This window comes from Balaenoptera musculus, chromosome X, assembly GCF_009873245.2.
Source record: "Balaenoptera musculus isolate JJ_BM4_2016_0621 chromosome X, mBalMus1.pri.v3, whole genome shotgun sequence".
Classification (NCBI taxonomy): Eukaryota; Metazoa; Chordata; class Mammalia; order Artiodactyla; family Balaenopteridae; genus Balaenoptera; species Balaenoptera musculus.
Genome location: NC_045806.1, coordinates 38,026,882 through 38,087,829, shown reverse-complemented (window position 1 = coordinate 38,087,829; position 60,948 = coordinate 38,026,882). Strand labels below are relative to the sequence as shown.

At 41.4% G+C, this 60,948-nt stretch overlaps 1 non-coding gene across 1 annotated transcript; it reads right to left on the bottom strand.

Annotated features, from left to right (window-relative positions):
• Positions 1 to 13,523: 13,523 nt before the first annotated feature.
• Positions 13,524 to 13,596, bottom strand: TRNAA-UGC. The gene has a single exon. It is a non-coding gene; the product is annotated as a tRNA-Ala (tRNA).
• Positions 13,597 to 60,948: the final 47,352 nt, after the last annotated feature.

Sequence of the window (60,948 nt, the reverse complement as noted above, 5' to 3'; positions counted from 1 at the left end):
GAATTGGGCAACTGCCTTGTCCAGATATCTGTAGACACAAAGACAGTGATCATGTGACAACTGGTGGCTACTCTACTACTGTAATTTTGAGGTAGTGATAAACATAAATTTGAGATCTGCATCAAGGTAATGTGGAATGAAAAGAACTGATTTCTGTTGTGACAAATTCATAGATTCTGCTAATGGTGAATGTATTAGCTGAAGAAGTACTAAATTTAAGTTAGAGGTTAGTAAAAATAAAGATGAATGCTTTCCCAATCAAATTAATATTCCATGGATATTATAATACTTTGGATTCCTAACTTAAGAACCCCTAGTATAAAAGATAGATTGCTTATTTTGGCCTGCAGCACATGGGTCACGGTCATCCCTACTGTGGCAGCGTATTTTATAAGGCTCCTTACTCAGATAAGTTATTCCGTGAGGCCAGGGATCCAGCTGCAAGTTTTCAAAGGATCTCTGACCTTGAGAAAGATCTCTGACGCTCCTTTACCTCATTTAAACAACAACAAAAAGTTTTATTTTGAGGTAATTATAGATTCACGGTAATTTGCAAAAATAATACAGAGAGTCCCGTGTACCCTTCACCATCTTCGCCTAGTGGTAGTATCTTACATAACTCTAGTACAGTGTCAAAACCAACAAACTGACATTGGTACAATTTTTTTCATGTTTAAATTAGGATATTGGGCTGCCTTGATTTAAGGAAATTAATCACTTAAGTTGATAAACATCCACTGTTTAACCCAAAGTGCATTTTGATAGTTCTCAGTCTGGAGTACTTGGGGTTTGCTAGCGAGGGTCAAATCTCTACCACATGACAAGAAACAGGATTCCAAATGTGGGGATGTTATGAGTTATGTGTTATACCACTTCTCAGGAGCCACCCTATATCCATGCCCTATAGCCTTGGGTTTGCCCAATCTTTTGGGCAGAACTTCATCTTCACCAAGTGGCTTTCACTTTTTCCCTGCAAGTAGTTGTGCTCCAAAAAGAGCCCCATGGGGCCTTGAGAAAACCTGCCTCATGCTCTCAAGATGTAAGATGAAAACTGACCATTTACATTTCTAGCTTTTCTGACTTCTCTAGTTCTGGTGACAGCTTGAGCAGCTATCTTTTTGAGCATGAATAGCCCAGTGAGACCTCTTAATATCCAAGATATACTAGGTAATACCTGATAGCCTATCTAGCCATTTGGTTTTGTTTAAGGCATGATAGACCTCAAGTGCCATTATAAGTACCCTCTGCTTCATGCAGCACCATCAAACGTTTGCTTTGTATTGTCTCAGGTCTTGATATGCCAACACTTAAAATTCAATATAATAAAGTCTGTCTCAGCAACTAGACATAATATCTCTTAAGAGGCAGGGGACCGTCTTAGTCATCTCTCTCCCTAGCACATGAAAGCTATATGAGGTCTGTGGAAGGAGGAAATGTATATTAGCAGAAAGCCAGACTAGCATTTTGTGCATCTCTAACACATTCCTGCTCAACTGCTTAAAGTATCTTCTATGGCTGTTTGACCACATTTGCGAGATACCCTCTACCACCCAGGCTGGGGCCACGTCTGTGCTGTCACACCCCCTTAGTGTCGATATGACTTTCAACTGAGCTGGAGAAAGTTGAGTGTGGGCTTGAAGGGTGTTGGAGTGGTGGCCACCTAGTCACAATATTTGAAAACAGTTGTGTAGTTGTGCTATGATTGTTAAATGGCCCACCTGAGCCCACCTAGGACTAGTCCATCAAATGACCCCTAGAAGATGGCATTAGCCTTTGTGTGGGGGAGACTGCACTGAGTGTTCCTGCTTCCTCTCACACAGCTCTCTTGGTGTTCAGTTTGTGAACCAGCCGCCACCTTGCAAGGTGCCACATGTTACTTTCAGGGCTTCTGAGACTACGCTTTTTTTTTTTTTTAACTATTTTTTTAAAAAATTTATTTATTTATTTTATTTTATGGCTGTGTTGGGTCTTCGCTTCTGTGCGAGGGCTCTCTCTAGTTGCGGCAAGTGGGGGCCACTCTTCATCACGGTGCGCGGGCCTCTCACTATCACGGCCTCTCTTGTTGCAGAGCACAGGCTCCAGACGCGCAGGCTCAGCAGTTGTGGCTCACGGGCCCAGTTGCTCCGCGGCATGTGGGATCTTCCCAGACCAGGGCTCGAACCCGTGTCCCCTGCATTGGCAGGCAGATTCTCAACCACTGCGCCACCAGGGAAGCCCTGAGACTACGCTTTGAACTAAGGCTTTCCGTGTCTGTTTTTGTGACTTCTTTGACGTCGCTGGAGGCTGACCCCTCTCGCTGTTTTCTTTGCTGCCTTTAATATCATCAGTTGGGCTGGAAGAGATGAGTTAACCACCAACACCAGGTCCTTGTTTCACTTTTGTGAGATCATAGGCCACTGTGGTAATGCTGTGATTGGAATGCCGTGTCTGGAACATTGGTGAGTCTGACACTAGGTAAGCCAGCATTCTCACAGTGAAGAATGATGACCCTATTAGCTTTGTTCTACAAATAAACATTTTATATCATCATTCCTTATATCGACTTTGTTCCTATAAATTCTACGTAATTAAGGGCATTACTGATAGGATGAGCATCCTACCAGAATACTAGTTATTCTTTTTCTATAGACAATAAAAATTACTACTACTTTTTAGCACTCTTCTGTCTCAAGTGAAGTTTGGTGTGAGTGCAAGAATTCAGTAACAAGGTCGTGGCAAATCATTGTAACCTATTTTTTTAAATTCAAATAGCTCTAGGTTTCAAGATAGTGCTAGTCTAACTCATAATAGGATGGTAACCTAATTTGTCTATTGGTATATTTTTTATGACTCTGTCCTCAAGGAATTTAAAGTCTGGAGGGGAGATCAAATAGGTCTTACAAATTTCGCTTAAGTTGATGGAACAGGTACAGGTGGAAATTCATACCCCTTTCACTTCATGCTGAGAACAAAGCTAAGTTAAAATTTTAAAAAATTGAAAAAAATTTTCATTACGTTTTATTGGAGTATAGTTGCTTTACAATGTTGTGTTAGTTTCTGCTGTACAGCAAAGTGAATCAGTTATACGTATACATATATCCCCTCTTTGTCTATTGGTATTTTGAATGTATCAGATATACAATAATGCTTTACAAATAACTAGTAATGAAAAGCAAGGCTTACCATACCCAAGTAAAAAATGTCTAGGCTGTAGGTAGTTCTAAAGTCTTGGAAGAATTAAAATAAAAATTAGGAGTTGGGAAGAGGACTCTATAGACCTGATGTGGAAAACTTTGTACTAGACTGTGGCTTCAAGTCCATGCATCTCCCATTTCTGACTCGAATTTGTTCCTGAAAACATGCTGATAGCAAAATTTGGAAATGCAGGATTTTTACTTTAAATGGCAAAAATGTGTTATCATTCCATTCCCAAACCCTAATCCATTCCCCCCAATTCTACTAAGAAACAAAACAAATTCTTAAATACCTATAACAATTCATAAAGGATTTTTTGCATAATAGCATGCTAAACCATTATTTCTAGTTACTTAACACTTACTGAATTCATCAGCTGGGCGTATTTGTTTTCAGGGTACAACAAATGTGAATTGTTTTCTTTCTATATAGCAACAAACTCATCGGAGGAAGATAGGCAGGACCTGGACATTATTTCTCATAGACTTCTTGCCCTACTTCTGCAGGCTGCATTTCCTTGGCTTCTGTGAAGGCTGACTTCTGGCTGCCTTTGGCCAATGGAGACATTGGGGAGAGGTCAAGGATTGGTGGGAGGGGAGAAGGAAGTTACTTCTCCCTCTCCTTCTCTGCCTCAGACGTTTCTTTGGCAGTGTCTCCATTTCTTCCTGAAACCTAACTCCTGCTGTAGTTTCAGAGAACTCTGTTTATTTAGCCTAGAGGGTCAAGAGAGTTTTCGTTGGCTCCTGGCTTTGCTCATCTCTAGGTTGCTTCACCACTCTGTTTGCTTCTCATTTCCTCTATTCTTTGTGTGAACAATTCGTTGTTCAGTTCCATCTATTGTAAATACTTGAAGTAGCTTCTGTTTTCTTGTTTAGACTCTGATGCACTGTTCTGCTTGGTTGGTGCCAATGAGAAAGTGTGAGCCTGTGAAGGAGTGAGTGAGATAATAAATGCCTGTGGTTCACCCACATCCAGATCAGAGGAATTACTGAACAGTCTATCGTTTTTTTGGCGCTCAGGCAGTGCAAGTAGAGAGTTGTAAACCATGATTGAAACCATAAATAAAGCAATTGAAATTGGGCAACTGTTTGTATTTCCTTTGCTTGCATTGGCACTGCTCCTGATAACAGGATTGAATTTATCATTGCATTTTGGAAGGTGTTGATTCCGTTTATGTCATGATTACATAAATATGATTGCTATTAAAAATAAATCTGAAAGATTTGACATCAGGTTTCTATGCCTCTTCTTCCTTTAGTTAATGGAATTATGTTAAACCTTTTCTTCAAATTGCTTTTCCATTTATTCAGATGGTGTGTGGGTTGAATTATGTTACCCGGAAATATATACTGAAATCCTAACCCCTGATACCTGTGAATGAGATTTTGTTTGGAAATAGAGTCATTGACTAATCAAGTTAAGATGAGGTCATACTGGATTAGAGTGGGCACTCATCCAATATGACTGGTGCTCTTATAAGAAGAGGACACACACACACACACACACAGAGAAGTGAGAATGCCATGTGATGACAGAGGTAGAGATTGAAATGATGGGTCTACAAGCCAAGGAATACCAAGGATTTCAGGCAACACCAGAAGTTAAGAGGAAAGGCATGGACCAGATTCTTCCTTAGCGCCTTCAGAGAGAGCGTGGCCCTACCAGCACCTTGATTTCAGACTTTTAGCCTTCAGAATTGTAAGAGAATAGATCTGTTGTTTAAAGCCACCCAGTTTATGATACTTTGTTATGGCAGACATAGGAAGCTAATACAGATGGTTTCATTTAATGTGGGAAAGATAAGGACCATAGTGCAGACTGTGTTTAAATGGCATGATCAAGAGTCCCAATTCTATGCAGAGAACAGCTGCGGTACCATTGGAGCACACTCCCTACCACGCAAACCTGCACCCAGCTTCAGTGTTTTCACTAGCACGCACATTAACTATTAAAGATTTTCTGTTTGAATAATAAATTCAGGGTAGAAACTTCTAAGTTATAATGAATATTTAGGTAGTGAGTTCAGATAGCGAGGGATACCTTTCATACCCACGATAGGCTGAAAGGAAAACAAACTCCTGTATCAATCACAGTCCTACCAGAGAAAGAGGACCAGTAGGATTGACTCTCTCTCTCTCTCTCTCTCTCTCTCTCTCTATCTATCTATCAAATATCAAGAGATTTATTTAAAGGAATCCGCTCATGAGATTGTGGAGGCTAGCAAGTCTCTAACATGTAGGTCAGGCTGGCAGGCTGGAAAGCCTTGGGCAGGAATGCATGCTGCGCAGCAGTCCACAGAGAGTATTTCTTCTTCCTCAGGGAAACCTCGGCTTTGCTCTTAAGGTCTTTTAACTGATTGCATCAGCTTCGCCCAGATTATCTAGGATAATCTCTTTTACTTAAAGTCATTTGATTATAGACATTAATCACATCTACAAAAAGACTTCACACCTATATTAGAGTTAAATTAAACTCTGGGCACCATAGCCTAGCCAAGTTGACACATAAAACTGACCATCACAGCTAATAAGCATTGTACATATTTTCCTCATTATGAGTCATGTTTTCCTGCTTCCTTGCATGCCAGGTAATAATTGATTGGATGCCAGACATTGTGTATTTTACTGCATTGGGTGCTGGGTATTTTTGTATTGCTGTAAATGTTGAGGTTTGTTCTAGGATATAGTTATGTTACTTGGTAACAGTTTAACCTTTTCAGGTCTTGCTTTTATGATTTGTTAGGAGGTTCTCGAACACTGCTCAGTCTAATAATTCTCCACTACTGTGGCAAGATCTTTCTTTTTTTTTAACATCTTTATTGGAGTATAATTGCTTTACAATGGTGTGTTAGTTTCTACTTTATAGCAAAGTGACTCAGCTATATGTATACATACATCCCCATATCCCCTCCCTCTTGCGTCTCCCGCCCACCCTCCCTATCCCACCCCTCTAGGTGGTCACAAAGCACCGAGCTGATCTCCCTGTGAGATGCGGCTGCTTCCCACTAGCTATCTGTTTTACATTTGGTAGTGTATATATGTCCAGTGGCAAGATCTTTCTGAGTATTCTTCCCAGTGCCTTAGAAATTGTTACTTTTTCCTGCCCCGCTAGTGGAATCAGGCACTGTTTTTGGCCCTGTGTGAGAACCAGGTACGGTTTCCTCTAATGCTTTCAGATGGTACGAATATCCAAGGGGGGAACCTCTGCATGTCTCTGTAGTTTTCTCTCCATGAAGCTCTCTCCTCTATGGTACTATGTCCACAAATTCTCGCTTCCTTGGTCTCCCTGGATTCTCAGCGTTATCTTCTCAACTCTGAGTTGGCTTGGCTCCAACTCAGTTCCCCCTCCCTGCACTGTGGCCTGGAAGCTCTCTCAAGGCAGTAAGATAGGTCAAATTGTAGGAATTGCCTTGTCTCTTGGAGATCACTGCCCTTCACTGTCTGATGTCCACTGTCTTAAAAACCATAGTTCTGTGTATTTTGTCAGGTGTGTGTGTTTTTTTTTTTTTGAGGTTGGAAGGTAAATATAGTCCTTGTTACTCCATTTTAACCAGAAGTGGAAATCTGGACCAAAGATTTTAAATATTCAAAAGACTAATCTCTCACATCATCTATAGGGTCCTAGCCAGTGGTTCTCTAGTGCCATGACATCGATTGTAGACCATTCTCACCCTGACCTCCCAGTTGATGAATACTGCTCTAAACCTTTTCTACCTTCCTTTCCCAATTAATCAGATTAATAAACAGTGAAAATGTAAGCCACAGATGGTGAGAGAATATTCCCCCCCCAGAAACCAAATATATGGTGTCTTTTCCAACACCAGGTCTCCAGTTCTCCAACACCAACTGGGTGTCCAACAATTCAGTTCAATTCTGGCACTGACTCCTGGAGTTAGGATCAGATCCCACATATTAAGGGCTCAGTATAAGACTGCCTCCACAGGCTTCCCTGGTGGCACAGTGGATAGGAATACGCCTGCCAATGCAGGGGACACAGGTACGAGCCCTGGTCCGGGAAGATCCCACATGCCACTGAGCAACTAAGCCTGTGTGCCACAACTACTGAGCCTGCGCTCTAGAGCCCGCGAGCCACAACGACTGAGCCCATGAGCCACAACTACTGAAGCCCGCACGCCTAGAGCCTGTGCTCCGCAACAAGAGAAGCCACCACAATGAGAAGCCCGTGCACAGCAATGAAAGAGTAGGCCCGCTCGCCACAACTAGAGAAAGCCTATGCGCAGCAACGAAGACCCAATGCAGCCAAAAATAAATAAATAAATAAACAAATACATAAATAAATAAAAACTTAAAAGCTTAAAAAAAAAAAAGACTGCCCCCATTTCAGACACCAGCTACAGATGGAATGCCCAGCTACTCACATTTATGTCCTGCTGACTACAAATTCAGGGGTTCCCACGACCCGCATTTGGGTTTGATAATTTGCTAGAACTACTCACAAAACTTAGGAAAGTGCTTTACGTATTATTATTGGTTTATTGTAAAGGATAAAACTTAGGAACAGCCAAATAGAGTTGATGCATAGGGCAAGGTGTGGGGAGAGGGGCACAGAGCTTCCATGTTCTCTCTGGTCATGTCACCCTCCCAGCACTTCAGCATGTTCACCAATCTAGAAGCTTCTGAACCCCACTGTTTAGGGGTTCTTATGGAGGTTCCATTATGTAGCTATAATTGACTAAATCATTGCCATTGGTGGTTGGACTCAACCTCCAGCCCCTCTACCTTCCCTAGAGATCAACAGGTGGGGCTGAAAGTTCCAACCCTCTAATCACCTGGTTGGTTCCCTTGGCAACCAGCCCCCCATCCTGAAGCTATTTAGGGGCCCACCAAGAGTAACCTCATTATCATAAACTCAGGTAGGGTTGAAAGAGACTCATTATGAATAACAGAAGATACTATGTCCTATCACTCAGGACATTCCAAGAGTTTTAGGAGCTCTGTGTCAGGACCAGAGACAAAGGCCAAATATATATTTCTCCTTGTACCACGGAGGTACATGGACCATGGAGAAAGGCAGTCAAACAAAATGTGAATTCACAGGTAAAACGTAAACTGAGTAAAGGCAGAGATGGAGTACTTTGTTCCATGCTGTATCTCTGGCACTTAGAATGATACTTGTTGAGTGTTGAACTATGAATGAATCAGACACAAAGGCTCAGATCATTATCTACTGGTGTTGACATTTTACTACTTAAAGTGAAATGTAGAAAACTTACCTCTATTTTTTTTACCTTCCTTCTTTATAATTGTTTTCAGTATATGAAAACCACATCAGATAATATAACTTTTGCTTAATTTTTACCCTTTCTATCATTGTTCATGTTTTTCTAAGTTTCATTCTTTTACCATTTCCTTTGTTTGAAGAACTTTCTTTAGCTATTCTTTTAAAATAGGTATCTGGTAACAAATACTTTTAGTTTTCTTTCACCTGAGAATATTATTTCACCTTCATTCCTAAAGAATATTTTCATTGTGTATAGAATTCCTGGTGAACACATTTTTTTCGTTTATTACATTAAAAAATGTTCCCATGTCTTCTGACCTCCAAGGTTTTCAAAGACAAATCCTTTCATTCAAATCATTATTGTACTATTGGTAATGTGTTATTTCTCTCTAGCTGTTTTTAACACTTATTTCTTTAGTGTTCAGATCACTACCTTACTACAGTCCCTGCTCCTGACTCAGTCTCTGCTGATGGGGGGGCAAACGGAGATTCACATTTTTTTCAGTGGTGTTTGACTGCAATAGGGTGAATATTGTAAAAATGTTTCTGTCTTGTTAGACTACCTGTTATTGTTCTTTTGGCTAGCAATAGCACACTTCTCCTGAGGCCTTTTTGTCTTTCTCATTTCTGTCTCCAGATTGTGGACTTCTCCTGAGCCCAGTCCATATATATTGGAGGCAAAAACAAAACCCAGGGAACTCACCTCCATGTCATCTCTCAAATCCTGAGGTCCCTAGATAGTCTGCCTTCTTCTCTTTATCATTCAGCACCTTTGAATGTTTATTTATGTGTTATTTCCATGGTTTGTAGCTGTACTTCGTGTGAAGAATAAGGTTATCACACCTCTTCCATCTTGTTCAGAATTAGAAGTCTACTTTTTTTTAACATCCTGATGCCTAATCTTTGTCAAAGTATATATATTTTTTAAATGTTAAAAATATCACTTACATACAGTTGAACCTTGAGCAACATGGGTTTGAACTGTACAGGTCCACTTATACGTGGATGTTTTTCAATAAGTACATACTAAAGTACTACACAATCTGTGGTTAGTTGACTCTGTGGATGCAGAACCTCAGATATAGAAAGACGCATATATAGAAGGATGACTGTAAAGTTATACTCAGATTTTCGACTGTGCAGGGGTTGGTGCCCCTAGCCCCCATGTTGCTCAGGATCAACTGTAAATGTTGCAGGTTCATGTCAAATATTTAACTAATTATCAGGAGAACCAGCAAGTTGATAAAACTGGTTCACAGGATAAGTCAAGCGATTCAATGTATGTAGGCTCTGAAAGAATGCTGTTATACCATTGATAAATTAGATACAAAACTGGTTAATGGCCTATAGGGCAACAAAATACCCTTGGGATTATTTTTTCTACTGGAAAGTAAAATCACTTGCCTCTCTATAGGACACAAGTCTACATGTTAATGTGTAACTACATAGTCTTGACCCAAAATAGTAGTGAATGGAATGGAATGATATATTTTCCTATATAATTAAATAATCCATGTATAGATCTTTTAGAAAATACTCCAATATGACATTGAAAAATACATGAATTCATTCTTTTGCATTATTTCTGAGTTTTGCATAAATTTTTCTCAACATCTTTGGACATGTATTCCTTTTGGATGTATCCTTAGAAGTGGAATTGCTAGACTATCTTCACTTTCACGTGGTTCTTTTGCTCTTGGGGGCAGTTCTCCTATAAGCCTAGAGGTGGGGGGCGTAAGATAGAAAGTATCGTTGACAATCTATTACTTTTCTCAATGGGCAAGGTTTGCCATTAAATCGTCCTTCTTTTAATTGTTAACAATGTGGAATTAAAGTCATCGCTGTGGTTTCAGTCTGTTGGTAAGAGGACTTTTTGCTTAATATATGATTCTCAACATGTGTCCTTATCACATGCTGGACCCACATGTTAGGATTTGTCATCTGTCAACTCCCAAAAAAGTACACCAGAAGAACCTATTGATTGAAGAAAGAGTTTACTGGACATACTACAATGAAGGAGAGTACCACACTGACAGTCTAAATGGTGTTTCCAAATGGGAAACCAGGGTATTTCTTGGGCTAAAGGTGAATAATCAAACAAGAAACAGCACATGACCTATTTAGAGATGAAAAGAGGAAACAGAGAAAAGGAATGGAAATAACATGTGACAGACTAATCCTCACAAGAAAAATATTGCCACAGAGAAAATAAAAACTTTGAAATATTTTACCCTAAACAAGAAAACATAAGCAATTGTCTCCATAAAAGAATAACACAGAGCAAATATATAAGAGCACATGGAAAATATACTGACATAGGAAAGATATCTTCTGAGCTCTGTCAAATCATATTTAAAATGCAAAAAAACAAAAATCTGGGGGGTTTAAGAGGGAATTTGAAAGAAGGTGGGTGCTACTAAAATCACAGCAAGCAAAAGGAATGAAATGAAAAAGTAGAGCACAATTATGTATGTGTTGGACTCCCTTGACTACCTCTTTTCTCACTCATCCTTTTATATTCTTTTTTTCCATTTATTTGCTCTGGGCCATTGCTTCAGTACTTTAATGGTTTCAAATCAAACATTAACAGTTTTATGTTTTGTTTCTCTTTCTCTTATGCCTGGCTGTCCAAAGATTTGTTTTGATTTTGGATGCAAAATGGTCATCACTGAAATCTAATAACTTTACTAAGATTGTGTCTTTCCTCCTAGGTTGTGGTGTGGTCTTTTAATTTAAAAGCTTTCTAGAAAGAAGACTGCTTTTAATCTTCAATATTCACTACCTATTAAAGAGTGGTTGCCGCATATAAAGTTCTTTGGTCATGCTTTATTTCCTTAAGCACTTTGCTTGCCCTTATTTGAACAAAAGTTTGGAGAAATGCCTGCAAATATTTTTGGATGAACATTCTAGATCTCAGGGAATGAGCCATTTCCTTAGAAAAACATGAAACTCAATCAGATAAGATTACTGAAAAAAAAAAGATGGTAAAAGAACTCATGAAAATATACTTAAATATATGATTGGCTAAAATACTTTTGGACATTCACATTCTGTTTTATAACTAATTGAAATGGAAGGGAAAGAGGAGATATGGTGGGAAGCAATATCATTTCTACATTGTTAGAGTTTATAACTGTGCTCAGATTTCCTCATCTTTTATAGCTGGGAGGTTACATTGTTTGATGTGCTGTTGGATTAGTTTTACTAGGATTTTGTTGAAGATTTTTTGCATCTATATTCATAAGAGATATTAGTCTGTAGTTTTCGTGTGTTGTCTTTATCCGCCTTTGGTATCAAGTTAATGTTAAAACTAAGAAGGACAAGATAATCAATAAAAATCAGATTGTTGGGGGAAAGGAAGGGGAAGAGGAAGGAACAGTAAACATACTAATTTGAGAACTAAAATGTTAAATCGTTTGTATTTCAAAGTACAAATTTAAATTAAAACTGTTAATGTTACTGGGTAAGCGTTCGCAAAGCCTAAGAGAAAAAAGTAGTTAGATTTATGCTTAAACATGTTGGAGTGGAAGTGTTTGCCTTTAGGGATTAATACTTTTTAAGGAATTCTTGCTCTTACTTTAATTTGGCTCTTTAAAGAAGCAGGGATAAAGAAGATGGGAGAAGAGACAACCGTGAAGACATATAAACACATCTTTGGCAGCTAGGAAGTTACCAGCTGGCAGAGGGGATGCCACGAAAAGTATTCTGATTCAGGCTGCTGACAACGAAATGCTCATCACAAAATACTGTACCTCAGAAGGGGAGCTGAGGCATGGAGCTGAAAATGAGGAAGTTGTTTTAAAAGTCTGCACAATGAACTGTTAGGCCCTGAGCTCCCTTTCCCTCTCCTCCTATGAATCCAGGAGACCGCCCCTCCCAGAACTGCACTGGAAACCAAAGGCTTATTCTAAGGATATGTTGTACCAGAGAAGCTCTTAATTCCAGGATAACAGGCATATTGAAAAGATTGATGAAAGTTTTCCTAACTGAATGAAGAGACTCACAGTCCCTTCTCATGCTCACTCTTAATAATGCTGGCCATTGAACTTGACCCTTCCATCCCACACTGGAGATTGGGACTGTTGAATTTTCTCCAAAGACAAAATTTCTAGAGAAAGCCTATTGATATGAAACTTGGTGGGACTTCAACAAACTTTCAGGAGCTTACCAGATCAGTGTCCACTGAAACTGTAGGAGGAAAACAGAGAGCTCCAGGAGAGGTAGCTCCGAGAAGTCAAAAGATTAGATTTTGACTAGAAAAAAGTATTCATAGGGGTTAACAGTTCGATTGTAGAACATAAAGAACTAGTGATAAGGAAATGAGAAATGAAGAAAATGAAAAACATAAAAAAGGCAAAAAGACATTTGTGGGTGAGTTCCCCAAGCTGGGACAGCTAGAGTTTTCAAGGTCTCTACAGGGGGTTTCTACCCCAACCCCCCACAACTGACTCCCATGTTGGCGTCTCTGGACAACACTGCCCCCTGCTGGACACCTGGATACTGAGCAGTGCTGCCGCTGCCTCCATCCTTACCACCTCTACCAGGGTAGAGCATTTCTCAGAGGTTCAGTGCCTTCTTGATGCCTAGCCTCTTCCTGAGGCACTGTCCCTTGCAGCACCTAGTGCTCTCCATGTTTCACTGCCTTCCTGGGATTTTCACTTTTCATCTGGAAGGTTGTAACACTTCCACTGCTGAGCTAAAGTTTCAAGAGACTGTCCCCAGTACTACAATATTGAAAATATATTTTTTGTGTGTGAAAAATAAGATAAAAATTTGAATGACTTTAATCTCTTTTCCAGTAGGAAACAGAGGAAAAAAGAGAAAGAAATGTATTTTATAGTATTTTAATATTTTGTGATTCCTGTGATCATGGCTTCAGAAGTCAAGATAAGTATGACAGGCATATATCTGAATATGCAAAGGTTGATTGTCCTTTTAGTGTATGTGAAAAGATTGTCCCATTCTGTGGGAAAATTATGCATGCTTCTGCTCAAAGAAGATAAAGTTAGAAGATTGCAAAATGGAGGGAAGAAGGAAGAGAAAACCATACATAACTCAAGCCAATCTTTTTTTTTCTGGCCACGCCAAGCGGCTTGTGGGATCTTTAGTTCCCCGACCAGGGATCGAACCTGTGGCCCCTGCAGTGCAAGTGCAGAGCCCTAACCACTGGACCACCAGGGAATTCCCTCAGGTCAGTCTTGGAGGGAGTAAAAAGTAGAAGAAAGGAGCAGTATGGTTGCCAAAGTATGGCCTGAAGAAGGGGACGTCCGGACATTTGCAAACGGCAAAGATGAAAAGTTGTGGAAAAAAAGATCCCAAATGGAAAAATGATTGTGTTGAAAGTAAAGCAGGGACTGGGTCAGGCAATTGCTAGTATGGGTCAAAAATTGAAGGTCTGCTTGAGGTAAATGCTCACAAAGATGTACCAAATGGCCCAAATGGCCTCAGGCCCCCTTAGCGTCCTGGCACTCAGGTTCTGAGTCTGTTAACAAGGAAAATCCAGAAAACATGGATACATCCCAGGAAGTATTACCCTATGCTCAGTAATGAAAAGGTATGGCAGACTTTCAGATTTGGAGAGCCAGAGAAACTGACATCTCCACTTAGGTGCTCAGGACTATTGCTAAGAACATTCATATTAGTCTCGATGGGAAAGTGAATGTAAGAAATCTCTCGGAAGGCAAAGGAGAAATGTTGAAAATGATAAATGCCCAAGCAAGGAAAAAAAGGGCTTGCTGCCCTTTTCTGTGTCCCTTCTTCCTTCTCTTCCTTCTTGTTAGCAAAGAGCACACCATCAATATCTCCTGACAATATGTGTAGATTTGGACATTCAGCATAAGAAAAATGTTACTTTGCAGTCTGTGTGATACATCAAAGAATACTTTTTAGGACTTAATTCTGTGAAAAATTGAGAATGTACAGGAGTTTGTTTCAACACATAAAGCTGAAGCATATAATGGTAGTATCTTTTAGTTTGAAAAGGTTTTCCTCCACTAATGACTGATAACTAAATTGTAAGTCTTATGAGACATATCAGATTTCCAAATTGTTTCTTTTGAACCTATGCAAATATTTAACTGAAATAAAAGAAAAAACAAGGCAAATGAATTCCAGGTACGGGGTAGAAGAGCACCAAAAAGAAATCATAATCATATTTACCACTTAGCTTTGCAGGGAATCATAGTAATCTTAATAAGGAAAATAGTAAATACTGGTTTAACCAGAAATTGATATAATATTAGAGGTGAGGGAGGCTGGCATTATGTAAGAGTGCTAAATCCTCACCTTCTGTAATAAGTCAATTTATGAAATATTAAAGTTTAGAACTATAGAGGAAAAACCTGTTTATTTTTATTGTAAGTCTTGTAGCCTATGTTAAGTTTTGATCATGTAATACAAAAACCAGAATTTAAAATTCAGATAGTACTGCATGACACTTGTATATCATCTCAATTTAAGGAAAATAATGTACCTAAGAAAAATAAAAGAGGAAATCTAACAAATATATTTCAGTTGAGGAATTGTGGATGATTTTAATTTTTTTAGTGCTTACTTTTTGTGTGTTTTCCAAGTTTATAAAATATTTACTCCTATGTTTTCAAACAAAACCAATCAACTTGCCTTCTCCCAAGGTGGGACAGGTCTGGGTGCAGATTGCAGTCTAGAGACTGCTTATTCGTTTTCATATATGATTAACCTGGACTCTAAGAGTTTCCCTTTCCCTGTTTTCCTGAGTTTGGTCCATGTTCTGTCAGATTCTGGTTCTTTCTGGGTGTCCTTATGCTACCTCTAAAGCATTAACTGGCCGCTGAATAGGTTTTGAATGGAGAGAAATGAGATTCTTCTCTCGCTTATACGTGATTCCTAAAGCCACGGCATGGCAAGTGTTGACTTTCCTCAGTGACTCTTTTTCTTCTCACTTCAATTCGATTTATTTTTCATTCAATTTTTTTGTTTGTTTTGGTCTAAGAAGAAGCTACCTTCCCTAGGCTCATGTTCTTTATTTATGGACTAATTATACTACCCCACAGTGGTTGGGCTTAAACTCTGGACCTCTTAAAATCATTTTCAGAGGAGACATAATCCCGTTGGTCTACTGGACAGCCCTGGTACCTTCCTACCTTTGGTCACCTAGAAAGGAGTTGGCTTAGCAGAAAATGCTGCAAAATCCCTAGCTGATTCCAGCATGGGTGTGTAAACTCTACTGTGTGCCTGTTGTTTGAGAGTGGGCTGTTCCTCTTGCCAAAAAGGTCTTTGTCTGACTATGTGAGCTCAAGGACTTTCAATTGCCATTCACAAGACTCTTTGGTTACTCCCAGTTTCCTTATAAAAAATTCCTTATAAAAATGTGAAATGTCAGGGAAGGGATCCTTCTCCGGGGGGCGCATTCCATGGTGCATCCAAGCAGATCCAGACCAAAAGAACATTTCTCTGAGGTGGGTTTAGGACACTCAGTCTCCCAAGCTCTCATTGTTCCAAGGCAGCAAGCAGGGCTGTGGCCTGGAAGGGCAACTTCACACATCATGGAAGCTGTATCTGGTATTAATGGGACTAGCGATACAGGCTGTGCCCCAGCCCAGATGGTGGCTGTTACTGCAAACTGATCAGCCAGAAAATAAATGTAGTCGTATAATGGGTGTAGGGATACCTAGGAGGTACTGGTAGAGAGTAATAGAGGTATCGTCACATTTAGATGTTTGAGCCAGGGGGAGTGGAACTCACCACAAATGGAACCTATTACCTGCAAATGTACACAGTAAGTTTGCTTCAGATCTGCAGCCTTCCTCATTGAGAGCAATCCTGTAGTGCAAAGTGGGTGAGGCCAAGCGCATCATGGTCAGGCCCCTGTGTACATGGCTTTAAAGCTATAACAATTATCTTAGAAGACAAAACACGTGGGGAGTTGCTGATATACCTTAACATCTCACCTTTTCTCTCCTGGTCAACCAGAGTCTAGTTCTCAACGAGCTGCTCTTACTTGCAAGGCCCCCTGAGGTAAAATGTACACGGAAGACACCTCCCACCAATAAAACATTTATTACTCAGAAGCTTCTGTTGGACCACATGAAGCCTGTTGCTAATTCTTCAGAAGGCTACACTGACTTTTGTACACAAGTTGGTCAGGCATCAGTAACCTCCGGCACTTTAGGACCTTGCTACTAAACTGGAATCCATGCTGACAGCATTCGTATCCCCTGGGAGTTTGCTAGAAATGCATATTCTTTGGCCTTACCGTGGACCTACTGAATCAGAATTGTTTTCTAACAGGGTCCCCAGGTGATTCATGTGCAGGTTAGAGTTTGGGAAGAAGTGCCCTAAACCAGTGGTCCTCAAGCAGGAGGATGCTTAGGATTCCTTGTTATTCTCAGCCTTGTGAGATGGAGAGAGTCCGGAGATGGTAAAACCTCTGTGTAAGAGCATAATGCCCTCACTGTGCCTTACCTTTGCAGGGATCAGATGTGGAAAAGCTGGCCCTGTTTTCTTCCACTAACCCCTTTAGATAGGGAGTCTTTTCTTTGGGTATCAGGACTCTTATGAGGGAAATCAGGAGGAGCCCTGATGGTCCTATCAGCAGAGTCATTGTTTGGTGGTGTTATCACAGACTGATATCTATGCTTTGCTGTGAAGATTTCTGTTCCTTGTAGGAAAGGAAAGATATTTCCATTCTACCTGGCATAAGGTTACCTTCCTACCTCAATGTAAACAGTAAAAGGCCTGGGGGATAAATATCTGTATTAGGGTTCTCCAGAGAAGCAGAGCCAATAGGATTTATAGATAGATAGATAGACAGATACATACATGCATACATACATATTTTAAGGAATTGGCTCACGTGATTATGGAGGCTGGTAAGTCCAAAATCTGCAGTTCAAGTCTTAAGGCTGTCTGCTGGCAGAATTCCTTCTTGTTCAAGGGAGGTCATTCTTTTTCATTCAGGTCTTCAACTGATTAGATGAGTCCCACCCACATTATGGAGAGCAATCTGCTTTACTCAGAGTTCACCGATCTAAATGTTAATTTCATCCAAAACACCTTCACAGAAACATGTAGAATAAAGTTTGACCAACTATCTGAGCAGTGTGGCCTAGTCAAGTTAATATATAAAATTAGCCATCACAATACCTCTTTGCCCACTGCTCTCTGTGCTCTTCTTGAGTGGTGATTCCTCTTAACTATTCCCAGTTGACTCCCAGAACTATCTCTCGAGACTTGCTCCAGAGTTTTCTATTGCAGACGCATCTATTTCACTGATACTTCAAATTCAACGTGGCACAGACATCCAACTTGATTTCCCCTAACCAGCTCTCCACCCCTAAACCTTTTCTGATAGTCACGATCACAGTTAATGTTACCCCACTCCCGCATCCCTCTAGTCATGCAAGCCAGTAGCCTGAGGGGATGTTCAACTCTTTTATCACCTCTTATGCTTGTCCCCCCAACAAAGGAAAATGTCCCACTTACAGCAGTGCTTGCATAGGAGATATCAGAATTGAATGCTGTGTGTCACCACAACGGTCTGTAACCAGCTGAAGCTGACAAAAGATCATGCTTTTTGAGTGACTGTGGTAAGCCAGACACTTGTTGGAACTAATTGATGATGCTTTCCTGACCAGCAGGTGCTAGGACTTGAGTAAACCAACCTCGTCAGACCTACGGATTCATTCTTTTTTATCCAGAGTGTTAGTTTTCAATCTTCCATTAGCGTAACCACTATGAAGCTCCCTTTCTGGCACTTAATAATACCTATATTTTTTTCCTCAGTAAATAAATCAGTGCATTTCTTCACTGGTGTGTGTTCCATTGCATGGGAAATTAATAGACTCAACTTTGTACTTTTTTAACCTCTGATGGTTTTCATTTGTTCTTTGACACCTCTATTTGAGTATCCAGTTCTATTGATTTTTTTTACTTTTAAAATATTTATCAAACACATTCCAAATACTGTTAACCTGGTTCACATTTTCATCTCTTGCCTGGATCGTGGTAAATTCTCCTCAGCTGGTTTCCATATTGCCAAGTTTCTGCCCTAACCATTCTCCCAACTTCCTATGTTGGGTGGAAACTATATTCAAAATTCTAAAACACTAAACGAATCAACACCCTTCAAGAACTGCCTTTCTCTCTCAGACACTCTCTCTGACATTGGGCACCAGTCTCAAGGTACTGGGTACCAGATCAAGAGAGCCTTGTGTGTCATATTAACTGCTTTTCAGCTTCAACTGAATTGACCTGTCTTGCTTTATAACTTATTTTCTGGTGGTACTGAATTACTCATGGTCCTCCATGAAAACATGTGAATAGCCTCCATGTAAACCACTCCTATTATTCCTCAACTTTCTTTACCTGAGTTCAGTCTTAGAGGATGAATATGATTCATTCGGGTGTTGTATCAGGCAGGGTCCCAACAGGAAACAGATGGCACACCAATTAGGATCATTTAAAGAGGGTTTATTTACAAAGGGTTTCATTAAAATATAGGTGGAGTGAAGAGGACTCCAAGAGATAGTGCAGGAAGCAAGACTAGCAGCTGCTGTTACTAACCCTAGATCAGGAGAGAGGAGGGAAGGGGCCATTACTGGAAACTAGAATGAGAGGGAATCCTGTAGGGCAGGCCCCCGCGAGAGGAAACTTCTGCAACAGGGTGAGCGATAGCAACCTTGCAGGGAGAGAGTCATGGGAATAAAAGCCCGATGGCACTCACCTTTTCCCTTCTGATCTCCCCACTGCATTCACTGGCTCCTGTGTCCTCTGGCTTCCAATCTACACAGAGCAGCTTTGGGGGCAGAGAGCAGTAAGGAAAAGGGTAGAAAGCGGATCTGGAAGGCAAAGGAAAATACCCAGCACAGGTGTCATTCCAAACACCTTAGACCCGCCTTTTGTTTCTACTCATGTAACTACATCTGGTTTACAGCTTCTACTAGACATTGTCTCAAGGGAAGAGATTGCTTTACCCAGCTTTGGATACACCAAGCCTAGAACCTAGACGTTTTCAATGAGTTTAACTGACCAGTTTCATCTTAATCTTTCTCTTTCCTTCCCCTCATTTTGGAAGTGCTGTTTCTTGGGTGATTGGCTCTTGATGACCTTGTGCTTGGGGTATCTCTCTTGGCCACAGGCATGGTGTTATTACACAATGACATAACACTAAGCTCAGTCCTGAATTGAGGTGGGGACCTAGCAATCAAAGCCAACTTGTGACTTCTCTCTGTTCTCTTGGGCATCTGGCAGGACTTTCCTACTAGATGGTCTTTTGCTGCCATCTCCTGGTATCCTGTCACCACAACCAAGAGTCATCAGGAAATTGTAGTCATACCTCTGCTGCTGAGGGTGGGGTCGAGGGGGAGTGGAAGAGTAGAACTTGTTCAAAAATAAGCAGGCACTGCTGGCCTTAGTCCCTTGTTGGTGAGAGGGCAGGAAAAGCTGGTATTTCAAGAAGCAGTAAAATAAAATTGTTCTTGTCTTTAATTACCGAACACTAAATCTTGATGTTATCCTATTACTATAGCTTTTATGAAAGGCTGAAATGCTAGCTAAAGCTATCTCCTCGCCTTTCCACTGACTTCTGTACTACAACTGCAAGCAACAATATAGCATACTTCCCTGCCACACTCGAGTGGTTGCCCAAAGGGCAAAAAAAATTTTTATTGTGGTAAAATCTATGTAAGATTTTACCATCTTAACCAATTTTTTTAAGTGTACAATTCGGTGACATTAAGTACACTCACATTGTTTTCCAACCATCACCACCATCCATCTCTAGAACTTTAGCATCCTCCCAAACAGAACCTCTGTACCCATTAAACATCAACTCCTCATTCCCTCTTCCCTCCAGTTCCTGGCAACCACCGTTCTACTGTCTATCTCTATGAATTTGACTACTCTAGGTGCCTCACATAAGTGGAATCATACACTATTTGCCCTTTTGTGGCTGGCCTTTTCTCACTTAGCATAATGTCCTCAAGGTTCATCCCTCTTGTAGCACGTGTTAGAACTCCACTCCTTTTTTGTGGTTGAATAATATTCCATAGTATGCATATAAATGTGCAGAAAAAGAGAAGAATATAATAAGCACCAATTTATATAAAAATGCCAGAGAAAATAGGCAAAATTAAGTGAAACCTTGAAGATATAAATTCCGTGTATCCCCCTCCGCAATCCCATTCCCTTTCCTCCTTCCCTAAAGGCAACCACTGTGTTGAACTTGTTCCATTGTATATTTGTACATTACATGTTTAGTTTTCCAAAAACAATATATAGTACTGTGCTTTCATTTGTACGTAAATAGTATACTGTATGTATCATTCTGAAGTTTGCTTCTTTCACACCATTGTGTTTAAGATTCGGCCATGTTGATACATGTAGCCCTTGTTCATTCAGCTTTACTGCTTTATGCTATTTAACTGTATGACAAACTAGCCGTCTTCTTATTGCTGAATGTTTAGGATGTTTCCAATTTTTATTTTTTTTTTCTCTTACAAATACTGCTGCCATGAACATCCTTGTAACACATTTCCTTGAGCAGAGACATTTCCTCAGGTTTAGAATATATACCCAAATTAGAATTGCCCAACTGCTGTCCATGCACATCCTCACTTTTACTAGATATTGCTAAATTGCTATTGGTATAGCAAAATAGCACTTCCAATTTGGACAGCAGTGTTTGAGAGTTCCCATTTTTCCATGTTCTGGCCACCAACCGGTATCAGACTTTTTAATATTTGACAGTCTGTTGGGTATAAAATGGTATTTCATTGTTTTCATTTCCTTGATCTCTAGGGATGATAAGCATTTTTTTTCATATGTTTATTAGTCTTTTGGAGTTTCTCTTCTATAAAAATCCTAGGACTGGTTTATATTTTAGAACTCGAAAGGGTTCTAAAACGTAGCTGACTGCTAAGATCTTGTGATGGGTGTTGGCAGTTTGCTTCCTGAAGCATTAAATAAGAACACTTCATGTTTCAGGGCCTGCTGCCACCAGGTGCCAGCACTGTACCACAGTCTTAAAGTCCTGATTTGTCGGGAGGTTGTTTTCTATAAGATTTAAGATGGTGGATCTTAATCACTTTAGGTAATATGGTACAACTCTGGGTTTCTGGAACTTATGTAAATAACTTGCAAAAATTAAAATATACTCAAGCAAATGCTATTATTCTTTAAAACAAAATTTCAAAGCAAGTTAAGCACTGAGTCTAAATATTCTTTTTAATATTTTTATTTATTTTTATTTTATTTTTGGCTGCGTTGGGTCTTCGTTGCTGCGCGCAGGCTTGCTCTAGTCGCGGCGAGCGGGGGCTACTGTTTGTTGCAGTGCACAGGCTTCTCATTGCGGTGGCTTCTCTTGTTGCGGAGCACGGGCTCTAAGCACGCGGGCTTCAGTAGTTGTGGCTTGCAGGCTCTAGAGTGCAGGCTCTGTAGTTGTGGCGCACGGGCTTAGTTGCTTCGCGGTATGTGGGATCTTAGTTCCCTGACCAGGGATTGAACCCGTGTCCCCTGCATTGGCAGGAGGATTCTTTTTTCTTTTCTTTAAAATTAATTAATTAATTAATTTATTTTTGGCTGCGTTGGGTCTTTGTTGCTGCGCGCGGGCTTTCTCTAGTTGCGGCGCGCGGGCTTTCTCTAGTTGCGGCGAGCGTGGGCTCCTCTTCATTGTGGTGTGAGGGCTTCTCATTGCGGTGGCTTCTCTTTGTTGCGGAGCACGGGCTCTAGGCACACGGGCTTCAGTAGTTGCAGCACGCGGGCTTCAGTAATTGTGGCTCGTGGGCTCTAGAGTGCAGGCTCAGTAGTTGTGGCGCATGGGCTTAGTTGCCCCACGACATGTGGGATCTTCCCGGACCAGGGCTCTAACCCATGTCCCCTGCATTGGCAGGCAGATTCTTAACCACTGCGCCACCAGGGAAGCCCCCGCAGGCGGATTCTTAATCACTGCACCACCAGGGAAGTCCCTCTGAGTCTAAATATTTAAGTAAATATTAGATTTCTGATTTCTACTGTGCCTATCTTAAAATTAGATGATAAGAAAATGTTGAAAGCAAACATCTTTTGAGTGATTATGTGCCAGGAACTGTGCTAAGAATTTTTCATATGTTGCCATATAATTCTTTTTTAAAAATTTTGTTGAAGTATAGTTGATTTACAATGTTGTGTTAATTTCTGCTGTACAGCAAAGTGACTCACTTATACACATGTAGACATTCTTTGTTTATATTCTTTTCCATTATGGTTTATCACAGGATATTGAATATAGTTCCCTGTGCTACACAGTAGGACCTTGTTGTTTATCCATCCTGTATATAATAGCTTGCATCTGCTAATCCCAAACTCCCAATCCTTCCTCCCCCCACGCTCCTCTCCCCCATTGCCATGTAATTCTTTCTGCAGCTATGTGAGGTAGGCACCCTTACCCCATCTATCAAATAGGGAGAACTGAGATCTAGAGGGGTTGAGTAAATTGCTCAGTAGCACACAGCTAGTTAAATATCACATCCATGTCTTTCAACACAGGCAGGCTGGTTCCAAAGTTTGTATTTCCCACTGTTATGTCACTCTGGCTCTCAACATATGCAATTCTGCAATCAACCCATGTCCCAATCCCTTAGGCAGTTTGTGCTTAGGGATAAGAATAAACTTGAGCTAACAAGGGAGAATCCTTTCTAAAACTGTCTCCTGGTGGTGGAGACACATCTGCTTATTTCTGAGGTCAGCGGTTTCTTCTAGTGACAAGCTTTTTTTCTTTTTTTTAATCTTCCCCCTTTCAAAATCCATTTCTAAAATAATAACCCAAATTTTCTTTCACTCTGTCTCTTTGCAAACTTTCTCTGAATTTCATCGCATTCAGGAAGAAAACACTTGTTTGCCAGTTCTGCATGTGTCAGTGTAGTTTCCAGCAACTCTGTCCCCCACCAACTCCCAAAAGACTCCAAGTCTTCATTTCCACTCTCTCACTGGAGCTGCATGCTCAGTTTATAATCTTCTTTGTTAATTTTCATTCGTGATTGGGCTTCCTTTAGAAACTTTGTGGTGCTATGTGAAGGAGGAAAAATAATTTTCCTCTACCTTTCTAAGTTCTTGGCTGGTACCCCTGTAATAAAAGACGGGTTAGCAAGAGAAGAACAAAACAGACATGTATACAAGGAAGAAACCCAGAGAAAAATGAGTAACTCTGTGAGGTGGCTTAGAATTCAGGCTTAAATACCATCTAGACTAAAGATAAAAGAAAAGAAAGGTTTGAAGGGGAGGCCAGTTATGGGAGGTGACCAGGCAAAGCACAGTAAACAAGGGTAAGGTTGGCCTCCTCCATTGATAAGATTCTCTTGTAATTTAGAGTCATCCATTTCTTCCTGGTACAGAGAAGGAGACACCTGTACAAATGGACATTTCCCTTAAAAATGTAAATGTCTCTTACAAAAGAGTAATTTCTACTCAGTTTTCAGAGCTTCTCCTTTGCCTGCTGTTTCTCAAAGCAATCAGCTCAAATTAATCTTTATGCCATAGCGGCATATTTTGGGGTGGCATATTCTGTTCCGCTTCAGCTCTATCTTTGACAACTTGGTAATACTGTTTCTCACAGCAGAACTGAAATTTGGCATGAAGGAGACCTCTTGGGCATTGCTGCACAGGTTCTTGGCTCCATCTCTTGTTCCAGCTACTGCTCTAGTGACCAGTCCTGACCAGGCTTCAGCCACTGTGCACAGGGGCCACCAGACAGCACCTGGCCCTGAGCCCACACTGAGTCCCCCTTGCTTTCTGCCCTGGGGCTTTTCTGACTGTGATTCATATTGTACAAGGGAATCAATACAAGTAGAACGTCCCTTGATCAAAGAGGACAGGAACTAATGGGCAAATACTTCCCTCTTTTCTTCCCTAGACAGGTAATTCTTAGACACGTTTCATAAGGTTCCTCAGAAGGTCCGGAAGATCAGTCAACAATCACCCATAGTAGTGACCAACTTGATAATATATCCTTATATTGAATTTCCCTCCTTCCATCACCCCACCTCTGGTCCCTCACTCCTGCTCCCTGGTAGCATTTCTAAATAAATGGCTGTTAGAACCCACAACCAAATACTGCCAAGAATACACCTGTAATAATAACAATGAAAAAGACAGGTCTGTTTAGCTTGCTGCAGCACGGGAGAGCACACTCCAGGGACAGCTCAGTAAGAGGGAGTAGAGAGGAGCTTCTTACAGGACGTGGAGTTGTGCTGGATGGTCCTAAGGAGGATTTAAGGGAATGGGGACCAGTTCTGATTTAGATGTTTTCAGAAAGCAGAGGCAATTCAGTTATTGGTTTTTTTAAAATAATTTTTATTTAGGTGGTGGGAGCATTAAAGTGGGGTTAGAGTTGTCACTGAGAAGAAGCCTCAGTAATCCATGTTAGTCAGAAAGGGGATGTTTAGTCATGGGGTGCATATGTGTGTGAATGTGTGGTTGTCTAGTGGCCTTGTCCCTGCCATGTTCCAAACATAGTCACAGAGTACTTGTCTGGACATTGTTTATATCCTGTGAGCATTGCTTATGTTCAGTTAGGGGCATCATGGTTCAGCCACTAGCAGCGTTGATTTTCTACTTTCTCACTACCTATTCACAAACTTTAGCTCGGGTCCCTCCAAAGAAGAGCCTAAAGGGAAATAAAACAAATCAAAACGAAACAATACAAAACAGGCATTGAGGTGGGACTAGTTCCCTTCCAGGCAAGCAGTCCTGCTTTTTCTCTCATGCCTGGTCTGCCTTTGCACATGCCATTTCTTCTGAGAATATTCTTTTGTTGCGGCTGGTAAAAGGCTACTTACTCTTCATATTTTGCTTAGATATCACTTCATCTATGTTGCCTTACTGGATTCCACCAGGCAGAGCCAGGATAAGAAGATTCTGCTCTGTGCCCAGAAAATGTCACGCCTACTTCTCTGACAGCACTTATCACATTGTTTTATAATTTGGCCTTCTGTAACAAGGCATGAGAGACAAAGCTGTTTGAGATCAGAGCATATGTCTGGATCATCTTTCCATCACAATTAAATTGAAAAATAGTATACACAAATATCAAAATATACATTTAATACTTACTAGGTACTAGATATGCTTCTAAGACCCTGACTACAAATAAGATTGTTTGGTCAGGAATCCTGTAAATGATAAAGACACCAAATTGATGGCCTGATAGTCAAGACCATCCACCATTTGGCCACGAGCTACATTTCCTAGGCAAATTCTTCCACACTTTCCTTAATGGTCATTCTGTGTCATTTAAGCTGATCAACCTACTGTCCCTTCAGCATATTTCTCACATTCCATCTAAGTACCTGTGCTCACAATAAACCCCTCACCTGGAAAGAGGACATTGTCCTATCTTTCTGTTTCCTATCTTTTCTAGTCATAACAGGTTAATGCAATGCAGATAACAGATATGAAGGGATGGCATCTAAATTATAAGGAGAGCTAGAGACATCTGACCCCGGCTCTTAAGTGCTGGGACACTTGCCCTTCACTTTTCACCCCCCATTGTCCAGCCACCACTTTTTACTGAACATGAGACAATATGATCTCGGTATGTGTAGTGATGATCTCTCCATGAGCTTCGTGCCTCTGCTCCGTGGAGCTAGGGGTCACCATGTTTCTTCCTCAATGAGGGACCTAGAAGTCTACTGAGAAATTACTCCTCAGAACAAACCAGACTGTCTCAACTATCATTCCAAAGAACAACACCCCTGTCTTGAATAGTTGAGATGATTTTGAGTATCAACATGGTCTCCCAACTCAGCCGATCCTTCAGTCCAGCCCCCATTGACTAATGTCTGAGTCCCGGGGTGAGAAGGCTGCAGGTGAAAATGAGCAGAATGGTCACACTGAAATGTCTGGGACTTAGGACTTGAAACAATGCAGTCTTATTTCCAGAGTAACATTTCCTTTATTTAAAAAAATTTTTTTACATTTTTGGCCGCACTGTGCAGCTTGCGGGACCTTAGTTCCCTGACCAGGGATTGAACCTGCACCCTCGGCAGTGAAAAAGCACAGAGTCCTAACCACTGGAACACCAGGGAATTCCCTCCAGAGTAACATTTAAAACACAAAGATGAGCAGAGAGGAATTTTCCCCACTTCTGAGAAGATATAGCCCAGCTGCAATGGGACAGAGGCTTTGTATAACACAGTGAGTTACCCCATAAGTTCTCTTAAGGGGTGGCAATACCAGGGCCCTCACCTATGATGGCAGGTTGCTATAAACTGAAGGGCATTGCCTCTTGAGGGCATGAACGGGCTGACATCTCAGCTTCAGAGAAGCACAGGAAGAGGAGAGAGAAATGGCTGATGCCATGGAGTGGCAAAGAGAAATGTTCCTGTGAGCTCGGGCGAAGTGTCCCTGGAGATTCCCAGAAATAGTGCCTCCCTCCTCTCCTCTACCTCCGCCCAGGCCTGAAGATCCTGCTTTAGAAGGCGTGGGGAAAAGAGTCAGAGAAATGTTACTGATGATTGTGACTTATACAATTCTATATTCAAATAGGAACCTCAGGAATCAGGACAGATCATTTAAAAACAAATTAGAGAAATTTGCCCTTAGGGGTTCTCGTTGGGGTGTGACAACATAGCTTTGTATATTAACATTTTCTGAATCACATTAGACGCAGGGACAAACAATGTCCCAAAGTACAATGCCCTGAGCTTCACTTGTCTTCCTGTGTTTATATTAGCAAGGAGTTCAGCCTTCCTGTCTGGGTTCCTGTTTTTGTAATAAGCCCAAGAACAGTGGTTGAGTTAGTTCTGAGAGTCCATCCTGATTGTGATACTTCGAGGAGGAGAAAAACAAAGAACCTGCTTGGAACTCCAAGGGCTGCCACTTGTATTGCCATGTGACTCAATTCTGTCTCTATCAAGTGACCTTTGGTGATTGAGGCACTGTTCTTGTTCTAGTGGTAGTACCTCCTGTGTTACCCACAATTGTAGACCATCCCAGACTCGCCTGTGTCTCCGAGTTACAATTCTTTATCTACAGTGGTTTGTTAATTAGCGTCTCTACCCATAGGCACATCCCTGGGACAAATTCCACAACCAGAAGGAGCTTTGGGGTAGAATCTTCATTTGGCCTTTTCACAAACCCATAACCATATCCACCTTCAGCTATGGAAATCCTGGTTTAGAAGCCACCATCACGGTCCAGTCTCTTTCTACTTGCAGGAAGGTTTTATCATCAAGGTGTGGCTATCTTTTCTATCACTACGTCATAGCCAGAAACACCTCTAACCACCAAAATGGATTTCAATAACTTTGAGTCTCAGGAAGTACTTTGTGGTCTCAACCTCTTCTGTTACAGAAGGTCCCCAGCAGAATTTCCCATGGCTTTCTCAGAAAACGGAGTTTTACAGTTAGTGGAAATGGGCAAGGGTTGGGGGTGGCTGGGTGATTCTGCCCCAATGATGAAAAGAGCTAGAGGTCCAAATCTTCTTCCCATAACAGTGAGTTCCTATTTGCCTTGCTTCTGTGCAGCCAAAAGGGAACATTTAATTAATTCCCTACAAAACAAGGAGGGTCTGCTCCAAGGCTAGTAAATGTCTCCATTGCTATACATAGAAAGGATTCCTAGAGAAATGATTACTTCTGAGTTATTGGGAAAGAAACAAAGAAACATCATTTGGCCTTATTGAGTACCCCCCAAATTGTGCCTTTTCTGTTTATGTAGAATGTAAAGGAGACTTTGGGGAGTTTACCAATTTGTTTACTGTTGTGGTCATTGGTGTTGCTCCTTTCAGGCTCTTCACTTTCCAGACATGGTAGGATTGAACTTCCTACCCCTTTGTTGTTAGGTGGGACCATGTGACCCATTTTGGCTAATGAATTGTGAGCTCCTATTAATGTGAAACCCACTAGAGCTATCCTTCTACCATAGCTATTGGCAATGCTCCAAATGGTGTCTGCTCTCTTAGTTTGGGTCCTGAACTTGAGGGCAAAATAGAAGATCCACAGCCAATGCATGAAGAAGGTGTAACATGATCGAGAAATGAACCTTTGCTGCTTGTATAGCAGTCCCGATAGATTAGGTTATCATGGCAACCATGGAGGTGTGATACTTGGATCTCCCATCAATAAAAAAACTTGCTGATCAGCTGTGAGGCGAGGAATGTGGCTAGCTGATAGCCTCCAGCTTCAGCACCTTTGAGGTCCATTGCAGCACTTGAGCCAAGGCCATGGTCTTCTCAGGGAGCCCCCAGATGATGACTGAGCATGACATGACAGGGATATATTAGAACCTGGCTGTTGGTGCACAATGTGGGTCTCTGCTAATGGACAATCTTTGCTTCATTGCTCTCCATTGTGTTGACCAGATTTGTCCCAGCTGCATTGCATTCGGAGGCTCTGCCTGCTGGACTCTGCTTCCTTCCTTCTTTTCTTTCATAGGAGTCTGACTAGCATCCTGGTCTCAAGTCTTTCTGTGCCTAAACGTGCCTTTTCCCCATTTATCTTTCATAGGTATTACTCCCCAGCACACGTGTTATACTCTTAACTCATTCTCAGTGTCTGCTTACCAGAGGACCTGAACTAATAGCATTCTGCTATGGTAAAATGCCATGTATTTTGGGTACACAGTGAGTAGGGCATACGTACTGTAGCATGAGAATGAGGAGAGGAAACTGTGAGAAATGAGAAGGGATGAAATGACATTCTTCAGGGGTAACTGACAGTTACATTTAAACTAGTAGAGCAGTTTAGGGAGACTAAAACTTTTGGTTAGCTAGTTGTCCTGTCTCAATGTGTTTCTGCTTTTATTTGAAGGGCACTGCTCCAGCTTTTCTTTCCAAGGTCATACCCAACCTCTGTCCCTTTAATTATCAATGTATGCTCTGTCTGTGGACTGTAATGTGTGGGTGTCCAGCAAAGTGAGAAGGAGAATCCTTTTTACAGTTAAAACAGTAAATTAACTCACGAGGATAAAGGAGATAAGCTCCGGCCCTGCAAGTTTCCTGTTCAGAAAAACATGCTTTGGACATGTAATGTTCCTTAATAATGAGAAGAGTCATTTGTTTCCTCCACTCCTGAATGGTTATTATTTAGCTGGGGATGAGAGCACAAAATAGGTCAAAAGGACATAATATGCAGCTCCTGCACATGGTGATAAAAATAATATGCTTTGGGTTTTTCTAATCATCTTAGGTAGCTACTGACTCATTAAGTATGATATGCCCTACAGGTTGTCCTTACCGACACTGAACCAGAAGTTATGGCCCTGTGCTTAAGTGTTCCACAATTACCTTCCTCAGGATGTTAATTATCCACTTGGATTTCTCTCCTGGATGACTCAGTGGGCTGTAATAGCCCTGATGGTAAATACCTATGGCAAGGCTGTGAAGCAGTCATCTCCGTAAAGGGGGGCTGGATCACTAAGACAGAAATGGTCCATAAATACTAGTGCCTGACAGGTCTCAGGGAAGCAGCTAAGGGAAGCCATTTGGCATAGTCAGCACAATCTGCTCTGTGTGTAGGAACACATGTCTTGCGAAAGAACGATTTTCTCTTGCATTCTACTTCTCTTGCTTATTCGTTCACTATTTAGTGTGCCAGTTTGGGTCTTCAGGAAGCAGACGCTGAGTTGGTGTTAAAAGTGCAAAGTGGCTTGTTGGGGGATAAATGCCCATGGAAGGTAAGACAGAGGAAGCAGGATGGGGCAGGGAAAGCCTTCAGGCCGTGATGTTGACTCCCAAGGGAAGGGACTGAGAAGCAAGGCTGGACAGAAGAGCTTCAGACTGTCATGCATATATCACAAAGCCTTGGCCGAACCAGTGGAGAACGCTAGAGCAAGGGTAGCTCATTACAGGAGGCCCACACTGGACAGAAATGACTCTTGCCATGGTCAGTCAGCAGCTGGGGCTTCCCAGGAAACCTTGACTCAAAAGAGGGAAGTTGTCAGTTAACTGCAGTTCTCACAGCTGAATGATAAGCACTTTCTTGAAGGGAGATCTGTGTGATACACTTCCACACTTACCACATGTATTGTCATCTTTTTGTGAGTGCAAGAAGGATCCATTTTAGGGTCACCCTCGGGGAATACATAAATGCAAAAATAATGACAGGGTGTTAAATATGACCTCATAGAGTCATAAAAGGCCAGGGATTGAGATGGATGGCACTTGGGCTAAGCCTTGTGCTTTGGGATCATCTGTGGCTTTACCACTACTAGTTGGGTAACCTTTGGCAAGTGATTTCCTAATTCTCTGAGCCTTGGTTTCCTGATATATGAAATGGGACTATCTGTGTTGAAAGATAATTGTGAAGGTTAAATTACAGCTTTTAAGACTCTCTTTGTAAAGCATCTGACATAATTTTTTAGTGCATCCTCTTTCTCTTTTTTAAGAGCTGGCCTTTAAATTAAGCTCAATTAGCCTGATTAAGACCAGTTTGGGAGCTGGAGGTTCAAGAAGAGAAATGCCTGATTATTTCAGGATTATTAAAATAAGATATTTTAATCAGTATTCGCATGTTGGGTTTCTCTCACTTGCAACCAAAAATTAGGTAAGGCAAAGAGGAATTTATTGACTTATGTAAGCAATCTGTAAGAAGGCCAGAGATAATAATGGATTCAGAAATAATTGGAACCAGAAGTTGAAATGCTACAGGACCCTCACTCTTCATCTTCCTTCTCTGCTTCTTTGTTCCAGCTTTATTCCCTCAGGCTATCATTTTCCCCAAGGCAAAAAAAATCAAGGCTCATATATCTCTGTTGGTGAAGCTGGGAAGATGTTTATAAGTGAATCATGGAACTGCTCATGAATTGTATTTCCTTAATTCCAATACAGGAAATCTTGTTACGGGCTACCCCCACCCAAATCAGATAAAGTGCGGAAAGGTAGAGCAGTTTATCAAGAGTATGGTATACCCAAAACCACTTCCTTCAAGGTCAGCACCCCACTCTAGAGATTTCTGCTATACGAGGTTGAAGATGAAGCAGGCATATCTTCTGTGTCATCAACCCTTTTCTTTTCTTTTTCCATTCTAATCTTTAGCAATGATCTGTAGAATTTATGGTGGTGAGTGGTACAGTTGCTCTAGAAGATATTAGGTGATCAAGGACAGTCATTTTTGTCTCAAAAAAAAGAGAAAATTTCCCTTAATTCCTTCTATACATTTTTTTCTCCCATAATTTTTAGCCTATTTTAACAGGAAGGATGAGACTAAATTATCTGGTGGTGTCTTAAGTTGTTACCCCAGAAGCAGACCCAGAGGCAAGGATTTGAGTAGAAGTACTTTGTTTGGGAAATGATCTCAGTAGTCATAAGTAGGAGAATAGAGAAGTAAGATGGAGATGGAGTGGAAGCCAATAAAATGTGCATTAATGAGTAGGTTACTGACCTATGACCACCTGAGGCTCAATTCTTTTGGGAACCTCTGGAAGATGGTGTTCTACGTTTAGGGGCAAGGAGGCTGGAGTGTTTATCCAGCAAACTGTCAGTCATTGTAGGAGGGCTACTTCTGGGGATATTGACTCCCTGATACTTCTGGCCTGCCCCTGCATGCGGAATGAGTGGGCTCCAGCAGCCAGAAAAAGCCCTCAGGCACAGAGTTACAGGTGCCTTCATTTGGTAGCTGTTGGGCTGGCATGCACTAGAATAGTGAATATATTAATTATTTATTGCTGCATAACAAACTACCCCCAAATTTTGTGAGGTAATGAATGTTTATTGTTTCTAAGCCACTGTTTCTGTGGGTCAGGAAATCAGCTTAACTGGCGATTCTGGCTTAAAGTTTCTCATGAAGTTGTGTTCAAGATGGTAGCCATGCTTCAGTCATCTGAAGGCTTGACTGGGGCTGGAGGATCTGCTTCCAAGATGGCTCACTTGTATGACTGTTGGCAAGAAGCTTTATGTCCTTGCCACATGGGTCCCTCCTTAGGGCTCCTTGTGAATCCTCAAGACATAGCAGCTGACTTCTTCAGAGTGAGTGATCCAAGAGAGAGCATGGAGGAAGGAACAATGCCTTTTATGACTTAGTCTTGGCAGTCACACACCATAATCTATTTCTGCCATATTCTATTGTCATTAGAAGCAAATCAGTAATTCCAGCCCATACTCAAGGGGAGGGTTATCAGTCTCTACCTTTTGAAAGGAGGTGTGTCAAAGAATCTGTAGACTATTTTAAACCCACTACAGTGCATATGAGAGCATATGAGCTGGGCACCAACAGCATCTGCTAAGGGTGGGTCTGTATCCTATTTTCTACCATCACCTGTCTGGGTTCTTATAGTTCCTGTCAGAAAGCACTAAGGATCAATTGCTCTCTCAGCTGCTTTTTAACATTTGCTTCATCCCTTCCCAAACACTCTCCTCTTCTTCACCTTCTGTCCTCCTGCCCCCCAAAAAGTCAACAGTTATTTTTTACCACTAGACTAATTGATCTCATGTCAGAGTCTCTATGTTGTACTACGCCAGAGGTACCATCGTATTATAATTTAAAGACTGTGATACTAAGTACCTTGTTGGCACACCAACCGCCCAGTACCCTTTGCCCAAGAGCCTTAAGTCTGTATTGTGGTCTGCCTGCAGATTGGTTCTTTAACTCAAAGGACACTGACAACCTGGGCCTCGGACTTCTGTCTGCATATAAAATTCCTTGTTGTGCCTAATATCATCAGTTCTCTATTTTAATACTGCCTTTCTTACCTCTACCCCATAGATCTCTATACCCTTCCTTTCTTCCTCTTGAATGGTATATATTGTTTGGCATTTTTTGGAAAGAGAGTAATTTTAGAAGAGAGTGTAAAACATACTATATGACTATCTTAGACTCTGCCTTGAGAGAACCCAAACTGAGATAAGGACTTGAGTGCAGGTGGTTTATTTGGGAGAAAATTGCAGGAAGCAAGAGTGGAGAAGTGGGAAAGAGAGACAGGGAAGGTAGAAAACCCAATATAAGGGTTTGTAATTGAGGTCATTGCTATGAGGAACAGGGTCTTGATTCCACCGGGGCCTTCTAATAAGTGTAAGGAAACTGATAGAAACCCAGAGCTTTTATCTATTTACTCATCACTCCCTTCCCCTATTGTTTGAGAATTGCCCCTGGGGTCATTGCTTTCCCACACTTTTGGGTCATGCTTACATGCAGGCAGAGCAAACTACTAGTATATTGGAGAAGATCCTAGAGCAAAAAGCTGAAAGAGGTGTGGCTTCCGGTGGGATGAAGGCAGAAATGGGTTTTTGCACAGAACTGAACACCATAGTTTTGGCTAAAGTCAAAGGAAGGCCCAGGGGATATATGTAGGGTACCAGAGGCATCTGCTGCAATGGCCAAATAGTGGGTATTGAGACACTCCTTGGACTAAATGGAAATACCTCGACGGCAGGTAATAACCAGGGGTTGAAGTTGCTGAGGCAGATGGGGCTGGGAATTTACCTGGAAGAGGTAGCCAAAAATCTTGATTCAGGAGTTCCCTGGTGGTCTAGTGGTTAGGATTAGGCTGTTTCATTGCTGTGGCCCAGGTTCAATCCCTGGTTGGGGAACTGAGATCCCGCAAGCCGCACGGCACTCCCGCCCCCCCCCCCCAGATCTTGATTCAGAAAGAAAACTGTGACATTATTGAGATAGGAACATGAATAGAAAGGCAGGGATAGCTCGGAGGCAGGCCTTATCTAAGCACAGGTCTGCAAAGAAACAAGTATATAAATGCAAGTGGCATTTTACTAGAAAAGTTGTTGTAAAAAAAAAAAAAGGTCCCCCAGGAGGCTGGGTACCAGTCATATTTGTAGTGGGGCTGTTAGCAGAGTTTGGTACCTGGAGGAGGAAGGTAGGGCCAGGGAAGACACTGTGGGGTGGTACACAAACGTGACATAGTCCATAAGGAGTCCTATTTGATTGGGATGGCTGAAAACAAGAGTATTGAAGTGATGCTGGTCAGTTCTGGAGGAATCAGTGGAAAAGAAAGAAAAGAGTATGGTGGTGATAGTAGAGGGTTAAAGTAGGATGGGGTCCTCTTTTGAAAGCAGTCCTAAATGGGCTGTGGCCACACATCTGTGTAGTTATTCTGGACAAGCATGATAAAGCTAATCCACAGCTAATCCAGGACCTGATAATTCTATTTCTTTAATGGTTCCTGACTGTCCATTTTTTCTCTTCCCCACTGCAATTTTCTAGTTTGGGTCTCCATAGACTACTATAACCATCTTCTAACCAGTCCCCTGTCCCAAGTCTTGACTCTTCCAATCCTTTCTCCACAAAGTTGCCAACTGTAATAGGTCTAGTAAATGCATCTATTATGATACTCTCCTGCCTAAGGTAACTCCTGATCATTATTTAAATCAGCTTAGCCACCCCCCTATTCCAGGAAGCCCTGCTAACTTCTGGGATGAATAAGCCTCCCTTCTTCTCTTCTCATAGCACCTGGTTCTCACCTGCACTATATTATTTATAATACCCTGTGATTTCATGTTTGGATCTGGGAACCATGTCTTTGACTTACTGTCTCTAGTGCTCATTACATTCCCTGAAATAAAGAAGGCTTCACGTTTTAAAATAAGGTAAAGAAATTACTTGTCTCCCAAAGATGTTGCAAGACAGCCTTTCCCCTTTTTTTGTAGGTTTTTTTCCCTTCTCTTTTATGATAAAGAAAAGGGTCTCCCTGGCAGAGTGACCCATGCCTTGCTGACGATTCACAAGAGCTGTCCATGGTCCTACTCGTGGGGCCTAGGGGGCAACTGTCTAGGTGATGGTACTTGGGGGACACAACATGGCTCTGCCAGCCCCCAAACACCCATCTCCCACCCCCTACACATGACTCTTCTAAAATCCATCTTTAGATCTTTTGGTTAAGACAGTATTCTTAGGAGTTCCCTTTAAAATATTCGTAAAACTTCTTTTAAGTGTAACAGGGCAAGCAGCTAATATCTGCTACCACATCAAGCTACTACACCTCACCTTGCAGAGGAAGGTTCTAAAGGGAGGGATAAAGAACAATGCCTTTATATGAGGGAGGTGGGTAGGGGAAGAGTAGAGACCAGTGGTTCTCAAAGTGTGATCCCTGGACCAGCACCATCAGCATTTAGAATGAGTTAGAAATGCAAATTCTCAGGCCCCACCCTAGACCCACTGACTCAAAAACTCTGCGACTGGGGTTGAGCAATCTGTGTTTTAGCAAGTCCTCCAGATGATTCTGATGCATGTTAAAGCTTGAGAACCACTGATAAAAGCGCACACATGCATGTATACACACACAGAACCTAAGCCGGCATACCAACTCTGATCACTTTTTTTTTCCTCTTGCTGCTGAGTTAGATTTAACTTCACAAGTTAAGGACACACAGTGCTCTAGGTATCCACTATTGATTCATCAGTTAGCAATGTCTGCCTGGGCTGTGAGACGGGGAAGGGGATGGAGGCTGCACAGGTCTGTTACAAAGGCATACCCAGGTAGGTACAGTGGATTTCAGACAGAACAAAGGCCCCAGATAAATACCTATGTGGGACGTTAGCATTCCATTTTTTCTCTTAACCAGAGCTACTGAAACTTTCGTCTGCTTGTGAATCCCCTGGAGATCTGATTCACGTCCAGATTCCCATTCAGTTGCCCTGGGGCGGGTCCCCAGTTCTGCATTTCTGACCAGCTCCCAGGTGACGCTGATGCTGCTGGTCCTCAGATCTCAGCCACTAATCTTTGTTTATCCACCTTATTTTTGTGACTCCCTGCCAAAATGTTATTTTGAGAAAAAATAAAATATTATATACCATTTTACAAAGAAAAATACTGAACAATATGAGACCTGGTAAAACACTCTGAAGGGCAATTAACTGCAGGCTCTGAGTGCACTTTTTCTGCAGTGCTCAGTAACTGCTCCTGTGCCCCTGCCTCTGTCAGACCTGCACTGCAGCCCCATGAGAAACCCCTGTAACCTTCCCACCTTTGTTTCTGTTTGTTCTGTCACATTGTTTTGTTTCCTACTTTGGGTTCAATGCAATGTGGGAGCCAAATGGTAAACAGCGTTTGATGATTGATGTCTTTCCCTTCCCTCCTCTCTCTCAAATAAAATCTACCTGCTGTCAATTACTGAGTGCTTCTAGGCAGGATTAGAAATGTCACTAAAATCAGGTCAGCAGTACTTTGGAATCTGTTCAACGTGGGATTCCCTTGTGTTATAGCAGTAATAATAAAGTAAAAGTCTCATCATCCTCTCTCCCCAGGCTTCTTTTTCCTCTACATGTTTCTTCTTTCCCTAGGTTGCTTAAGCCATTCTATTCAGTATTTTCCCCCACAGATGCTCAGTCACCATGGAGTATAGCCAGCTGCAGCGGTGGCAACAAAAATCCTCTCTGCATTAAGAAACAACAAACAAACAAAAAAATCTTTGTTACTGTTTTTCTTCCCCTAAAATTCCAACTCATAAGGTATATGATAGAGCACATTTCTTTTTCTTTTCTTTCTTCCTTCTCTTCCTCCATCCCTCTCCCTCTACTGCCTCTTCCTTCCCCCTCCTAACCTTTCCCCTCCTCTTACCTCCTTCCTCCTTCTTCCCCTCCTCTTTTCCCCTCCTTCTCCCCTTCCCCATTCTCTTCCTCTCACGTTTCTGGGTTTCCCCCCTCCTCTCTCTTTGTCCCCCCTTCTTTCCCCTCCTCTCTCTTGCCCTCCCCCATCATTGTTCCTGGAATGTGGAGGTATAAAAATCTCTCTGCCAAGGAGGTTGGTGCATGCCTCCAAAGTCGATATCATTGTGGAGTCCCCTGATCCTGAGCTCAGCGAAGACTGAAAGGGTTATTTCAGGCTCCCTGTTTAGTAACCACCCTTCTAATGACTGCCTCAATTGTTTGTTTTAAAGTAATGAATTGTTATTAACCAACGACCTGAAATCTAGTATGTGCAGCTAGAGCACAGAGTTTCCATCAATGTGGAACAAACATGATATGTTTAAGGTAGCAGCATGTTTATTGCTTTTCATTTGAAGAGATTAGGTAATGAGGTGGGACGTGAAGCATCTGCCATCTCTGGTTACAGCTCACATCCCATGATATGAAGCCAAGTGTCTCTGTCCAAGTTAGGGGTGCAGACATTCGCCTCATACTCACCACGTGGAATGTCTTATTGATATGGTGAAAGTGTGGGCTGCAGCTTCCTTGACAGACAAATATCCTGAGCCACTGGGAGCTGCGTGGATGTGTGCATGGCATCATCACAGCCCATCCAAACACTTCCACGAGGTCCAGGGCTCTGAAGCCATTTGGAGATATTTTAGCAATCCTAGGAGAAGGAAATAGGAGAGCAGTCAGAAACACTCAGGCCTTGCCTTCCCACAGCATCCTTGCTGGAAGGAGCCCTCCCTGAGGTGGGGTGCTCCCTCCTCCCCCCACCCTCCTGGCCGTGCTTTCTCCTCCTGAGCTCGCCGGAAGCACGGCCCAGCACTGTTCCGATCACATGAGGCTTCAGAGCTGCCTTCAGTTGACCAGCAGAAATCACATTTCGTAATCATAGGCTGCCTAGAAGCAGCACGTGGGTAGAGAAGCTGACCAGTGTACGAGCCTTTTGTCCTTATCATCCATTCTCTTTTTCATTTTATTTCTGAGTCCTTTTGGAAGTCCACGCAGCTTGCCTTGCTTTGCACACAGTGGCCTGACCTCACATGCATATTTAACATACGTGAATTTTCCTGTATGTGTGCAGCAAAGAGAGATGGAGGAGGGAATTAAAAACACTCAAAGAGATTCTTCACTCAGTGGGCACGTGCCCCAGGTTGAGACTTCCTAAGGCAGATTTCAGGCTTCCATCTCATGCTCCTTTGCAACTTTTCTTGCCTGAGTATGATTTTACTATTTAGAGACTCAAAATGTATTTCGAATGCAGTGTGACCCCTGTGTGAAACTGGGCTGTAAGAATACTGTTTTTCTAAACTGGAGTTGTAGTGGAGTAATTATGAAAGAGCATAGGGCTAAAAAAGAGAGCGTAGGGACTGGAATCACACTGCCTGGTTCCAAATCCTGGCACTGGCTACTAGCTGTTTTGCCCTTATTCTCTCTGTAATCAATTTCTCATCTGCAAAGTGGGGTTATTGGTGTAGGAGAAAAAAAGCTTTTGCTATCCCCTCTTAGGTTCGGTAACTGGGGTCTGTGAATTAAACTGACAAAAGACAGATTAACAGGAGAAAAGATTTATTATGCAGGCATACAGGAGTTTCACAGAAAAGAAGTAGTAACCCAAGCCTAGAAGTGACTAGGCTTGAGAGTTTATATGCCATTTTAACAAAGGGCAATACACTGAGGAGAAGTGACTAGACAAAGGAAAAGGGGTTTGGGCTTCTAGGGGCTGTAAATTGTGAGAAGGGAAATACATGGGGGAAACTAATGGAAGATAAGGATTATTTAGTAAGGTTTGTTATGCAGACTTAAGTTGGTGCTGTCCCTCCTGTGATTAAGACTAGTTCTCTCCTCTTGCTGGTGTGGGAGGAGGAATGGGGGACACCTTCACAAAGAGAAATTTGTGCCCTGCTTTTAGGCAGAAAGGGGGAGGGAAGAGGGTTCCTCTATGTCTGCTGTCTCTTAATTGCTTTCACCTCAAAACAATCCTTATGCCAAAGTGGCATATTTTGCGGTGGCATATTTTGCTCCCCTTCAGTGTAAAGTATAAAGAGTAAGAAACTCATAGGGTTGTTACGAGGTTTAATTATAGTAATCGTTTTATAATTGCTCCTTTTACCTCTCAGTTAGACAGGGGAGCAGGCTTCAAACCACATAGCTGGGGAAGTACATACATACTACTTGGAGACCACCAGGGAATGGGAGTACCTTCATCAGCCAGCACCCCGCAGAAGTCAAGGTGGTCAATCAAATAGCCATGGGGAGCAAGGCCTGGCCCTGCCGAAGACCTTTCCTTTACCATAGGGCTTAGAGTGGGCTGGCAGTGAGAGGGCTTGGCTGGTGGTTAGGAGGGGTTGTGTTGGGCTGGGCAGATGAGGAATGATGCTTTCCTAAGTCATCTCTAATGGCCACTCTTCCTATCCTCACTGCAGGAATTTAATCATACATAATATGCCCGTGTTTTAAAGACTTTCACTTACAACTGGCTCATGAGCTAGTTAAGCTAAGAGTCAGGGTCAGCCATAGGCAAGCTTGGTTTTCCTTGTAGTCCTCTATTTTGCTCTCCAATCAATGTTTTCTCCGCCCAACTTCCCATATAAGCTTCATGTGCCATTTATGGTAACCCCAAGCCTCCCAGAAACCCCTCTCTTTAAGCTGAATCCATCTGGAGTCCTTCTCTAGGGGCTCAGCTAGCTAATATGGTAAACTAAGGCCTGCTGAGATGTTAATGAGGGCTAAGGAGTTAGTCTCACTCAGGCCTAGCTTGAGGTGATATAGTTAACTGCCTACTAAATTATTTGATGGTGTAATTTCCCCCTTCTCCTCTCCCTCTCCATTGCCACTGGTCTGCTGTAATTCTGCAAATGTCCAGCATGAATCAGTTATTTGGGTTAATAAGCTAGTGTGTGGCCTGAAAGTTAAGTTCACACTTAACAACAAGGAGATCTTAACAAGAGCTCCTGGTTCAGACAGAAGCTACCCAGTTTGGTTTCCATGGGCACGGTGGGTGATTCATGGTGGGAAGAAGAGAACACAGAAAGTGTCCCCTTTATACTTGAGAAAGTAACTTATTTTTCCCTGAAGCTCATTCCTCTCAAAGCTGCCTATTCATATCAGATCTCGAACATTTGCAACGTACCTTACCCCAGGGCATATGCTCATGTAAAATATTTGGAGTAACTGAGTGTAGACTGTTGTCAACTGGCCTGTTAAAATTGAGACTGTTTCCTACTCCTGTATATTGGAAGATCTTCCTTAAATCTTTTTGGTGTACTCAACTCAGACTTGCTCTTTTTTCTAGATCTGTTGTCCACCTAGATGTGTCCTAAAAGCAAGTTGATATATATTTTTTATTCTAAATACTTATGCTGTAGGGACTTCCCTGGTGGCGCAGTGGTTAAGAATGCGCCTGCCAGTGCAGGGGACACGGGTTCGAGCCCTAGTCCGGGAAGATCCCACATGTTGCGGAGCAGCTAAGCCCATGCGCTACAACTACTGAGCCCATGTGCCTAGAGCCCGCTCCGCAACAAGAGAAGCCACCACAGTGAGAAGCCCGCGCACCTCAACGAAGAGTAGCCCCTGCTCACCGCAACTAGAGAAAGCCCGCGCAGCAACGAAGACCCAATGCAGCCAAAAATAAATAAATACTTATGCTGTAAAGCAAAGAAAATTCTTGGATGGCTTTCAGAAACTCCGGGTTTGGGTCCAGATGCCTCAGGACGAAGCAAATTGTCCTCTTACTGAGATCACCTTCTCAGTGGAGGCTTTCTTGTGTGGAAATAAATGAAGACCACCCACAGGAGAACAAAGGCTATTTATTCTAAACTCTCTATAGCAAGGGAGTCAGCCACCATCATTTGTGATTTGGCAGAGACTCAAAGGCAGGCAGACGAGCGGGAAAGCTTTATAGTGGAAAAAGGGGAAGGCTTCAGGGATGCTCTGATTGCAGGCTGTTGGCATGGGGGAACTGCAGGTGGGCTAACTAGGAGCGGGCATCGTATGTGATTGGTTTGGGGAGCATATTTGACTTTTCTTCGTTGGTCCTAAGCTGGAGGTGGCCACATTCGGTGCCGAATAACAGGAGTTATTCTTTGGCGTCCTGGATTGTTGCCACAAACAGAAATCTGACTCTCTACAAAATTGACTTATAGAGAGCAGACTGGCTTTCTGGGCTGGTTACTATAGTAAATGGGTTCGTTTCCTGGCCTGGTTGCTACAGGTTGGTGTGAGGGTTCTATTTTTATATGTGGTCCGGCCATTGTCCATTGTCCGTTCAGTCTCTCATTTGAGAGCTGCAACGCTTCGTATCTCTTTGTATGAATGAAGTTATCTGAGAATTTTCCATTGGATTTTTCATACACCCTGCATGTACTTTGGGAAGTAGTTTCTTTAAGAAACCCTGTAGTAGCTGATGTGCTGTGTTGCCAAGATCCTTCTTCAGGATGGGAGCACTTACTCCACTAGATGCCCTCAGGTGTCAGTCCTCTCCTCTCTGGGACTTGCCTTCTCCTGAAGGAGCTGCCTTGCCCAAGTGTGTGCCTTTTCCTATGGGCAGCCAATAGCCAGTGATTGGCCAATGCAGGGGGCATAATGGCCTGACCTCTGCTAAACTTTGGACAACTCTGAAGAACTGTCCCGGCTTCAGGGCTCCTGATAGAGTCTACTGAGACCTTAGATGAGATGGCATCATAGTTCAACTTCTCTCTCTGCCTAATTCTGCTTCCTTTTCTTCCCCAAGTTTTAATTCTCAGAACACTTCACTATAAACTTCCTGTTTGCTAATCTCCATCTCAGTCTGCCTCTCGGGGGATATTACCTGTAACATTCCCTCTTTAAATCATCCTAATTTGAGTGTACCATCTGTTTCCTGCTGGGACCATGACTGACACAGGATATTACATTTATTATTTATTCCATTAAATGCAGGTTTAAGATTCACAACAGGACTTGGGTTTTTTGTTGTTATTATTTGTTTTTTACACAGACCAGGGGATATAGGGTTGTTCTGATTGTGTGAATTGGGGTATGTTTAACATCCTTTTTGTTTCTTTTTTTAATAATTTTTTTCTGGTCTGTCACATTTACACACACACACACACACACACACACACACACACACACACATTCACTCACTCTTTCTATGATGCCCAGTGTATATATCTAGGATTCAGAGCTTAATGGAAGTGTGGTACTACACAGAGAAGGGACAGATGTAGCATATCTTGGTTTGGACTTGCACAAAGACTGTCAGAGGCAGCTGGGTGCCCTGATAGGGTATGGAATTGACAAAACAGCTCATTTGTTGCTATGCTACAAACCTTTTGTACTGTGCCTTACATAACTATTCTGGAAGAACATACACCAAGAATATGTGCAGTTCACTTTATAGCAGTTTTCACAGGCATTGGACTCTCCTGGTTCTTGAGCCACGTTCAGCATTTTGAAGACAACATCATCATAGGGAAGAAAGCAGGGTCAGTACCCAGGTGACAATGAAAAATATGTCCACATCTAACTTCCTTATGCTCTGGAACATTATTTTTCTGTAGAGTTTGTCTGAGAGATAGAATTATAGCACAGAGCTTTAAAGCATGGGCCTTGGAACTAGATTGCCTAGGTTCAAATCTTCTTTTTGCCATTTACCTGCTCTGTGGCCTTGGGAAGGTACTTAACCTCTTAGTGCCTCAGTTTCCTCATTTGTTAAATGAAGAAGATGATAATACCTGACAAAATAGTTGTGCTGATTGAACGAGTTAATCTATATGAAGAGCTTAGAATTGTACCTGGTGTCTAGTGAGCATCATATTCCTTTTATGGTGTCAGCGTCATTGTTTTCCATGTAGAATTTTAAAATTATTGTCTAGTTAGATGTTAATATTTTCCTGTTTATTTTTTTCTTTAAGAAAAGAAATAATAGAGGAAGAAAAAATGACTTTCCAACTCTAATATCATGAGAGCCTTCACCTATGTTTTCCTCTAGCACATTTCTTCTGAATAATTAAAAATGTGTTATGGCAAAAAAAAAGAGAAAGCTTAAAGACAAGAAACAAATACAGTCTATTAGACAAAGTTTTAATCTTTGTAACATATGAAGAGTACTGTAAATCAATAAAAAAGACAAAGAACCCAGTAGGTGTGTGGGCAAAGCATATATACAGGCAATTTACAGAAGAAATGTGAATAACCCAACAAACGTATGAAAAGATGAGTAACCTCACTAGTAAAGCATAAATGCAAATTAAAACAAAAATAAGATCCCTTGCCATCTATTGTTTTGGCAAAACTTAAAGGAAATGAGCAAACAAGATTCCTGTACTCCTTACTCTCCCCACCATTTGCCCTCCACTACTTCTAATATTTTGGAAGCTGTTCATCTTCTATCCATGCTAGTGCTTGCTATTAAGTTGAAATGTTTTTTGGTTATAAATTAATGTTTTTCTATCAACAGCTAGAATTTCAATATCTGTGACCTACCTCCCCTTTAATCTACTTTCATTTTCTGTCTTCACTCTCCCAGTATCTTTTTGCTGAGTTAATTAGTGTACTGGAAGATGGAGCAGAGTGATTCTCTCAGATAATTTCTTCAACTATGTCCATTCTGCTTTTCAACCCATTTATTTTTATTGCTATAAATCACACTTTTAATTTCTAAGAACTAATTTCAGCTTTTTCATAGCAGTCTGTTTTGCTTTTCTGGGTTAGTTTTTCTCTTGATTCTCATGAGCTGTGGCTGCCATTTGGGACTTTAGATTTTATGATACCCCCTTATATTTCAGATAAATTCGCCCTTTTCTTTAAACCATTTGAGTAGGTTTCTATTACCTGCAATGCAAATAATGTCCACCTAGGACAGGAGTCTTATGGGGAATGGGAAGTGGGAGAGATCACATCTACTTAGTTGAATCAGCAAAGGCTTTACCTGGTGGTTTGTAACATTTGCTTTGTCAGATTATAAGATTTAAGCTACCAAGAGTGGATAAAGTGTTCCAGGTTGAAGGAAGAGCAGTAACAAAAGCAGGCCAGTACAAAATTTTCAGAGAACAAGAAGCATTACAATTTGGCTGGGATCATGGGATAGGTATGGTAGTGGTTGGTTAAGTGGGGAATCTGAAAAGGTATTTTGGGGGCAACATATGAAGGGCTTTGAATACCAAGGGGAAGACTTTACAACTAGTCTGACATTGAGAAGATACTAAACGGGTTTGAATAAAAACATGGCATAATCAAGGATGTTGTTCAGAAAGATTAATCTGGCCACAGTGTGCTGAGTGCATTGAAGTGGTGACTGGTAGCAGGGGGACAAGTGAGGGAGGCTATCGAATTAGTTCAAGCAAGGTGTAATGGAAGTCTGAGCGTGTGGAAATGGAAGTATTTCACACTCGATACAGGATTTGAGTATCTATATTAGAAAGTAGTATATGCAAAGGAATAAATGTATTTTTATGTTCTAAGAATCAAGCAATAACAGATTGTAGCGAAAAAATGCCAAAAATGTAACTCTTGCTCTATTGAAAACAAATTCACTCTTTACCCCCTTTAAACATTCACTTAACAGTTTTTCATAATAGTTCAACAAATGACATTGACAACATGTGTGAAATTAGAATTGCATCATTTTGTGTGTTCTTCAAAGACCTAATCTTCAGAAATGTGTTTCTTAAAATGAATTCCTAAATTTCCCTCTAGAGTTCTCAGCTAAACAGTATCTCCTTTTTACTTTTAGCATGTTTCAGAATGATTGTATTGATCTTGCTCCTTGAGTAGTTTCTGGGAAAATCTGCTCTCTGAAGCTTTTCTTAACTTTAGAGACCCAAGAGAACTGAGGCATACAGAACATAAATGGAGCCGTCCCCCTTCTCCTCCGACCCCACCAAAAAAAACAAGAAAGCTCAAGAATGCTGAAGTAAGAATAGAATACAAGAGTTTAATCTGCTTGGTAACAGCACATCTAAGTGAAGCTGTCTTCCCTTCTGGGGCTACATATCAGTACTGCAAGAACTGGAGGTGAGGATGGGGAAAATACATAGATTTTCAGAGTACAGTGGATTCTGTAGTATGCTGCGGAGATCCACCTTCTCATCCTGCCAAGACGTAAGCACCTATTGCCTCAGCCTCTGGGAGTGCTCTGAGCCCTCTCTGGGAATTGCCCTTGGTTGAAAAAACTTCCTTGCTCAAGGTCATGCTGTTTTCTGGAGAACAGTCTGCATCCAGTGGATGGTTTATTTGCAGGTATAAATGCCCAGTCCATAAACCTAACTTGGGACAAGTCTGAAAGGCCATTTCAGCTTCAGAGCTCCCCATGGAATTGGCTGAGGCCTTTTGTATGAGTTTCCTATTACTGGCTGTAACAAATTACTATAGACTTACGGGTTTCATACAACACAAATTTGTTATCTTACAGTTCTGGAGGTCAGGAGTCTGAAATGGATCTTACTGGGATAAAAATAAGGTGTCAGCAGAGCGGCATTACTTCTGTAGGATCTTGGGGAGAATCCATTCCCTTGCCTTTTCCACTTTCTAGAAGCCACCTCTATCCTTTGGCTCATGACCACTTCTTTCTTCTTCAAAGCCAGCAGCATAGCATCTTCTCTCCTGTCTGTCCTCTGCTTCCATCATTACTTCTTCTCTCTCTGACTCTGACCCTCCTGCCTCCTTCTATTTCTTATAAGAATCCTTGTGATTATATTGGGCCCATTTGGATAATCCAGGATGAACTCCCCATCGCAGGATCCTTAACTTATGTGAAGAGTCCCTTTTGGCATCTAAGGAACGTGTTCACAAGTTACAGGGATTAGGACACGGCTGTCTTTGGGGAGGGGTCATTGTTCTGCCTACCACACCTTTTTTTTGTGGCTGCATTACAGTCCAATTTCTCTTTCTGCCCAGTCCTGCTGCTCTCACTTCCACACAGGTGTCCATCCTAAGAGCACTACCTAGTAAACTTCCTGCACACAAGTATTCATCTCAAAGTCTGCTCCCCAGTGGACCCAACCTCTTACACAGAGCCATCCAGGTGCTTAGGAGAAGAGTCTGGGCATGGAACTAGACATCTGGAGCGGAATGAAATTTTAAGTACTCCTGAGAGCCTTGGCTGACCAGAAGGTAACTCCGAATTCCTTTGGATGGCACCCTGTCTTTACTCCCTGAAGGAACATTCCTTAGCTCTCCAGAGACTTAGATCTTATTTTAAAAGCAAGGGGCTCAGTCTCTCTTTGACTCCCTCATATAGGAGATTCTCCCATGTAGTGCTGAGCAAAAATCCCAGGGGCTTCAAAGAGGAAACCAGACAGGAGAGTTGTCACAGGTTGGGTTTCCTGAGAAGCAGATTTGAAGAGGAAGTTAAGTCTGCAGAAGGTTTCTTGGGAAATACCCTTGGTGTCAGCATTTATGGAGAAAGGGAAGGAATTAGGATTGGGCAGAGGGAGAAGTTGGGCTGCAATATAGCTTCAATAAGCAGTTCAAACAAATGGTTAGAATCTCTAGCCAATCTAGAGAGTGTGTATCTCATTGTAGTTTTAATTTGCATTTCCCCAATGACTAATGATGTTGAGCATCTTTTTATGTATGTATTTGTCACCTGTATCTTTTTGGTGAAGTGTCTGTTCAAATCTTCTGCCTATTTTTCAAAAATTAGATTGTCTTATTGTTGAATTTTGCGGGGAAGTCTTTTTATCAGGTGTGTGTTTTGCACATATTTTCTTGAGTCTGTCACTTGTCTCTTCAAGTAGTGTTTTTAAGAATAAGTGAGAGTAATCTCAACTCAGTGCCTAGGTTTTGAGAGTGAAACAAAGAAGGAAGGACTAAGGTGAGGAAAGCTGGAGTAGAATAGCTGTGCATCCAAGGAGTACAATCAGGAAGATTGGCCAGTTTGATGACACATTTTTCTGCTTCTATTACTTGGCACAGGGCACAGGGCTTCTATTACATCAGCACAAGGCACTGATGCAGAATTACCAAAAATAAATACAGCAAATTATGGCAAGCTGGATTGGGAAACTTTGAGTTCCCTCCTGCTGGGGAGATTCCTGCCAGTGGAAATAGCACTCATGTAATGCTAATTATACAAAACAGTTGCTTACTCTGTATGTAGTGAGGTAAACGGTTCGATGGTACTCAATAAAGAAAATCAACTTTGAAGAGAGAAGCTCTGCTCCAAATGCATGTAGATGTGGAGGAAGTTCTTCTTGGTTTGAGGAAGAGCCTGAAAGCTGTTCCTCCTAAGAGGAGAAGAAACTCATTAGTGTGACCTTGAGAGCAGAACCTAAGACAAGGCCTTTGGTGCAAGTAGTTTATTTGGGACTTGATCTCAGGAAGCAAGACTGAAGGCATGGGGAGAGTGAGACCGGAAAGGAGAATAAGCTGCTTGAAGATGGAGTAGATGATGTCACTGCTATTGCCTTGCTCCCCTCTGTTTGCCCAAACCCCAGCCTCTGTGTGATTTGCTCTCATTGACTCATAGCTGCAGCCTTCTTTATAGAAGTACCCTTGAACTATTAGAGTTGCCTTATCTGGAGACACTGAGAGCCAGGAGTGCCTGGGAACTTATGTCCCTCCATCCCCCCATGTCCCACGGTGGCCCATAGCCAGTGGCTGACTGATACAAGGAGTGGGAAAGCCCAGCTCCCTGCCTTGAGGTGGGAAAAACTGTGGTGTGATTTATACTCTAGAATTCCCCAAGGCTGGGATTCACCTGAAATCCCATTCTTGGTGTGTTTCTTCTCCAGCTCTGCTCTGCTTTCCTCACTCCCTGACTGCTTTCTTCTGGGAACGCCTATTTCCTTAATACGTCACTCACACAAGAATCTTCATCTCAGGATCTGCTTCTGGGGACAAGACCAAAACCTAAGGATGCATTATCGAGGTTGCCTCTGTAGGGAATAGTACCACTATTCTGCCAGGATTTCACAAGAAGCATACAGGAAAAAATGAAGATGATATGCCTTATTTCATCTACCTGACAGTTCATAACAAGGCTTCATACTTTGTCTTTCTGAAAATAAGAAAATTCAAAAACAAATCAGAGCATAATGGGAAACACCAATCTTTTACCAAGCTTATTATCTCTGTATTTTAAACATTCCTAATAAGGAGAAGATGAGACATTTCATTCACCAATGTCTTGGTGTCTGTTTTCAGCTCCAAGATTTTGGCGAAAACAGCATTTAATTTACATGATAATATAAAAACAGTATATAAAAACTTATTTCAATTTTCCCAACCCTTTCTGGCTATATGATATTACACAAGGTGCCTCTAAGTGGAAGAGTAACAGGAATAATAAATTGCCATTTTATAAGTTTTAGTGAAGTGTTTTTAACATACTTCCCAGAAAATGAGAAAGTGAATGACTGAATAGACTGGGTAACAAATCTACTTGTAAATCATATGCTTTCTAATTCCTTCTTTTCAAGTGATTTGCATAAGGACCTCATTAGGTTATCAACTGATACATCATTAAAAATGATTTCTGGTGCTATAACTACTATTGGACTTTTAGCATATAATTGGGAATGGAGTGGATTAAATGATTTCTATTTGTTTACTTATCTAGGTGAACAAGGTTTTTCAATTTTCACATCTATAAACATAATAAAAATTTACCTTTTAAGAATATCAGGTATGTTATTTAGTTAATCTCACGAAAGGTTCATTCTGTGCACAGGTCTGGGTCACTCTGTAGAGACTGCCGTGAAGAGTGCCCCTGTGCCATACATTTTTTTTTCTTTTCCTTGCTGTTAGACAAGAAGGTACAACTTGGGTTGTATTTCTACTACCTCTGGGCCACAGGGAGGCTGGGGACCTGTTCATTAATTACAAGAAAATGGCAGAGAGTCATTTTCCAACATTCTTTCTTCAGACAAAACAGTATTAGCTCTACCACTTTGAAATGACTTGGCAAGTTGTTTTCAATACAAAGCCATGGTGTTTGCTATATAATTAGAGTGTTCTAAGGCACCTATGAAAATTTAGTAATGCAGATATTTTCTTGATGGATTTTGAGTATCTGATACTCTTAGCATCTTCAATTATATATTTTCTAGGAAAGCAGTCTTTAAACAACATACTACCCGTAATAACCAGCTCTACATTAATAGATTTTATTTATTCATATTGGGAGTTGGGATTTTCCAAGACTAACTGAACTTTACTTTCCTTTTTGATATATTTATACAAATGAGAGCTCATCAGTATCATCATTGTATTCATTGTACTTGTTAATATCTTAACACTATTAAAGCTGGAGAAAACAGTGAGAAGGGCCTTGTTGTTATAGTAAATTTTACTTTTGAGAAGATCTTGCAATCACTGCAAAGAAAATGTGAGAGTTAAGTTGATGGTGAACTAGACTGTTTGATTTCTCTCATTCCCTGAGAGAATGAATAAGAGAGAAGGGGAAAAAAATAATCATGCCACATTTGACTCTGGAAAATAAACAGCTTCATCATACATAAGTGCTTAAAATATATATGACTAAACATTAGAATTGCAAATGAATTGGGGGAGGTAAGAACTCTGTCTGCTTTTACATAATTTTGTTTTGCATTGGGCTAGGGGATTTTTTTTCCTACTATAAACTAAGAAGGAATTCCCAACTTCAAGCAGAGGCATGGACAAGAATTACCCTACTTCAAGTGGTGATTAGAAAATGGATGTTTTGTTGAAGATCTGTCTCTTTTTAAATCATGTAAGTGGAATCTAATGAACCTGATTAATTAGAAAAAGAAATAACATTCATGGCAGAAAAATATCTTACCACAAATATATGCGTAATCCTGAAGCACGATGCCTTGTGTATAAATATGTTCAGGCCCCAAAATCCTTAGGTTTTACATTCAGATGAGGAGCCAGAGTAGGGGTAATCACTGTAGGGGCAGCAGAGCAAGAGTGGCAATCAGAAAGTTTCTTCATGTCATGTGGGCATCTTTGGGGGTGCCTAATTGATCTCAGTGTCCCTAGGACTGAAATAAGTTATTAGCCTATTGTCAGAGTTCAGCTTCTTCAGGACCAAACTCTGAGACAAGATTTGTATTGTGAAATTTTATTGGGGAGTGTTTTTTGGGATTAACACCCATGGAGAAGCGAAGGAAGGAGGATTGGGCAGAAGATGAAGTTAAACTTTGATGCAGTCACAAAAGAGGCTACAGCTGATCCTGCGATGAGCTTTGAACCTGAGATGGACCTGCAGAGAGTTCATATTTGGAGCAAAGGTATCTGGCCTTTATGCCCCTGCACTAACCAGTCATTGGGTACAGGCATGATTTCGGGCAACGCAGCTATCTCTTCAGGCCCAGGCAAGCTCCAAAGAGGGATTTCACTGCAAACTGTTGGCTGCTAATATGCTCAGTATCTGGGAAAATAAGTGCTTTGGTCTTAAAAGTCTGGGCTTTTGAGAGGTGCCCCAAAGTACCCACCTACTGAAATATTTTAGGACCTATATGATTTGGGGGGAAAAAACCTAAATCTAGTAAAGAGAGACCACACTTGAATTATGACAATGAAAATCATCGCTTCTCACACTGTTCCCAGACCTAAGCCAGGTCAGAGAAACAGAGCCCCTTGAATAAAGGGGGTATTGGGTCCCTTGAAAGGAGGATCCTTGTGACATTGCCATAAGCATATGCTGTAAATTTGCCTCTACACCTTCCTCCCAAAGACTTGGAGCCATTTATCAGAGTGAACATGGACTGGGGAATGGGAAATAGCCACATCAAGGATGACCAGTAGAGGCTTAGTGCTAATCCTGGAGTTCTCAAATGCTGCTGTGGCCCACAATCAGAGTGGTGGCCAGAGGTTAGATGACTAATAGAGTTTTAGGCTAAGACTATGATTATTTCCCCAGTTTGGGGATCATGGCTAGGATAGAGATACTGAGCAACTGGCAGAATCCCCTCATTGGCTCCTGTGCTCATAAAGTGAGAGCCATTGCAGTAGGGAGGGCCTAGTGAAAACCCCTGGAATTTCCTTCCCCTGCCAGGATAATAAGCCAAAAGTAGTATTCCTTTCCTAGGGTAACTGCAAATATTGGTGTCACCATGAAAAATTTGAAGGATGATGGGAAAGATGATTTCTGTTATACTCCCACTTCTATGCAGAAGGCATCATAGTCTTGGAGAATGGCTGTGGATCATCACACAGTTAGCTGGGCATTGACTCTCATTTCAGCAAGTGCTCCATATGTGAACTCTTCTCTAGACTAGTCAACACAGCATTGGGCACATACCTGGGCAGTAGAAGCTTCTTCCTGACCTCTGGAGAACCCCACCTTCCCCTTTTTGCTCCTCAGTCTACCCAACACTTTTGTAGCTTAATTCCATGTATGAAATCTTCTTTCTGCTTGAAACACCTGGAGTGGTGTTGCAGGTTGAATTCCTTGGGAATCAGGCTAAACCAGAGATTAACGTGCAGGTTATTTATTATATTCAGGGAAGGATGAAAGTAGGATTGGGCAGAGGGAGAAGTTGGGCTGCAGTGCAATCTCAGCCAAAGCCCTTATACTCCTATATTGGCCAGTTATTGAGTGGGTAGTGGGGGAATGACCTTAGATACGGGGACTCTTAGCAGTCCCTGTAGGGGGGCTGAAAGCAGAGGGCTACCATCAACATGTACAGCAGCCGGGGGGAAAGTCCTCAGTCTTCAAGTGGGATCTGGATCATGCACAAATCACAACAGCCACTAGAGGTGGGAAGTGGAAGGAAGGAGAGTGTTAGGGAGAATGAAGTAGCATGGATGATGATGAGGCGATGCTCCATCCTAGGGCCAGCTCCTCATGAGTGACCAGAAGAGACTTGACCAGCCTCCACACCGGCCAATCCCTTGGTATAAGGAGTATTACCCCACTCAGATCGGGTGTCTGTATTTCTCTGCTGTGCACGCTCATATTATGCCTAGCCAGAGACTAAATAGAGCAATATTTATGCCTGCACTTGTTACATATTCACTATAAGCTATACGATTGCACTGTGTTCTCTGTTTCCCAAACTATTTCAGAGGAAAAGCTTCCAAAACAACTCCTATGGCTAACAGAGAACATCTCCTTTGCAATTGCACTTAGCCTGTCCCACATCCTCTCCCTGACCCTGGCTCGTCAGCTTAGCAGGGGAGGAAATGAGAGCTAATGAGAGAGAGCGGAGAAGTGGAGTTCAGAAAAACAGCTGAAGAGATGCCTTGAAGACTTCTTTAAAGCAAGCTTGACCATCTTGCCCCCTTTTTAAAATATGCATGGAGAAGATCCAATTAGTTGGAAAGCTGAATTTTTTCTTCCCCTGCATTTGTAAGAAGATGAACAGTGAGAAAACACTCACCGGAATCTTTGGAGCTGAATATAAAGAGAATCCCTAGGAAAGAGGGCGATAATGTTATGGATGACAGGAGGTAAGGGCGTGAGGAATTTATCAGGAATGTTGCCTCAGATTTCAATGATGCAGTGAGGGAAATTTATGAACAAGTGACTGGGAGAAAGAAAAACTCAGCATGAAGAATGATATAAAATTTGCTGGTGCCATAGCTGACAGGGGAGTGGAGGAAGAAAAACAGCATATGTGTAGAGTCTGAGTGAGACACGCTGCCTGAGAGCAGGAGCGCTGGCTGTTCCTGTGACATCGTCGCATGGGCCCTAGGAAAGTCTCTTCTACCCACTCTCCTTGCTGCCCCCCAAGTATCTTTGAAATGCACTGTTAGAAATTACTTTATCATGTCTTCTTTTCCCTTGTATTTGTACTTTGAAACTTACAGCATCTAGCACGGATTTGGGTTTGTGGTTGTATTCTGTAAACACTTTGTTTTTGAAAATGTGAATCCTCTTGGGAGTGGAAACGTGACATTTCATATTTAGTGGGGGAATTAACTGCATGTGATATATACTTTCCTTAGCTATTCGAGAACACTGGGCATACACCTGAGATGTGGGACATTAGGAAGAAGGGTGTCAAAAAGAGAGGAAAAGGCCACCAGTGATCCCAAAAGACCTGCACTTCCTATTTTCTAATGCAGCTTCAGGCCATGAGAAAATTGTCCAGTGGAGTCAGTGGTATGAGTTCAAGTCCTACCCTGAACTTATTTTTTATAGTTAAGCGTTATAATATTTATAACCATAAATCACAAGTTAAAAGTTATAATATTTCAATCATATAACTATAAATCACAAGTTAAAAGATGTTTTAAGTAGAAAATATCTCTCCCTTAATTCCACCATGCTAATAGAGAACTGCTTTCATTTTTCTGTATTGCCTTCTGGTATCCATATGCATATTTTAAATAATTTTATAGTTATAGAATATTTTATATTTTGATTTGTCACATAAAAATAACTTTTCCATGTTGTTACACAGTCTTAATAATTATAGTTTTTCATGAGGTTCTGTGCCATAATTTACCCAATTGTATTCCTACAGGACAATTGTGCGGGTTTGGAATTTTTGCACTACAGAGCAGTCTCAAATTTGAAAAGAGAAAGTAATTGGTCACAGGGTTATGAATTTTGAAATATTGCTAGATTAATTTCCAAAATGTTTGTGGCAATTTAAAATCCGCCAAACATTTTCACCTCACTTGCCAGCATTTGGTGTTATCATTTTAAATGATTCTATTGTTTTAATGATGTAAAATATGACTTTACTGTTTTACCATGTATTTCTTTGAGGATTGGCAAGGTTTAATGGATTCCCCATATGTTTGAAATTTTCTCAAAATAAAAAGTTAAAAAATACACATGTAACACATTTTCTAGAAGTTGTGGGAAGGGTACAAAATCTCTGTATACCTTTATCCTAATGCACCAATTGGAAGCATCTTGCCACATTGGGTTTTTTTAAACATTTAATTAAATTAATTAATTAATTAATTAATTTATGGCTGTATTGAGTCTTCCTCGCTGTGCGCGGGCTTTCTCTAGTTGCGACAAGCAGGGGCTACTCTTCTTTGCAGTGCACGGGCTTCTCATTGTGGTGGCTTCTCTTGTTGTGCAGCACGGGCTCTAGGCATGCGGGCTTCAGTAGTTGTGGCTCACGGGCTCAGTAGTTGTGGCTCATGGGCTCTAGAGCGCAGGCTCAGTAGTTGTGGCGCACGGGCTTCAGTAGTTGTGGCTCACGGGCCCTAGAGCGCAGGCTCAGTAGTTGTGGCGCATGGGCTTAGTTGCTCCGCGACATGTGGGATCTTCCTGGACCGGGGATTGAGCCCATGTTTCCTGCATTGGCAGGCGGATTCTTAACCACTGTGCCACCAGGGAAGTCCCTTGCCACATTGTTTTATCATTTTCTCTCTCTGTATATTTATAAGTATTAGTTTTTCTGAACCATTTGAGAGTATGCTAAATACATCATACACATCTACCCATTCACAATACTGTATTATGTTACATTTCCTGACTTTGATAATTATGCTATCATTGTGTAAGAAAATATCCTTGTACTTAAGAAATACACATTTAAGTTTTTTCTAATCTAAAATTCATATTCCAGTTTTTTTTTTTAAACAGCAAATGGTGTGTGGTAGTGTCACCTTATTATGTTACATTTTTCTTCTTTTAATATTTATTTTGTTTATTTGGTTGTGCTGGGTCTTAGTTGTGGCAGGTGTGCTCCTTAGTTGCGGCTCGCTGGCTCCTTAGTTGTGGCGTGCAAACTCTTAGTTGCGGCATGCATGTGGGATCTAGTTCCCTGACCAGGGATCAAACCCGGGCCGCCTGCATTGGGAGCATGGAGTCTTAAACACTGTGCCACCAGGGAAGTCCCCATATTCCAGTTTTACAAATTATTTCAGTAATATCTTTGAGAACAAAATATGTTTCCTTTTCAGAAACCAATCAGTGATTATGCATGCACCTAGCTGTTGTGATTCTTTAGTTTCTTTTAATATGGAACATTTTCTCAGCACTATTTGTCTTTCATGGCACTGACATTTTCAAAATGTACAGGCCAATTACAGTGTTTTGTATAATGTCCAGCAGTGATCTGGTAAATGTTTAACAGATGTCTTTCCGAAAAAAAATTCCTGCTGAGTCGCATTTGCCGATTTCTGTGGTATAAATATTCCCACCATGTTTGATGTCAAGCTACCGATGTGATGTTGCTGAATGTGGCACTGGAGAGAACTGTGCACAGTCAGCTCTCATGAGCTGTATGCATAACTCCAGCACATCACTGAATGTCCCTCAGTTTGGGTTTATCTGCTTATTTTCTCACGAATAGAACAGGTTATGAATTTTTGTCAGGAATGTCAGTGAAGTAATGCTACATAGTTCTTAGTACATCATATCAGGAGGCACACGACATAGATATGTCCCACCTGTACTTGTTTTAGGTGAGAAAAAAATATACATTTGGGTTTGTGTCTGTGTGTATATAATGTGAATTTGTTTCCCCCTCAATATATGAAATGGATGGAAGTGGGAATAAGGGGATGTTCTGGTTGAAGCAGAGGAAGTCAGGTCCTCAAAGTCCCATTATCCCCACATTGTGGCCGTGAGAGGACTCTGAGTTGCGCAGTTTGAAAATCACTATCCTGAATGGAGGATGAGGGTTTATTTTCAAAGGTCACAGGATTTTAATTATTCCTGAAGGTTGTGCAATGTTAATGAAAAGGATTGGTTCACTTATTAATATCATGCCTGTCCAGCATGCCAACCTAAATGCACCAGTGGGACGCACTTCCATCTATATTTATTTAACTCAAATATATTTTTAATTAAATAGATTTGCATATCAGAGATCAGTCTCTCCTAATTTAATTATCTCATTCTTATTTCTTCAAGAGTGGTATACTTAGACTTAATTTAGTTCTGAGACAATAAGTATGTCACATAATTTTCTGGCGTCTAATTCTGTCACCTGTGAAAGGAGAAAGATGTTGTACTCACTGATCCCTGGGTCTGTATGGGAAAGGACTCTAAAATTCCAAATTGGACTGCTCCCAAAGGGACAGAGATTAGCCTAGGTCCCATAGAATAACTGCAGGACTGTCACTTATGCTCTCTGAGCCTCTTCTTTCTCAAATGGAAGTCTTGATCTAAGTGGGCTCAGACCAAGGGACAGCACTTCCTTGGCTCTTATCTATGAAAATCTGTTCCTCCCCACGATTCACAGTGCCTTCATCACATTTTACCGTCTTCAGGTACCCGTGGTTCCTATTATTTGAAGACTTTTAATAAGAGAACAGTGAGTGGGCAAAAGTAACAACTGTACAAAACATCCTATTTTTGAGGTAACTCGGTTTTATATATGCTGAAATATTAGCTGAAAGACAGCAATTAAATCTTTTAAAAATTATGTTTTACTCTTATAATAATATATGTATATTTATTCTTCAATGGACTGATGGAATTTCAGCATTATAAATCTCATAAATAGGGTCTTCCCTGGTGGTCCGTGGTAAAGAATCCGCCTTCCAATGTAGAGGACGTGGGTTCAATCCCTGGTGGGGGAACTAATATCCCACATGCCGCGGGGCAACTAAACCCGCGCGCCACAACTACTGAGCTTGTTCGCCTCAACGAGAGAGCCCTCGTGCTGCAAACTACAGAGCCCGTGCGCTCTGGAGCCCTTGTGCCACAACTAGAGAAGAGAAAACCCGCACGCCGCAACTAGAGAGAAGCCCACGCGCCGCAACGAAAAAAGATCCCGCGTGCCGCAACTAAGTCCTGACACAGCCAAAAAAAAAAAAATCCCATAAATAGATTTTTATTCCAGGTTATAGATTATTTATACATATTTAAAAGCAAGTACTCAGATGTTAATGATAAATCTGAAAGAATGACATGCCTTTTTAATACTATGGGCGTTATTCAAGGATGCCAGAAATGATGTCGATGTGGGTGTTTGGCTATTCAGCCTTTCAAAGGTTGAGATATAAAAGGAAGATTACATTTTGGATAAATGCCAAGGCTAAAGCCAACTTTCAGTTGTCCCTTGTGTTCTGCCCTTGCTCCAGGCTTTTAGTAAATCTTTTTTGAAAGGACTTTTGAAACACACTTTTGCTGAGAAAGCCGCCAAGGCCTTTGCCAGAGCTGAAGCACCTCTAGTACACAGTCACCGTGCAGGCATGCCAGGCTTTGTCTCCCCTTGTTGCTAGTAACTCTGTCTTAGCTCACCTTCCCCATTGGGAAAATGCACATTTCCCAGTGGCTCTTCTTTGCTCTCAATTTTTGGTGTGTTTATCACCCACTCATTTTTTTAAATGGAGCCAAAAATGTAAAGAAACAAAGGAAAGAAACAAGGAAGGCATTAAATAAATTTGACAACTCTTCTAGGTCACATTTTGGAGGAATGGGTAGCTTGAGGTGCAAATAGAAGACATGGAAACACTGGCTGCTATGCATGTCAAATAGTTCTTCAAAGTATCTTGTGCCATAAAAGAAAACAAACGAGAAAACCAAGATAAAGAGCTACACAAATGCTGTAATCTCTGTGAAGGCAGAGGCCATGTTTTCTGTTTCTCTGTTATGATTTAGTGCTGGACACTTAGTATGTAGATAATTACATGCAAAGTTAAACTCAACTCCAGCAGCCCAGTTCCTCAGGTCCAGCTAAAGAAAAATCCTCATCTAAAGAAAACCCTAGGGAAAGGAATCCTCATGTTTTTCATGTTTTCCCATATCCTCTTTCTGTGATGTTTTGATGGCTAATCATTAATTCTTTCAACAAATATTGTGTCTTCTTCTTCTTTTTCTTTTTTTTGTAAGTTTGCATTGAGTGTTTCTCTCTCAATGACTATTGAGTGTCTTCTATGTGGCACTTGCCATAAAGATATGAACAAGATAAACTTGGTCCCTGCCTCAGGGTCTAGCTGAAGTTCAAGTCGTGGTGAACTTAACTTTGCTGATTGGCCTAGCTAGAACGGCCCCTGCCGTGTGCAGAAGGCAAACCCAGTCTTTGGATGTATTTTCAGGGAAATGGTGTTGTTCACATGCTTGCCAGTCCTATTACATTCTTTCAAAGAGTTCCTTGAGCTATAGAGCCCCAAATTTAAGGTCCTATTCATTTAAAATGCGTCTAAATAAGATGGTTAAACAATCACACTAATTTCAGTATATACAGAACCAAGCAATGCTGGGGGAATTATTCCTCAGATTCCCCCACCCCCATCTCCAACACCATATACTCATTACAAACACGGGAAGAAAGGAATGTTACAAATGGCTTTATGCAAAGAACAAACTGATAGATTTTTTTACATCTTTCTCAAGTTTGTAAGCCTGTGATCTTCTTCAGAATAGCATGCTATGGACAGGTTGATCATGCCTGCAAATGGAAATATTTGCAAAAATATAAGTCACTGGTTTGTCTTCGCTGTAGCCATCAGATACATCTGCAGAAGAATTTCTTAGATAAAATGTAATCCTCCTTCTCATGAATATTTGCCTCCTTCACTCCTTAGATGATTTCAAATGAAAATCCATTTTCAATGAACTGTAATTTTTAGAGGCCAAGATGCACATTAGAAAGATTATTTTGGAAAAGAGCTAATTTGAACTCTCCGTATATTAGCCAGGACCCCAACAGGAAGCAGATGATGCTCTTGAATTAAGGTAATTTAAGGAGGGATTAATAAAGGCACTATTTATAAAGGTGTGGGCAGGATATAGGGCAACCATAAAAGATGTTGCAGGAACCACAGACTTTAGTGCTGGTAACTGCAAAAATGTTACTACTGATCGGCCTGAAGGGAGATAAGAAAGCGCTTACTGGGACCCAGAAGGCCAGAGTCTCGTAGAGAAGGTTGCCTTTGGTTGAGGAACCCATCCAGCTCAAGGCAAACTGGCAGGGAGGGAAATATGGAAATAAATACATTGACCTCACTTAATTTTCTCCCCGATCTTCTGCCAAGGGTCTTCATGAGCCAAACCCACCTGGAAACTAAAGGACAAGGAAGACATTGATATAGCTTATACTGACCAGGTTCTCAAGGCAGAGAGCAAGATGGAGAATGATGGATAACAGATCTGGAGGGGCAAATGGAAGATACTCTGGTACATCTTCCCTATTAATTATAAACCTCTTCAATTTAGGCTGTAGTGCAAGGAGATTACAAAATCATCTTTTAGCTTGAATCATACCTCCAACTTTGTAGATTTATATATGCCTCTTTTAAGCCCCTGTTTTGCACCAAACTATTTGGTGTGAATAAAACAGACAAAAATTCCTACCTCCATTAAGCCTATATTCTATTGGTGGCCATTTCTATTAGTCAGGAGTCGTTTAGTTGCAAGAGAAAGTCACTCAACTTAGAAATTTAAAAAAGATTGCTTGTAAGAAAGTCTTCTCAATTGCCGTAAAACTGTCAGACAACTACCCTCTGGGCTTTTTATTACACCTCTGTCTTCTTTCTCTCCCCACACCTCCTGTCCAAAAGAGAAAAAATGGTTTACTTCTCTACATATCCCTCTGAATCTGTTCTTCTCTCCTCTGTATTAGGCAGGTTTCATTTTAAGACTCTTATTTTCAACTTCCCCATGTTTTCAATTTGCATGTACCTTGGTTATCCACTGTTTCAAAAAAATTTATATGAAAGTACTCTCTCAAGTGGTGGTCATCTTCTTCCAGCCTACATTACCCTCACCCTAACAATGGTTGTTCATGTGACAAGTGCTCTCCTGTGCCATATCTATTCACCTGTCTGTTCATTCCCTAAAACTTCATTAGTATATTTATTGAGTACTTCGTCACACCAGAGGTCAAGAGAAAATTCCCATGGAATGGTGGACACTTCATTCACTCAGGTTGGCACTGGGGCTGGGGTAGGCTGGGCATATAATGAACTGCAGGCTTTGCAAGAAGTTGCTACCAGATGGAACAAACCAAATCCAGAGTTCAAAGTCATTTCCTATCTGAGCTTGAAGCATAGTGCCCAAGAGATGGGAGCACAGACAAACCAATCTGCAGAGTGGTTGAAAAATGGTAGAGGGACCATTAAGCTGGAACAAGAATCCAAATCTTCTAAGAGCAGGAACTCTGTGTCTCGGAGACTTTTCAGAGTTTCTGCACTCAGCAAACACTTACTGAGTGTCTACTCTTTTTCTTTCTATTTTTTTTTTTTTTGGCCGTGCGGCATGCAGGATCTTAGTTTCCCCACCAGAGATCGAACCTGTGCCCCCTGCAGTGGAAGCATGGAGTCATAACCACTGGATGACCATGGAAGTCCCCCTGAGTGTCTATTCTTATAGAGGGGGATAGACGTGGTTCCTGCCCTCAAATGGTTCTACTCACTTAGAAAGGTAGAATAAGCATTTGTCGATGGTTTCAATGGTCCTCTTTTTAGTGTTTCCCAGCCCATCTCTTCCATTTGCTCTGTGTTTTCTTTAGCATTTACATATACTGAACACCTCCATTGCATTTTGGAATAACAGGTTAATGTGCTGTCTTTTCCAAACAGCATTTTCATTTAGTTCCTATTTATTTCTCAATAAGTTATACCTGATCCTATATATATATGTACGCACATATATGTATATGTTTGCAGATATGCACACACACACACATCAATGTTTTGATAGAGACTGAGAAAGTACAGTGGCATGGTGGGCTTTAATCGATCTACTCTGCCCTTTGCAGAGGTTTTCAGTCTGGGGGTGAAATTGTATTCTGGTCCTTCATTATTTTTCCAGTCCTTGTTTTTGAGTAACAACCATAGGCTAAATTGTGCTACGTGAATTGACATTTGAAAAAGGAATTCCCTACATCTGATATTGCTCTGCACCCAGTGCATGGTTTTAGATTTTCACATGCCCTTTTGGATTTGCTCTCCCTGGGGTGCAGGCACTACATTATTTATTTCCCTCTAGACTAAGTTTCTTAAATGAGTGCACATAGAACTGCCTGCAGACCTTGTTAGAAATGCAGGAGCGCAGATACCGCCATGGCCAGTGACGCAATAGATCATGGGTGTATTGTTTTTTAGGACTGCTGTTAACAAAGTATCACAAACTGGGTGGCTTAAGTGACGGAAATGTGTTGTCTCACAATTCTATAGGCCAGAAGTCAGAGATCAAGGTGTCAGCAGGGCCACGCTCCCT